Source organism: Lithobates pipiens, unplaced genomic scaffold (assembly GCF_037356315.1).
Source record: "Lithobates pipiens isolate NorthernLeopardFrog02 unplaced genomic scaffold, aLitPip1_a1.2 Scaffold_27, whole genome shotgun sequence".
Taxonomy (NCBI): domain Eukaryota; kingdom Metazoa; phylum Chordata; class Amphibia; order Anura; family Ranidae; genus Lithobates; species Lithobates pipiens.
Genome location: NW_027507788.1, coordinates 21,475,058 through 21,547,146, shown reverse-complemented (window position 1 = coordinate 21,547,146; position 72,089 = coordinate 21,475,058). Strand labels below are relative to the sequence as shown.

The following is a 72,089-nucleotide window of genomic DNA, read 5'->3' as shown; positions in this document are numbered from 1 at the left end:
TTTTTGCCGCTGAAAAACGGCACTTTGAACGCGAATTTCTGGCGTTCAGAAAAAAGCCCATAAACTCCACTGCTCATTAAAGCTGAAAAACGTCCATGTGTGCATGGACACATAGGCTAACATAGAGTGGAGTTTATGGGCTTTTACAAAAAACGCCCAAACGCCAATAAACTGCAGTTTATCAGCTTCAGTGTGCATGGAGCCTTATAGTATTCTGCAGAGAATCCATCACTTCCTGGTGCTTTGTTTACGGTTAGGTGCTTGATAACTTTAAGGCCCCTTTCACACGGGATGGATCAGTAATGATCCGCCCCGTGATGATCTGCTTGCTCAGCGGGGATCGCTCCGTTGTCCCCGCTGAGCCGGCGGATAACAGGGCGGTCCCTGCACACTGTGCGGGGACCGCACTGTCAGCTCTCCGCTCTCCTCTATGGGGGATCGGATGAGTACGGACCGTCTGTCCGTGTTCATCCGATCCGCTCTGCAGACTGATAGAAAAATAGGATTTTCCTCTGTCTGCAGAATCGGACAATTGCGGAGGCGGACGATATCGGGTGTCTGCGGACGTTCATCCACAGACACCCGCTATCCCATAGGAATGCATGTATGTCCGTATTTCATCCGCAAACGGATGGATAAAATACGGACATAATGTCCGCATGTGTGAAAGGGGCCTTAGAATTTCTGCCCGTGATGTTAGTTCATTGAGTTGTTCAAGGGTGGTAGGGTAAATTTTTGGTAGGTTTACTGATTTTAAGAAGTCAGTTATACTTTAGCGAGTGAGTGACTTGTATAGCGCTACCTATGCAAACTGAATCGCCTCAGGGTGCTTTCTTGCTACCAGAGTCCATCTGTGGCTTTGCATGGTCCTTTTACCCCTTAAGGTCCTGACACGCTAACAAACACATACAACATTGACATACACATACACATATTAAGGACAATTTTTTAGACAAGGTCTAATTAACCTACCAGCATGTCCTTGGAGCGTGGGGGGAAACCGGAGTACCTGGAGGAAACCCACGCAGGCACAGGGAAAGCATGCAAACTCCAGGCAGATGGTGTCTTGGTCAGGATTTGAACCAGTGACGCTATTGCTGCTAGGTGAAAGTGCTAACCACTACACCACTGTGCTGCCATAGGGTGTAGGTTGTAAGGTATTTATGTCTTCCTGGAGATTATATAATGATTTGTAGTAATCTGCAAATGAGTCTGCTATTTCCTGGGGATTATACTGAGTATTTTCAGTTGTATGATGTGTTATAGATATTTTATTATTGTTTTGTCATTGGCGTAATTGATTTTCTAGTAGTTTGCTAGCTTTATTACTCTGGGAATAGTGGTTTAGTTTTACTCTTTTTAGGTATCTGTCATGGTCTGCAATTAAGGCACATCTTATGCCGCGTACACATGCCTGGTTTTTCCGTCAGAATAAACTCTGCACTCTACACATGATCACACCAAAGTCTGATCGTTTAGAACGCGGTGACATGCAACACATACGACGGGACTAGAAAAAGGAAGTTCAATAGCCACTAGCCAATAGCTGCCCTTGCGTCCTTTTTGGTCCTTCGGAACAGCATACAGACAAACGTTTTCCTGTTAGTAATTGATCCCGTCGGAAAGATTTAAAACATGTTCTATTTCTAGGACCGTCAGAATTAAAAAAAATAAAAAATTCCGCTGAAGCCCACACATGACCGGAATATCCGATGAAATTATTCTGTCTGACTTTTTCTGCTGGAAAGTCCGACTGTGTGTACATGGCATTAGTTCCATTCTGAGGTTGATTAGTTGTTGCATTATATTTAAATCTTTCTGAGTTTTTTATGTGTTTCTTCTAGGCTAGATATGTCATTTAGTCATTTGTTTATATTTTTTTGTTTCATTTTTTTTCTTCAGCTGCTACCTGTATGAGAATTCCTCTTACAAATGCTTTATCAGTACGCCATACATTTGCAGTATTTAAGGATTCATTTTTATAGAATTCCAAAAATTCTGTTGGGTTTCTTTTTATTACAGACTAAAATATTTTTTTGAGATAAAATAAAGGTATTGTTTCTCCATAAGGTATTGTTGGAACAGTTTAGTCCTGTTTGGATTTCTATGTTTGGTGCATGGAAGGACCAAGTTATATTATGTATTTTGGAATCTACTACCTTTTGTAGAAGGTATTTGTTTATAATAAAATAGTCTATCCTGGAAAAGGATTTATGAACCTGTGAAAAAAAATGTATGGTCCCTTTCAGTGGGGTGTAGGCATCTCCATGGGTCATATAGGTCTTCATCGTGAAGAATCTTGCTCAGTCCATAGTTGCCAACATTGTAAAAAAAAAATTTAGGGACACTTTTTGGGCTGTAGGTAGAGTCGCATTATAATTAGGGGGCGAGGCATGCATTTGTAGGCGTCGCATAAAATGTGACGCACACAGCACCAAAAAATGGGTGGGGTTTATGTGAAACGAGGGTGTGGCTAAAATGGGTGTGGCACAAATGGGGTGTGGTTAGAGTCTGAGGTGAATGAGGGATGGAGGGGGGAAGGGGGAAGGGGGAGGGGGAGAGGGGTGACGGGACAGCAGCCCCAGATCCTACGCCACAATAAAAATGTGTGTATTCCAGAGTTTAACAATCAGCAGATAAAGATACTCCAAACACCTGGTGTTAGTGCTTCAATCATCCCGGCACCATGGTTGTTATGGTGTCAGGATGATTGAAGCACATTATTTCTATTATTACATTGAAATATAAAATGAAATAGTTCAACTCATCATAATGCAGAATCAGTGTTCGCCCTGAGCGTGTCACTTGCCACGTCACCTGCCACCAGATGCTATCAGGTACCCCCAGCGGAGTCCCTCCTCACATCTGGTGTCCCCAGCAGCGGAGCCCCTCATCACATCAGGTTTCCCCAGCAGTGAGGCCCCTTATCACATCTGGTGTCCTCAGCAGCGCCCCTCCTTACATCAGGTGTTCCCAGCGGAGCCCTTACTTACATCAGGTGTCCCCAGCGGAGCCACTCCTTACATCAGATGTCCCCAGCGGAGCCCCTCCTTACATCAGATGTCCCCAGCGGTGCCCCTCCATACATCTAGTGTCCCCAGTAGAGCCACTCCTTACATCAGATGTCCCCACTGGAGCCACTCCTTACATCAGATGTCCCCAGCGGAGCCACTCCTTACATAAGATGTCCCCAGTGGCACCCCTCCTTACATCAGGTGTCCCCAGTGGAGCCCTTACTTACATCAGGTGTCCCCAGCGGAGCCACTCTTTACATCAAATGTCCCCAGCGGAGCCCCTCCTTACATCAGATGTCCCCAGCGGAGCCCCTCCATACATCTAGTGTCCCCAGCGGAGCCACTCCTTACATCAGATCGATTATATGGAAAATAGCCGCGCTTGTGGGAAAGGACACGATAGATAGGAAGACAGTTAAGACGAAGGTGAATACGTGCTATCGCACTACCAAAAAAATGTTATCAAGAGGTTGCTGCCTCCCTAAATACACAGGCTTTAATCAAAGGACCGTGCTTTGAGGTAAATGATTAATATGGGCTATTGGCGCTACCTCCAATATATATGTTCAAACAGGGGCGGACTGACAACTCATGGGACCCCCGGGCAATAGGAGATTATGGGGCCCCCAGGCAATCAGAGATTATGGGACCACACAGTATACACACACACAGTATACAATCACACAGTATACACAGGCATGTTTCTATTGGCTGAGAAGGTACTGGAGAGGTGGGGCAGCTATAATCTCTGGATTTTTAGACCAAAGGGATGTCAGTAAGGGACATTTCAGAGACAGATGTAAAAAAAACACAGATTTTTACATACTGTCCCTGGTTTTACTGAGGTTGGCAACCCTGATGGGGCCCCCTAGTGGCCCGGGGCCCTCGGGCAGTGCCCGAGTGGCCAAATGGTCAGTCCGCCCCTGTGTTCAAACTATTAAGATTATTAAAAAATACCGTTAGTGAACCTCACCGTTTCCCAGGCCTGAGATATATCTATATTAATGATGTATCCCTTTCCCTACTGCCTATATGCATAGATTGATGGCTTCATTGATATATATCCATCCACATAGGTAGTAGCCTCTATTAATGGGTGATATATTCTATCGGGGACTTTGAGTCAAAAATTAGATATAAAAGGGAACAATAATAAAAATGTATAAAAAAAATTGACAAAATATGTAAATATAACCCGTTATGAACTCTTCCGGCGATACATCGATGATCTTGTGATCCTATGGGATGGTACTCCAGAAACATTTGAGAGATTTCTAGTAAGCCTGGATAACAACAAGTATGGCCTAACTTTTAGTGTGAAATATAATGAGCAGAAAATAGAGTTTCTGGACTTAGAGATTTTCAAAAAAGATGATGGCCTTAATACTAAAACCTTTTTCAAGGAAACAGATAGGAATAGCTACATTCCAACTTCGAGCTGTCATCATCCAAAATGGAAAGCGAATATATCCCGAAGGGACAACTCCTAAGGATACGGAGGAACTGCAACTCACTGGAAGATTTTTCTTCCCAAGCGGACAAGCTAGTTGCACGATTTGCGGAAAAGGGATACAAATATGAATCTCTAGTCAAGATTAAAAATGAAGTTGGAAGTATAGATAGAAACACTCTAATAAAGAAATCTAAGAAGGAAAAGCAGAAAATTGATCTGGCATTCATCACTGGATACAATACACAATACCACGTAATAGAAAAAATAGTGAAAAGATACTGGCCCATTCTTCAAGAGGACAAAGTTCTATCAGCGATCCTCCCAAAAAAAACTAAATTCATCTATAGAAGAGCCCCTACATTACGCAATCTTTTAGCACACAACGTGATCGATGCCCCTAAACCTATTACATTTCTAGAAGAACTGAAAGGCTTCTACAAATGCAACAAATGTTTGGCTTGCAGGGTTAGTAAACCCCAACCCCGAAGGAAGAAGACTTTTAGATCTAAAGTAGATCATACAGAAAATTAGAGAACTTATTACGTGCCGGAGTACACACGTGACATATGTGCTTGAATGTCCCTGTAATTTACAATACGTGGGTAGGACCACCAGACCATTGTACATACGAATAAGGGAACATATCAAGAACATCAGAAAGGGGTTCCCCAATCATCAAGGTGCTTCTCCTTACATCAGATGTCCCCAGTGGTGCCCCTCCTTACAAAAGATGTCCCCAGCGGAGCCCCTCCTCACATCAGATGTCCTCAGTGGAGCCCCTCCTTACATCTGATGTCCCCAGCAGAGCCCCCCTAATATCAGATGTCCCCAGCAGTGCCCCTCCATACATCAGATGTCCCCAGTGGAGCCCCTCTTCACATCAGATGTCCATAGCAGGGCCCCCTTAATTCTAATGTCCCCAGCGGTGCTCCTCCTTACATCAGATATCCCCAGTGGAGCCCCTCCTCACATCAGATGTCCCCAGCTTTGCTCCTCCTTACATCAGATGTCCCCAGCGATGACCTTCCTTACATCAGATGTCCCCAGTGGTGCCCCTCCTTACATCAGATGTCCCCAGCGGTGCCCCTCCGTACATCAGATGTCCCCAGTGGAGCCCCTCCTCACATCAGATGTCCCCAGCAGAGCCCCTCCTTACATCAGATGTCCCCAGCGGTGCCCCTCCTTACATCAGATGTCCCCAGAAGAGCCCCCTCTTACATCAGATGTCCCCAGTGGTGCCCCTCCATACATCAGATGTCCCCAGCGGTGCCCCTCCATACATCAGATGTCCCCAGTGAAGCCCCTTCTCACATTAGATGTCCCCAGCGGAGCCCCCCTTACATCAGATGTCCCCAGCAGTGCTCCTCCTTACATCAGATGTCCCCAGCGGGGCCCCCCTTACATCAGATGTCCCCAGCAGTGCTTCTCCTTACATCAGATGTCCCCAGCTGAGCCCCTCTTACATCAGATGTCTCCAGCGGAGCCCCTCCTTACATCAGATGTCTCCAGCGGAGCCCCTCCTTACATCAGATGTCTCCAGCGGTGCCCCTCCTTACATCAGATGTCCCCAGCAGTGCCCCCTTAACATCAGATGTCCCCAGTGGAGCCCCCTTACATCAGATGTCCCCAGCAGTGCCCCTCCTTACATCAGATGTCCCCAGCGGTGCCCTTCCTTACATCAGATGTCCCAAGCGGTGCCCCCCTTAACATCAGATGTCCCCAGCAGAGCCCCCCTTACATCAGATGTCTCCAGCGGTGCCCCTCCTTACATCAGATTTTCCCAGCGGAGCCCCCCTTACATCAGATGTCCCCAGCGGTGCCCCTCCTTACATCAGATATCCCAGCGGAGCCCCCCCTTACATCAGATGTCCCCAGCGGTGCCCCTCCTTACATCAGGTGTCCTCAGCGGAGCCCCCTTACATCAAATGTCCTAGTAGCGGTGTGTCTCCGCCGCCATTACAGAACAGAGGCCACGGGGGATCAAAATAGAGAAATAGAGGCGGAGCTGGCTGCATGGTTACACAAGAACCATCGCCCACCCATGTCCCTTTCCATAACAGACTGGCAGCGGAGCGGGGGGTGGGCTGAGCGGGGGTGGGCCGAGCGGGGGGTGGGCAGCTCCGCAGCTGCTCAATTTCTATTGTAGCCACCCAGCCATGTTCTACTTCTTCTGGTCTTCTTAAAAATGGCAGCTGGCAAGACATTGTCTCTGCCAGCCACGGACCTCAAGCGGGGGCGCGAAAAATCGGCAAAAAAAATAATTTCTGGGGACATTTCCAAGGAAACAATAAAATCGGGCAAAGAGTCTAAATCCCGGGCATGTCCCAGGAAATTCGGGACAATTGGTAAGTATGTCAGTCCAAATCTGGTGGAGCTTTCCTTTTTGGAGGTGTCCATAATGGGATCTAGAGGTGCATTAAAGTCTCCACAAAGTATAAGTTGGTCTTTTTGTAACTTCCTTGCTGTCATTATTGTTTTCCCTATAAATCTTTGTGGATGTTTATTAGGAGCATATAAATTGATGACTGTATAAGCTGTGTTGTCAATGTTTGCTGCCAGAATGATATATCTTCCTTGACTATATGTTTTGAGGTCCGGTAGCTGAAAGGCGAAGGTGTCTTTAATTGCAATTATAACTTCTATTTCTTTTTTTTATTGTTGGATACAAAAATTTGTGGAAACTTGTGGTGTGAGAAATTGGTGCCTTATCTTTTGCAAAATGTGATTCTTGTATGCAAACTACATTGCTTTTGAATTTTAATTAATCATTCCAGAGAGCTCTTCTTTTATGTGGTCTATTGCATGCTTTGGTATTAATTGACATTAGTTTAAGTCCCATAATGTTGGTTGCAGTCGATGCTTGTTAAATGCAACTTATTAGTAATTGATAAATATATTACCTTAATTCTTCTCTTTTTGTTGTTACCTTTTACGTCCAGTAGATGGTGGTGTTGCACCTTGAGGCCTGTGTTGTGTTGTGCTTACCGTTACCTTTTTGACCTCGCCTCCGTCTAGGGGTTCCCGTGTCCCAAAGAAATGCAGAAACTGACACTGGACCCTTTTTTTGGTTATTTATTTTAGAAGATAACATAGTTTCTTAATAAAGGTAGAGAGTTAGAAAGGAAGTTCAGGTAATTTTGGAACTGAAAAATCCAGAGAATAAACGTTTCACAGCTGGATTCTCACAACCTCTGGATAGACCTCCTCTCACTAGGCCTAGCACCCGGTAGGGTGTTAAGTAAAGCAAAGTCTCTGCCACAGACTTGGCTGTAGAACACTTGAAAAGCAAAAGTCTCTGCCACAGACTTGGATGTAACTGAGGGACGTAGACAAATTTAGAGAACTATCATACGGTACCAGTATCTCTCAGCCAGTACGGCGATACCGTATGAATATAGATCCACAAAGTGTCCTTCAACTGAGCCTCCAGGCTCCTTCTGAGAAACCAGCCTTACGCATGGCCTTCTCCCGAAGAGTCCTTCCCTGGATGCTTCTCCAGTTGCTGGGCCTCTCCCTAGATGAGACGGCACCGGACCACCTTTGAAACATTACGGCCTCATATCCATTCAAGCCTGTCCCTGCAGTTGCTTCACCTCGGGCTATCCAGCCCAGAGGCTCAGAATTGCATGGATCCGCACCCCATGCCAGGAGGGCCATGGGGGCTGGTCAGGACCAGGACCAAAATGACAGAAAATCTCTTCTGGACCAGACCCCCGAAGCACGTGGTCGCAGTACCTTAAATACCACCTCCCAGAATGCACAGCAGGAAAACACTCCCACTGGGCTGGTTCCGAGACAAGGATGGCACTCAATACACCCAACTAGGTTGCGTTCTGCCACTTGCCGGCGGTGACAGCGACACCTGCAGCCAAGGAGGACTCAGTGCAATCCAGCTAGACTGGTACTGAAACTATAATTTAGCAAAATTAGCCCCAAAACCCAACTGTGGTTTTAGGAATATTAATTTTCAAAAACATATAACACGTGCTCATCAGGAGCCGGCGCTACATAATGTTATAAAAACGTCAGTAGCTTTGCAGTGAGTTTTTCAACTTTTTTCAGCGTTTTTGAAATAGCGTTTTTTAGAGTTTTTCCTAGTTAGCATTTTAGCTTTTTTTTCTTTGAAGATTTTTTTTTTTTCAATGGATTAAAAATGCTGGTGAGTGAAGTTTTTGAGCGTTTATCGACGTTTATCAGCATTAGAGCATTTTTAAAGCTGAAAAACGTCTCTCAGAACCCACTAGTCTTGTTTTTTTATTTTACTGGTCAAAAACGCCACTGCCCAAAACTGCTGATAACAGCCTATGTGTGCATGAACACATAGGACAACATGATGGAGAGTTTAATGACTGTAGAAAAAAAACGTCTACTACCAAAAAACAGCTGCTGTAAAAACGTCAAAAAAAACGTCCAGTGTGCCTGAGGCCTGATTCTTGTAACGTGAAAACATAACAGTGAAACATACATTTTGGTCAAAGTAAGGTAAGAAATTGTGTACATTGTAATTGTACCCATTATCCTTAGCCCTTGTACACACGGTCGGAGATTCTGACATCCAAATCCGTCGGAGTAATTCCGACGGATTAATTCCGGAAGAGGTCCGGAAGTGATGTTGCATACACACGGTCGGACAAAGTTGTCGGAAAATCCGATTGTACATAACGTGATGATGTTATTTCGTTACGACGGGACTACATTCAGGCTAGTAGCCAATAGCTTTGGTCTAGGAATTTGATCTGAGCATGCGTGGCACCTTGTCCGTCGGAGTAGGCTACACATGATCGGAGTATGTCCGATCAGAGCATTTTGATGGAAAATTTTACCGGCAAGTTGGAAAACTTGGTCTGTCGGATATTCAGACGGAAACAGTCCGATGGAGACCACACACAGTCAGAATATCCGACATAATGGTCCGATAGGACACATTCTGTCGGAATCTCCGACCGTGTGTACAAGGGCTAAGCCCTCACATATACCAGAAAAATTACCCAGAGACGTAATCGCAAAAATACACTTTTTTCAAGTGAAGGATCAGCTAATGCAATATGAGATAGGGGGAGTAACAAAACTACCCAGACTTAGGGTTCCCATTAATTTGAGTCCCTGAGATTAGCATTTGGTACAGCTGGTAATCTTGCAATAATGCATATCAGTGTAAATTATTTTTTATTTAATTCGAAAGGTTCCTTGGTGAGGGAGGATGAGGTTCTTGCTTGCTTAGTTTGCCATTGTTGAGGCAGTTTTTCAGGTAAGTGTTTATCTGAGATATCATCTCCTCCGTTAGGTAGTAGGCCCCATGGTTGTAAGATCTTCAGGCACTCCTCCATGTTATGAATAGAGTGTGAAGTGCCTTCTCGATCAGTAATTTAGTGGGGAATCCCCATCTATATATTATTTTGTGATTTCCGACTATTTTAGTTATTGAATTCAAATTTTTGCATGCTAAAATTTAAGTTTGTGATAGGTCTGATTATAGCACGATTCCTGCGTAGGGGTCGGGGACAGGTGAGTGGTGATGTTCATATTGCATTAGCTGATCCTTCACTTGAAAAAAGTGTATTTTTACGATTACGTCTCTGGGTAATTTTTCTGGAATATGTGAGGGCTTAGCCCTAGTACACACGGTCGGAGATTCCGATGGAATGTGTCCTATCGGACCGTTATGTCGGATATTCTGACTGTGTGTGGTCTCCATCGGACTGTTTCCGTCGGAATATCCGACGGACCAACTTTTCCAACTTGCTGGTAAAATTTTCCGACAAAATGCTCCGATTGGACATACTCCGATCATGTGTAGCCTACTCCGACGGACAAAGTGCCACGCATGCTCAGATCAAATTCCTAGACCAAAGCTATTGGCTACTAGCCTAACGTAGTCCCGTCGTAACGAAATAACTTCATCACGTTATGTACAATCGGATTTTACAACAACTTTCTCCGACCATGTGTATGCAACAGTTTCAGACAAAATCCATCGGACAAAATCTAATGGATTTGGTTTTCAGAATGTCCGACTGTGTGTACAAGGGCTTAGACAACCTGTGTGCCTGGTCAATTGACAGCACTTGTTGTGGGGCCGTAGGCATTAGTGCAGTTATCATTCCTCTTATGAATTTCTTTAGGTCCTGGGGTTTAACATTTTCTGGGTTACCGCAAAACGTATTCTTCCTTCTGCTTCTAACCTCAAGGTCTGAGATTTTTAATCTTAGGCTTTCTAATCAACGTTCTACTTCAAAATGGGCTTCAACTAGGTTATTGTGTGTGTCAGTGAAATCACACATTTTATTTTCTATATAGTCTACTCGGTCACCAATTGCATCACTTTTGGACTGTTGCATGACGTTAATTATGTCTTGTTGCAAAGCACCCTTTAACTGCTAGGCACCTGCACTATAGCCGAAAGATGGCTACAGCGCGTTGCTCAATGGCTGGTAGGGAGTCCCTGGATGTCCTTCTGTTTACTCGTTTATCGCACACAGCCATGCACACGCATCGGGGAAAGTCTGTGTTGGCCGCGTCCCTTGGACACAGCCAATCACAGATCATGCTAAATGGCCAATCACAGTGGCCATTTAGCACTCGATTGGCGCCACCTTTCATCAGTGTCACATGTAATCGGTGCCATCTGTCATCAGTGTCACATAATCAGTGTCATCTGCCATCACCAACAATGTCTAGAAAATTATTTTCAGCCGAGGAGGCATTCAATATTCTTGCGGCCAACGAAAGCAACAGGAAGCTCTCCACTTTGGATTCCTCCTCAAATTGAGATTCTGAGTCTGGCAATGACTCTGAGCCTGTCCTAAGCAGTGGAACACTGACGGTCTCAGAGGAGGATGAGAGTCTGGCAGCCAGACGAAGGCATTCTTTTGAGGAGGCAGTGCCATCCACCAGCACCGCAGTACCTTGGAAAGAAAGGCCACGTACCAGTGGGGTGTCACCTCAGCCCCAAAGGGTTAGGTCCCATGCCAGCCTTCCCTATTCCCTTCAGAACCCCTTGTGGCTTCCTTCTAATTCAGGAGAAGCTAACATTCACCCTTTCACTGCCCAGCCAGGAGTCCAGGTGGACACAGAAAATGTTTCCCTCATTGACTTTTTCCATTTAAAGTGGTTGTAACCCCTTACAAACCACTTTGACCTACAGGTAAGCCTAGATTAAGGCTTACCTGTAGGTCCAAGAAATATCTCCTAAACCTATATGGTTTAGGAGATATTTGCCCGAAAACAGGCACCGCTGTCTACGGCGCATGCGCCGTAGACAGCGGCGCACTGAGTGCGGCATTCTCAGAGACGGAGCTGCCGCACGTGTTGGCTCCCGTGCGCATGCGCGGGAGTGACGTCATCGCGGCTTCGCCGAATGACAGCGGCGGAGCTGCGAGACCCTACCAAGAAGATGGATGCAGCGGACTACAGGGGACAGCGGCGACTTAGCTGGCTCCTGTGTCAGGAAAGTGACACATAATGGACTACTATGCGATGCATAGTAGTCCATTATGCTTTGCCTTTGCAGGGAATGAAAGAGGAAGTAAACTCATCAGGGTTTACTTCCTCTTTAATTTTTACTGAGGACATGCTAGAATTAATTGTGGCCCAGTGCAACCTGTATGCACAACAATTCATAGCAAGTAACCCAATGTCCTATTATGCCCATCCCTATGAGTGGACAGCTCTAACAGTGGAGGAGTTTACAATTTTTTTGGGCCTCACATTCTGTATGGGACTAGCCAAAAAAAAAATGAATTACATTCATATTGGTCAACCCTCCCCATCCACCACATGCCCATATTTTCCTCAGTAATGCCCAGAACCAGATATCTCATGATTATGAGATTCCTACACAATAATGATAATACCCAGTGCCCTCTCCGAAATGACCGAAAGATTTATAAAATTCGGCCACTACTAAATTATTTTTCTAAAATCTTCCCCCAGTTGTTTACCACAGACCAACACATATGCGTAAATGAGTCCCTTATCAAATTTACTGGCAGGCTGGGCTTCAAACAATTTATTCCTATCAAAAGGGCCCGCTATGGGGTGAAGCTGTATAAATTGTGTGACTGAGCCACAGGGTATACATATGCCTTCATGGTATATGAAGGGAAGGACACCCAGCTGCATCCCCCTAATTGCCCAGACTAGAAGGGATCAAGCGGAAAAGTCATTTAGGAACTCATAAACCCACTCCTGGAGAAAGGCTACCATTTGAATGTAGATAACTTTTATACAAGTTTGCCCCTGTTCCGCAATCTTCACAGAAAGAACACTACAGCATGTGGCACCATAAGGACAAACCAGAAGAGCTAAATGTTACTGAAATGTCACTTTGTGGCGTTTTCATCGTCCTGGTTCTCCAGGGTCTTCAAAAGTGTAATACGTAGTCAACAAGTTAGATGTGTAATTTATGCTCCTAGAACACCTGATGGTGCTCCCTGCATGTTGGGTTCCTCTGGCTATAGTGGCTAGGCTGTGAAAAAGTCACACATGTGTGATATCGCCATACTTAGGAGGAGTAACAGAATTTATTTTGGGGTGTAATCTGTGGTATACACATGCCATGTGAGAGAAATAACCTATTACAATGAGAATTTTGTGGGAAAAAAATCTTAATTTTGCAAAGAATTGTGGGGAAAAAAATTACAACATCAAAAACATCACCGTGCCTCTTACTAAATACCTTGGAATGTCTACTTTCAAAAAAGGGGTCATTTGGGGGGGTATTTGTACTTTCCTGGCTTGTTCGGGTCGCAAGAAATGAGATAGGCCACCAGTACATCAGATGTGATCAATTTTTTATGATTTGCACCACAGCTTGGGGACTCTCTAACTTTCACAGAGACCAAATAATATCCACTAATTTGGGTTATTTTTTACCAAAGATATGTAGCAGTATAAATTGTGGGCAAAATGTATGAAGAAAAATTTATAATTGCAACATTTTATCACAAAAACTAAGAAAATGCGTTTTTTTTTTTGGTCTTTTTTCATTTATAACACAAAAAATAAAAAAACCCAGAGGTGATCAAATACCACCAAAAGAAAGCTCTATTTGTATGAAAAAAGGCTTTGAACTGTAGCTCCGTGTGTGCTTTTTCTCCTTCCTCAGCTCCTTGTGCTGTGCTGAGGAGGAGACCAGAGTCCCGGCCGGGTTCCGGAATTCACATAATTTACGGGGTCGCTCTTTTTTTTTTTTTTTTTGTTCCCCATCGGGTCTGTCAGTTCTCCCCCACTCCCGGATCCTCTTTGTGATCTCAGGGATGTTTTAATGTTTTTTTTTTTGTTTTTGCGATATAAACAAAAAAATAGCACCGATTTTGAAAAGAACACATTATTTTTTACTTTTTGCTATAATAAATATCCCACAAAAATATATAAAAAAACTTTTTTTTTCCCTCAGTTTAGGCCGATACGTATCTTCTACATATTTGGTAAAAAAAATTGCAATAAGTGTTTATTGATTGGTTTGCGCAAAAGTTATAGCATCTATAAAAAAAGGGGATAGATTTATGGCATTTTAATTAATATTTTTTTTTTATATTAGTAATGGCGGCGATCAGCGATTTTTATCGTGACTGCGACATTATGGTGGACACATCGGACAATTTTGACAAAATTTTTGGGACCATTGGCATTAATACAGTGATCAGTGCGATTAAAATGGCACTGATTACTGTAAAAATTTCACTGGCAGTGAAGGGGTTAAAGCTAGGGGGCAGGGGAGGGGTTAATATGTATCCTATTTTGTGTTCTGACTGAAGGGGGGATGGGACTGTGCAGGGAAACTAACAGATCGCTGTCCATACTCTGTAGGGTGGGCACGGGGCTCTGGGAATGCGCTCGGAGACCACCCAGATTTGTGAGAATAGGAAATGAATATTCCCTACTCTCACACTGAATCACCTCTCTGCAAATCAGGAAGAACGGGTTTCCTGTTTGGCCAAAAAGAGAAGAGTTCTGATTGGCTGCCAAGGAGGAGGGAGGAGATGGAATCTGCTGAGCAGGGGAAGGAGAAGCTACTCATGATGCCCGTTATGAAATAAGGAGATGCCCATTGAGGAGAGCCAGGGAAGCTGCCCGTGATTGCCCACCACGGATGGGCTAAATACGCTGACCAACTTACCAACCCGACCCAACCCGACAACGTTTGCGGGTGCACTGTTTGCCTCACCCCCCCCCCCCCCAAAAATCTTTTTACCACCAGCCACCACTGGTTCCCAGCATAGGTAGAGAATTGACCACAGTAAGCTCTTCAGCTTAGGGTGGTCATACTTTAATAGGACAGCAAGGGGACTGGCAGGAACACCAGGGATTTCACACAAAGCAAGCAATACAAAGGGAACAGGATACTTTCTCATACAAGTATATGTACAGCAGGCACATATCAGGAATATAAAATTCTTGGGTAACAAACTCTTTAAGCCCTTGTACACACGGTCGGAGATTCCGACGGAATGTGTCCTATCGGACCGTTTTGTCGGATATTACGACTGTGTGTGGTCTCCATCGGACTGTTTCTTTCGGAATATCCGACGGACCAACTTTTCCAACTTGGCGGTAAAATTTTCCGACAAAATGCTCCGATCGGACATACTCCGATCATGTGTAGCCTACTACAGTGCCACGCATGTTCAAATCAAATTCCTAGACCAAAGCTATTGGCTACTAGCCTGAACGTAGTCCCGTCGTAACGAAATAACATCATCACGTTATGTACAATCAGATTTTCTGACAACTTAGTCTGACCGTGTGTATGTAACATCACTTCCTCTTCCGGAATTAATCCGTCGGAATTACTCCGACGGATTTGGTTGTCGGAATCTCCGACCGTGTGAACAAGGGCTTAGGCTTCAAAAAGCATCACCAAAGCATGGCAGAAGCAAAAACACATCAAAAAAGCATGTTGAAATGGTAGGCGCTTTAATGTTTGTTGAAGTCGAAGCAAGTGTAAATGAGCCCTTTAAGTAGTCTGAGTAGTAACCAGCTATGTGCAGAATAACAGCAGATTGTGAAATATTGCATTACTTCCCTCTGTACTTCCCATGCTTTGTATTTCCCCATTCATAGAGAGTCCTGCAGACAGAGGAGGCAAAGAACGTACCATCTGAGACTTACAAATATAACGTATCTTGGATTTAAATAAAGGAATTTAGCAAATCAAAAGTGACACGAAGGATTGCCAGGAACAAGGAGATGCCAACGTCGACATGATAGAAATCTCTGTTGTTTCGTTTATGTGTCTAAGTTTGTGAAGTAAGAAAATAATCACCAAGCAACATTCCTTTGGCTCCGGTGTTATTGTGTCAGGTAAGTGTAGTAACTGCCAACTGAGGAAAAGCTAATAATGTATACCTCCCAGACTTAAAAATTATGATGGACTGTCTTGGTACTAATAACAGGCAATATAAGTAGTATAAAAGTATTTATTACATGTAAGAAATGACATACAAAGTACCGTATATACTCGAGTATAGGTCGATCCGAATATAAGCCGAGGCCCCTAATTTACCACAAAAAACTGGGAAAACGTATTGACTCGTGTATAAGCCGAGGGTGAGACATGCAGCAGCTACTGTTACATCCCTGTGTCCCGTCCATCCCTGTGTCCATGCCTGTGTCCCGTCCATGCCTGTGTCCCGTCCATGCCTGTGTCCCGTCCATGCCTGTGTCCCGTCCATGCGTCCATGCCTTTGTCCCGTCCCTCCCTGTGTCCATCGCAGCCTACCTGTCTCTTTGTCTTCTGCAGTCTCTGTGTGCCATGCCACGCCGCACCTCTCCTCCTCGTCTGACAGACGGCGGCCATTCCACTGTTCAAAAGCCGCGCCTCTCTGTCTGTGATAGGCGGAACACTCAATTTCCCAGCAGTCAGTGTTCCACCTATCACGGACATCCTCTCATCCTCGTCCGTAGTATGAGAATGAGCGGATGTCCGTGATAGGCGGAACACTGACTGCTGGGAAATTGAGTGTTCCGCCTATCACAGACAGGGAGGCGCGGCTTTTGAATAGTGGAATGGTCGCCGATCTGCGTGACTCGAGTATAAGCCGAGGGGCCACTTTCAGCCTAAAAAAAGGGGCTGAAAATCTCGGCTTATACTCGAGTATATACGGTACATTAAAACAACAATTTTTGGAAGAAATTATATTTCACAAAACAAATACTCAGGGTTCCCCCTAGAGCAGGGGTAGGGAACCTCAGGAGTCATGCCTGTGATTGTCAGGGTCTTGCAATGTTTCATGGGACTTGTAGTTTCAAAACAGCTGGAGAGCTGAGGTTCCCTACCCCTGCCCTAAAGGCATCTGTTGATGAAGTAAATTTTGAAATTGACTTTTCCTCTACTAGTTTCACGGTGTGATCACTGCTTCTTCAGGAGGAATAATCTATAAAATATTTGAGTAAAGCACAAGTCAAATGCATTACATTCAAAAATGATAAACAAATATAATTCAGCAAGCTATATAATTCAAAATAATAATAATCAGATTGCTCGCCAGGCTGGACAATGGGCAACACTGACTGTATGTAATGGCAAGGGGTCTGGGGTGTGCTGCAGGTTCTATTGATGCTCGTTGCTGGAGGGGATCTATTTTTGCAGGGGGGGGGGGGGGGCTATTGTTGCTGAGGAAGTCTGTTGTTTCTGGGGGTGGGTCGTATATTCCGGGGGGGGGGGGACCATTGTTGCTGGGAGAGATCTACTGTTGAGGGAAAGATCTACTGTTTCTGGATGATGAAGAGTCTATTGATGCTGGCTGTGGAGAGATCTGTTGTTTCTGCTGGGGGTCTATTATTGCTAGGTGGGAAATGTTGTTGCAGGAGGTTCATTGTTGTCAGCGGGCTATATTGTTGCTGGCTATAGGGGATCTATTTTACTGCTTTTCTTGTTATCGTTACCATAGTCCATATACATTACTTTGCACCACAAAATGATACGTGGTTCTGTTCTCTCTAAAAAGCAGCAGTGCTGAGAGTTGGGTAGGGTTTAGCCTCCTTACACACGGTCGGACATTCTGCCAACCAAATCCGTCGGATTTTGTCCATCGGATTTTGTCCGTCGGATTGTGTCCGAAACTGTTGCATACACACGGTCGGACAAAGTTGTCGAAAAATCCGATCTTTCAGAACGTGATGACGTAATTTCGTTACGATGGGACTACGTTCAGGCTAGTAGCCAATAGCTTTGATGTAGGAATTTGATCTGAGCATGCGTGGCACTTTGTCCGATCGGAATTCTCTACACATGATCGGAGTATGTCCTATCGGACCAGTTTGTCGGAAAATATTTCCAACAAGTTGGAAAATTTGGTCCGACAGATATTCCGACGGAAACCATTCCGATGCATACCACACACAGTCGGATTATCCGACAACACGGTCTGATAGGACACATTCCGACGGATTCTCCGACCGTGTGTACGGGGGCTTAGAGTCAAGGAAAGGTAGGGGCGGAAAAAGGGGTGACTCGGAAAGAGGGAGTACCTGCACCTATTTTCTGAGAAAAAAAGCCCTAACTGTATATATACTGTATATACATTTCTGGCAATAGCTCTTTAGGAAATGATACTGTATTAAGCACCATGGCGATTGCTGATAGAGAGAAAGAACTCCCGTTAATTAATTAATTCACCTAAAAATTTGACCAGAAATACAAATATAACCTCTGTTGCTCGTTGTATTTTTGAATGACTTCACCTCACCAAGATTTATTTTAACAAGATTTGTCCAACAGCTGCTCACTCAATACATAAAGCAGTGATTCTCAACCAAGGGTTCCTCCAGAGGTTGCTAGGGGTTCCTTCAGCATTGGGCAATTTCTGCCTCTCAGATAAGTTCCCACTCAAACCATTGTTCTTTTTAGCCATCTGTAAGGAGGCAATTCTTCCCAATGACCACAAGTGTAAGCCCCTGTACACACGATCGGAGATTTTGCCAACCAAATCCGTCGGATTTTGCCCATTATATACAGAGGAGGCGGGAGCACGTGACAGGTAGAAGCTCTGGAGCAGTCAGAGCATTACTCCTATATCATATTGAGCAATTCTGCCCTTTTTTTTGTAAGGGCTCCTTTACACCCGCATCACTCTTTCAAAGGCAATCCACATGATTCAGAAAGTGGTAAGAGTGTGGCAGCGGAATGGTGCGATAATGCCACCTTCTGAATGCATGTTTTTTTTTTTAAATGGGAATGGGAATACTTTGCCAAAATCATAAGCCCACTGTTTGGCTCATGGCTGCAGTGTAGCCCCATTCATAAAATTTACAGGGTTAAAATTCTTGCTGCATTTATACTTTTGTTTTTTGTGTTTAGATAGCTTTGTGTTCATTCCCAAAATTGGGGTTCAATTACATTGTTTCTCTAAGCAAATCTTTCATTTTTATTTCTAGTTTTGAATAGATTGGGAAATGATTAGAACTTTTGTCACACTATATTGCGTCTGTGTCCTTATTTGGCAGATTTTTCTACTTCCTGTCCCAATGAAAATGTTGTAACTAGGACAGGAAGTGAGGATATATCTCTAAGCCCACGTACACACGATCGGAGATTTTGCCAACCAAATCCGACGGATTTTGCCCGTCGGATTTAGTCCGACGGATTGTGTCCGAAACTGTTGCATACACACGGTCGGGCCAAGTTGGCGAAAAATCCGATCTTTCAGAACGTGATGACGTAATTTCGTTACGATGGGACTACATTCAGGCTAGTAGCCAATAGCTTTGATGTAGGAATTTGATCTGAGCATCCGTGGCACTTGGTCCGATGAAAATGCTCTACACATGATCGGATTAGGTCCGTCCAGCCCAGTTGGTCGGGAAATATTTCCAACATGTTGGAAAATTGGGTCGGACGGAGATTCGGACGGAATAAGTCCGATGCATACCACACACAGTCGGATTATCTGAGGACACGGTCCGATAGGACACATTCCGACAGATTCTCCGACCGTGTGTACAAGGGCTAACAGGGACACAATTGTAATTAAAGCGTGGCTCCACCCTAAAGTGGAACCTCCGCTCATTGGAACCCTCCCCTCCTCCAGCGCCACAATTGGCACCTTTCAGGGGGGAGGGGGGTACAGATACCTGTACAGTACAGGTATCTGCACCCACTTCCGGCATAAATATCCGCAGAATATGCGGATATTTACGCTACTTCCTGCGGGTCCCCTGCTGTCCGCTGGGAAACACACGGATCCCAAGGACAGCGGGGACCATCCTTATTGAGCAGCGCGATTCGCGCAGGCACAGTAGGGAACCGGGAAGTGAAGCCGCAAGGCTCCACTTCCTGATTCCCATACTCAAGATGGAGGCGGCAGCACCGGAGAGACGATCGAGAGATCGACTTCGGGTGCCGACATCGCGGGCGCGCTGGGCGGGTAAGTGTCCTTATTTTAAAAGTCAGCAGCTGCAGTATTTGTAGCCGCTGACTTTAAAAAAAAAAAAAAAAACGCTGAAACTCCCGCTTTAAAACACTTCCTATGAGTAGAGTAAAGGAAGGTCATAACCTCTATTACCTTTATATTGCTGACTGGCAACTAGAGGCCCTACTTGTTATTTCAAATATAAATAGTTACTGTGAAACTCACCTTTGTTTGCTTTATGTTTTGGATGCTTTGACTGAGAAGGAATGTTACATTAGATTTTGGCTATGTATCAGTTAATTAAAGCGGTTCTTCACCCTAAAGGGGAAGTTCCGCTAGTATTATCCCTCCCCCCTCCGGTGCCACAATCGGCACCTTTCGGGGGGGAGGGGGGTGCAGTTACCTGGATAATCCAGGTAACTGCACCCACTTCCGGCCAGACCGCCGCAGACCCCCGCATCGCTCCACCCGCCCCGTTGTGTTCTGGGAAACACACAGTTCCCAGAGACACAGCGGGGAACCAGCGCAGCGCGACTCGCGCATGCGCAGTAGGGAACCGGGCAGTGAAGCCCTCATGCTTCACTTCCCGATTCCCTGACAGAGGATGGCCGACAGCGCCGACAGCGCTGGAACCTGGGACAGGTAAGTGTGATATTATTAAAAGTCAGCAGCTGCAATATTAGTAGCTGCTGGCTTTTAATATTTTTTTTTTAGGTGCAGCTCCTCTTTAAATTTACTGAAGAAAACTTCCTGTTTCTGAGTTATGCAGAAAACAACACAACCACAGTATACAGCTGTGTTAAAAATAATAGCGTGTGAAAGGATGCTTTTCTTTTTATATAATGTTTTATATTTTTTGTATGGAAAAAAATGCTAAATAAAGAATAAAAAAAAAAAAAAAAAAATAATAGCGTGTGTTTAAAAAAGTGAGTAAAGCTCAAAATTTTTATATTAGTTTTTATTTCCATACATGCAAATGCAATGGGAACACTGCGCATTCTATTCCAAATCAAAACATGAAGAAAAAGGTTTCAAATTTGTTATTACTTTACAGAAAGTAAAGAAGAAGGATTATTAGGTGTTAACAAAAAATAGCAGTGTCTGAATTTTTCTTTACAAACTCAAACATTTACTGTATGAACTGAAAAATGCTTGAAAACTTTCCTGTGAATCGCTGAACTGATATTTAGTTGTACAAGCACTGTTTCTGAGAACTGCTTTGCATCTGTGTTGCATGAAGTTGACCAACTTCTGACACCCGTGAGCAGGTATTCCAGCCCTGGACGATTACACTACATTCCACAATTCCTCTACATTTCTTGGTTTTGCCTCAGAAACAGCATTTTTGATGTCACCCCACAAGTTTTCTATTGGGTTAAGGTCCAGGGATTGGGCTGGAAACTCCATAACATCAATCTTGTTGGTCTGGAACTGTCAGAGAAGTTACCTGGTTGGTCACGGTGCTGGCCGTGCTGGTGTGCGTCGATGTGCGACGGTGCGCGCGTGTCCCTGCGGGCGCTGGTGTACGCCGATGTGCACCTGTGTGCACTCCTGTTAATGCCGCTGCGCGCCGGTGTGCACTGTTGTGTGCTCTCCTGGTGGCACTGGTGTGGCACTGGCACTCGGGTGGGTGCGTGTGCGCTTATTGCCCGGGACTTTGCGCATTGGCACACACATGCGCGGTGTTTGGCGCCAATCGGCCTATTTAGGTCTGCCGCATACTCCATTCAAGTGCTGCCTGATCATCAGCTCCTCTGTTCCCTGCTCCGTTGCCTGTATCTGCATTCCTGTATCTCCGATCTCCTGACGACCCGGCTTGCTCTTTGAACACCCCTGATCTCCGCCTGCACCTGACCTCAGCCTGTTCTGACCTCGCTCCTGCCTATTCCTATTGTACCATTGCTGCCAGCCTGTTGCCAAATCCTGCCTGTACCTGGACCCGCCTGCTCAGCTCCTGCTCTGCACCCGATTGCCTGTGTTTCACCCTACTCACCTGCTGCTTCGGGGGTTCATCCTACTTCCAGCTCCTGGACCCTCTTCATAGGCTCTCATACCACTCTGCACTCCCAGCCTCCTGTCTTATCTACCAGGGGTTGTGAGTCGGACACGTACGGGGGACCACCCTCTGTCCAAGCGGACTCACTGGTCTGGTAAGTGGAAGTCTGACAGGAACCAAGCTTCTGTTCACTTACTGGTGTTTTTGGGGCCTTTGCCTTGTTGAAACACCCATTTCAAGAGCATTTCCTCTTCGGCATAAGGAAACATGACCTCCTCAAGTATGTTGATGTATTCAAACTGATCCATGAACCCTGGTATGCGATAAATAGGCCCAGCACCATAGTATGAGAAATCAGCGACTTATAGCAGGACTGCCATATTGCGGTTGTCAGATCTGACACTAACTGACACATTTGACACTTTTTTGGGGACCAGTGACACTAATACAGTGATCAGTGCTAGAAATATTCACTGTCACTGTACTAATGACACTGGCTGGAAAGGAGTTAACAGCAGGGGTGATCAAAGGGTTAAATGTGTGCCTAAGGAGTGCTTACTACCTGTGTGGGAGGTGCTTGTACTATGGGAAGACCCATACTACTTAGCAGAAACACAATTTTTCTACCTTTCCTTCTCACAGAACGGCGGTCTGCCTTGTGCCTTTTTTATATTGGCAGAGCGCCGTTCTGCTTCTCTCGGGAACGATCAGCGGGTCCTGGCAGACATCGAGTCTGCCGGCCCAGCTGATTGGCTACCACTGTGTCCAATCACAGCGGGTCGCCGGCTTCGCGCTTGCGCGCCCCAGACCTTGAGGTGTCTTAGCAATTGATAATTGCCGGCTTTGCCATTGGTCAGGAGTAAGCCGGGTCAGGATCAGAGGTCAAACACAGGAATCAGGAAACAAACACACAGAAGCTGCAAACCAAACAGTAATGAGCCCATAATGTAGCTTGTTTCAATAACCCGCACTTGTGAACCATGCCAATGTCCATGCACATCTGCGCCGGGCCAGCTGCTGGTCCGTGCATGCGCATATGTATGCACAAGGACACTGTATCTGCTCTATGGACCTGATTTCCCTGACAGTATGATTCTCCTTTAACGGGGTGTGTCAGGGGGGCGTGTCCTATGCCTACATACTTTTGCTAATAGGTGTCCCTCATTCCCAACTCAAAAAGTTGGGAGGTATGTAATACTGGCTGTAACATTGATCAACAAACTGTTACCTAAACAGGACAAGACACATGGGGGGGGGGGGGGGGGGTGATATACTAAAACTGGAGAGTGTAAAATTTGGTGAAGCTTTACATAGAAACCAATCAGCTTCCAGGATTTTTGTACAAGCTTAATTCAACAAACTGTGGTTGGAAGCTGATTGGCTAACATGTACAGCTGCACCAGATTTTATACTGTTCAGTTTGAGTTAATCATCCCCATGGTGACTATAAGGTAGGAATACTTTTTCTCTCTTATGCCCCGTACACATGATCGAAAATTCCGCCAGCAAAAGTTGGATGTGAGCTTTTGGTCGGAAATTCCGACCGTGTGTATGCTCCATTGGAATTCCCACCAGCAAAAGATTGAGGGCAATGTTCTCAATTTTTCGGTCGGAAAAAGTTCAGATCGGAAATTCAGATCATCTGTACCAATTCCGACGTGCAAAATTCCTACCCATGCTCTGAAACCATTAGACGCATGCTCAGAAGCATTGAACTTCATTTTCTCGTCTCGTCGTAGTGTTGTACGTCACCGCGTTCTCGACGGTCAAAAGTTCAGAAAACTTTTGTGTGACCGTCTGTATGCAAGCCAAGCTTGAGCGAAATTCCGTTGGAAAAACCATCCAAGTTTTTTTCCGACGGAAAATCCGATCGTGTGTACGGGGCATTAGGAGCACTAATGAGTGGATGAGTGGCTGTAGGCTCTAGATTTTACAAATTTAGAAGTGTAGGGAAAGCTATATGTGAAATTATCTTATCTGAAATCAAAGCACTTCCCTGCTTCTGAAGACGTCACCCTTTGATGACGAAACGCATTAAGAGGCTGTTCCCGTGCATTACTTCCGGCCCACCGAGTGGAACGCACGCCAGGATCGAGTCGTTGTTACAGTGTATTACATTGTATGATTGCAAAAGTGGCCTTTTTTTTATTTTTATCTAATAAATATATCCTAAGGGATTTTATACTATGAGAGGCTCCCTCTCCATTTTTATTTTTACTTTTATTATATTGCCTGTCCATTAAACCCTCTGGAGCAACACTGGGATCGCACAGAGGAGAAGTAAGGATCTGCACTAGGAAACCATCAGGAACACCGGGACAGGTGTCCTTAACCAGTTGCCGACCAGCGCACGCCAATGTACGTCGGCAGAATGGCATGGGCAGGCAAATGGGCGTACCTGTACGTCCCTTTAAATTAGCCACCCTGCCATCGGTAGCGTGCCGACAGCAGCGCGCTCCCGCACTGGTCGGGACCCCCGTGAGTCCGGTCGCGGGCCCCGTGGACTCGATCGCCGTGGGCATACCCGCGATCGTCTCATGGAGCTGCCGAATGAAAAAATGCCGTTGTAAACAGCATTTCTCCATTCTGCCTAGCAACTAGTGACGCTGATCTCTGCTCCATGTGATTGGAGCAGAGATCAGTGTTCACTAAATTAAAGCCCAGCCCCCAACAGTTAGTAACACACCCCTAGGAACATTTAACCCTATACTGCCACCCACTGGTTAGCCCCCTTCACTGCCAGTGTCATTTACACAGGAATCACTGCATTTATATAGCACTGATTGCTGTATAAATGACAACGGTCCCAAAAATGTGTCAAAAATGTCTGATATGTCTGCCATAATGTCGAAGTCACAATAAAAATCGCTGATCGCCGCAAAAAAAATAAAAAATTAATAAAAATGCCATAAAACTATCCCCTATTTTGTAAACGCTATAACTTTTGAGCAAACCAATCAATAATCGCTTATTGCGATTTTTTTTACCAAACATATGTAGAAGAATACGTATCGGCCTAAACTGAGGGAAAAAAATGTTTTTTATATATTTTTGGGGGATATTTATTAAAACATAAATTTTGTTTGGGAGCCATGTCGCACGACCGCGCAATTGTCAGTTAAAGCGACGCAGTACCGAATCGCATAAAGTGGTCTGGTCTTTGACCAGCAAAATGGTCCGGTCTGTAAGTGGTTAAAGACCTTCAAGCCTTTATGACTTCCCTTGCTGTACAATAAGGAAGTCATTAACATCTGGTGAGTGTGGTGAGTAAACTTTTAGCACGAGGGGGAATGTTCTCTACAGGGGATATCCAGTCACCCAAGCACTCAAGATTGCATAATCTATAAAGACTTTTTTTTTCACTATTTTCACTTTAAAATTTTTGCAGCATTGTATATTATATGTATTTATATTCACAGCTATAATGGCATTTACAGTTTGGTACTTGTGATTTATTGAGGCACTAGTTGGATTTTTATACGTTAGAGCAAGCGCTGCCTATCTCACTTCCCTTGTGCTCCCATCACCACCCCCAAAGGGTTTCGGCCCTCTAACAATTTTTTTAATTGAAACTCCAGCTATACAAAAAAGTCAGACACTTTTTATCTCGTAAAGTTATTAACATAATCAAACCGAACACAATTAAATTGCAATGAGAAATGAATTGGAAAACTATTACCCCTAAGACATTGGTGTTAACCACAATGTACTGTATCCAAATTTATTTATAGATAAAGCAATGCCTTGTGCTAGTTAGATTGCTTCATTTTTTTTTTATCAATCGGTATCTGTAATAGCTGTTTGTACTACTTGTATCTATAGTACAATATACACAGTATCTCACAAAAGTGAGTACACCCCTCACATTTTTGTCATGTGACAACACTGAAGAAATGACACTTGTCTACAATGTAAAGTAGTGAGTGTACAGCTTGTATAACAGTGTAAATTTCCTGTCCCCTCAAAATAACTGAACATACAACCATTAATGTCTAAACCACTGGCAACAAAAGTGAGTACACCCCAAGTGAAAATGTCCAAATGGGGCCCAAAGTGTCAATATTTTGTGTGGCCACCATTATTTTCCAGCACTGCCTTAACCCTCTTGGGCATGGAGTTCACCAGAGCTTCACAGGTTGCCACTGGAGTCCTCTTCCCCTCCTCCATGATGACATCACGGAGCTGGTGAATGTTAGAGACCTTGCTCTTCTCCACCTTCCATTTGAGGATGCCCCACAGATGCTCAATAGGGTTTAGGTCTGGGGACATGCTTGGCCAGTCCATCACCTTTACCCTCAGCTTCTTTAGCAAGGCAGTGGTCGTCTTGAAGGTGTGTTTGGGGTCGTTATCATGTTGGAATACTTCCCGGCGGCCCAGTCTCTGAAGGGAGGGGATCATACTCTGCTTCAGTATGTCACATGTTGGCATTCATGGTTCCCTCAATGATCTGTAGCTCTCCAGTGCCGGCAGCACTCATGCAGCCCCAGACCATGACACTCCCACCACCATGCTTGGCTGTAGACAAGACACACTTGTCTTTGTACTCCTCACCTGGTTGCCACCACACACGCTTGTCACCATCTGAACCAAATAAATTTATCTTGGTCTCATCAGACCACAGGACATGGTTCCTGTAATCCATGTCCTTAGCCTGCTTGTCTTCAGCAAACTGTTTGTGGGCTTTCTTGTGCATCATCTTTAGAAGAGGCTTCCTTCTGGGATGACAACTATGCAGACCAATTTTATGCAGTGTGCGGCGTATGGTCTTTAGATCCTCAGAGAGTTCTTTGCCATCAGGTGCCATGTTGAACTTCCAGTGACGTGTATGAGAGAGTCAAAGCGATAACACCAAATTTAACACACCTGGTCCCCATTCACACCTGAGACCTTGTAACACTAATGAGTCACATGAAATTGGGGAAGGAAAATGGCTAATTGGACCCAATTTGGACTTAGGGGTGTACTCACTTTCGTTGCCAGTGGTTTAGACATTAATGGCTGTGTGTTGAGTTATTTTGAGGGGACAGCAAATTTACACTGTTATACAAGCTGTACACTCACTACTTTACATTGTAGACAAGTGTCATTTCTTCAGTGTTGTCACATGAAAAGATAGAATAAATTATTTACAAAAATGCGAGGGGTGTACTCACTTTTGTGAGATACTGTATGTATTTTATTTTATATTTTTTATTGGAAGCAAGCGTTGCTTGTTGCTTTGTTTTTCTTTGGGCAGAAAACTGCAAGGTGAAGTAAGTTTCATGTATAAGGAAAACAAAGTCCACCATTCAGACAGAGGAAAGTTTGCCTTTAGACAGCTCAATCCAGTTGCTATTACAGATATGTTTTTGAATTCCAAATGTAACAACATGGAGGCACTTGGCCTTTCTTCATGTCGCACGCTTTACAGTATTTAAAGAGGTGGAAATTTTCATATAACGTAATTTGTCCACTACTATCAGATGGTCGGTTTGGATAAAGGAAGTAAAGGTTTCCTGCAGCTCCCCGCAGCTCTGCACATTTCCTGTTAGCAGTGGTTAGACTACGAGGTGTTCCAACACCAAGGCAAGCATGCAAAAGTTGTTTGCATTTGAGATCAGTTTGGGGTTGGTTTGAAATGACTTTTAAGCCCCATACACACTATCAGATTTTCTGCAGATTTTTGTCTTCAGATTTACCAAAACCATGTAGTGCAAGGGCCTGCCTGATTGCATACACATTGGAACTCCTAAGGTTTGACCTCATATTATATGGTTTTGGTAAATCTGAAGGAAAAAATCAGCAGAAAAAGTGTGTATGGGGCTTTAGAAACATTGTAAGGCCGCGTACACACGGGCGGATTGTCTGCCCAACTTAGTCCGCTGAACCGTGTTTCAGCGGACAATCCGCTCGTGTGTGGGCTTCAGCGGACTTTTTCAGCGGACAGTCTGACGGACTTAAGCCCCATACACACGGTCGGACTTGTACAAACTTTTCCGTGGACTTTTGTACAAAGTGTGTTGTCCACAAGTTTGTATTGCATACACACGGTCGGACTTTTTGACAACAAACACGAACGTGGTGACGTCACAACGTACGGACGCCACTTCAAAAGAGGACGTTCAATGACTCCAGCGCCACCTTTGGTCAACTTCTGTATTGTAGTCTGATCGTTTGCAATGGTTCTGAGCATGCGTGTTTGTACCTTGTACAAAAGTCCGATGCTTTTGCATACACACGGTCGGACTTTGCTCCATCGGACTTCTGTTGTCAAAAAGTTTGTCCGTTCGCAGAGCCAACAAAAGTCCGATGAAAACAGAAAAAGTTTGTCCGATGGAGCGTACACACAGTCGGATGTTGCTCCAAAACAGCTAATTTGCATGTTTGTTGTCAAAAAGTCCGACCGTGTGTACGGGCCTTTAGTCTTTCGGAATTTCCGTAATTTTGTCCGTCCAAACTTGGTTTTGTCCGTCCAAACTTGGTTTCAGCGGACAGTCCGCTCGTGTGTAGGCAAGTTGGACGGACTAAGTATGGCGCATGCTCAGAAAGGATTTACACGGCCGAAGGTTGCATTGCAGTGTATTGGACGTCGTTTTTCTAGTCCCGTCGTACGTGCTGTACACGTCATCGCGCACGCTTTCAGCGGACTGTCTGTTCATCGTGTGTGGTCAAGTCCGTTCATTCAAATGTTGGACGGACTGTCTGTCGGATTGTCTGACGAACTTAGTTGGGCAGACAATCCGCCCGTGTGTACGCGGCCTTACTCTTCCTTCTTAGATCAAAGGGATAAACTTCTGTGTGTAAATGCAGGAAGTTTAACCACTTAAAATCTAAACCTTTTTCTGACACTTGTTTCTTACAAAGTTAAAAATCAGTAATATATATATATATATATATATATATATATATATATATATATATATATATATATATTTTAGCAGAGACCCTAGGAAATAAAATGGCGATTGTTGCAATATTATATATGAAATATGATGTTACACCACGAGACTTGTGAGAGAATTGTGATCTATCTTCTAAGCAAAAAAAATGTTGATTCTTATTTCCAGGGGCGTAACTATAGGGGGTGCAGCAGTTGCGACCGCAACTGGGCCCTGTGATGCAGGGGGCCCATGCAGCCCCCTCTACATATGGCCGGAAGTAGCATAGGCAGCTAGGGGTACCAGTGCACCATGCACACAGGTGGCTGGAGGTGGAGGGTGACTAGCAGAGCTTCATGCTCGACTATCGCACTGGTTGCTCTTTAGTTGTGCATTCCCCGCATGACCTGTGTCCTCGGCCAGCTCCTCAGAGTACCCCTCTCCTGCATGCATTGCCGCTCAGTCCGATGTCTGTTCTCCCCAGCCAGAGTCCGGCCCGCACTGCATACTTCTCTCGGGTAAACAAACTTTAAGCACACAGATGCAGTGCAGCCCTATGAGAGCCCCCCGGAGGACACCGCAGGCTTGTCTGCCAGCCCCCCTCCTCCCCCGTCATACACAGATGATGAAAGGTCTTTCTGGGAGATATGCTGATCGCCCGTCCAGCACACTGGATGGAGCCCAGGCCAACATGGATAAGTGCGCAGCCTACAGCTTGGTCATGGTGAGTGAGAGGACCCCCTCCATCTCTCCCTGGGGACAGGGACCCCTTCTGACGTGGGGACAGGGACCCCTTCTCACCTGGGGGTAGCAACTTCATCTGCCCTGGAGAAAAGGACCTCATCCCTTCTGGGGACAGGGACCCCATCCTGCCTAGGGACAGTCCCCAATGGGGCACCTAAAAATGTAAAAAAATAAATAAATAAAAAACCTACTGATACCAGTGGTGGAACTACAGGGCTCACAAAGGTCATACCTGTGACCACGCCCTGGAGTTCCACCACCGGACTCGGAGGGAAGGGCCCTGGCTGGGGTTCAGGGGGACCCTTCATAGTTTCTTGCATCGGGGCCCTGAAGGTTCTAGTTACGCCACTGCTTATTTCTCATTCTCAGAATCGTGCAGCTCTAATTTTATTATATTTTTCAACGTGATGACACTGAAGAAATGACACTTTGCTACAATGTAAAGTAGTGAGTGTACAGCTTGTATAATGGTGTAAATTTGCTAATACAAAGACAGGGGAAAAGGGGTTAAGCAAAAACCCCGGGACTTTTAAGGTGCTGTGTGTGGTAGATATAATAATTATATTATAATTATATATATATATCATAAAAAATCACACATTTTTATTTCAATAACAAAATTACAAAATTATTCACAATTAAATAAACAATAAAATAAAGTTAGTTATCCACATCAAATGTTTACAGATGGAATACAACAAAATTATGTATTATTTATCACTTAAGAGTATACCACTCGACATGTTTCGCTCATCTGAGCTTCCTCAGGAGTTAAAGGTACAATTAGTGGGTAAACTAAAAACAATAAGGAAATACAGATCAGAAATATATCATACACATATTGCTATCCAACAATAGTATACTGAAATAACACATTTTAATGGTGACCACATGATTAAGTATGATAAATATATGGCCGTGTATAACACGGTCATGTATTAAGGTAGATATTAACCACTTAAGGACCGCCTCACGTCGATATACGTTGGCAGAATGGCACGGCTGGGCACAATCACGTAGCTGTCAAGTGCCCAGCCGTGGGTCGGGAGCGCGCCGCCGGCAGCGTGCTCCCGACCCGGTCCTGTGCTCCGTGACTGTGGCCGCAGGAACAGCGGACCCGATCGCCGCTGGTGTCCCACTGAAGAACGAGGAGAGGTCTGTGTAAACAAACCTCTCCCTGTGCTTCTCTGTGTGGCTGTCACGATCGTCTCTTCCCTTTTATAGGGAAGGACAATCAGTGATGTCACATGCCAGGCCACGCCCCCCTACAATAAAAAAAACATATAACGTCATACAAAACACTACACTGCCCCCTTGTGGTTAACTCCTTCACTGCCAGTGTCATTTACACAGGAATCAATGCATTTAAATAGCATTGATTACTGTATAAATGATAATGGTCCCAAAAATGTGTCAAAAATGTCTGATGTGTCCGCCATAATGTCGCAGTCACAATAAAAATCGCTGATCACCGCCATTACTAGTAAAAAAAAAATATTAGCAAAAATGCTATAAAACTATCCCCTATTTTGTAAACGCTATAACTTTTGCGCAAACCGATCAATAATCGCTAATTGCAATTTTTTTTAACAAAAATATGTAGAAGAATATATATCGGCCTAAACTGAGGAAAAAAACTTTTTTTAATATATTTTTTGGGGATATTTATTATAGCAAAAAGTAAAAAATATTGAATTTTTTTCAAAATTGTCGCTCTATTTTTGTTTATAGCGCAAAAAATTAAAACCACAGAGGTTATCAAATACCACCAAAAGAAAGCTCTATTTGTGGGAAAAAAAAGGACGCCAATTTTGTTTGGGAGCCACGTCGCACGACCGCGCAATTGTCAGTTACAGCGACGCAGTGCCGAATCGCAAAAATGGGCTTGGTCCTTTGGCTGCAAATTGGTCCAGGGCTTAAGTGGTTAAACAATTTTTAGAGCTTAGGTCCATATATGATCTTACCTACTAACACCAACTGTGCCACTTGCACCACATGGTTTGGCTTGACCGGAAGAATAATGTTAAACCGGGGTTTAGAATTTAGCAACCATGTGTCCGATCCATATAGTGTAAATTTGCTGTCCCCTCAAAATAACTCAACACAAAGCCATTAATGTCTAAACACCTAGCAACAAAAGTGAGTACACCTCTAAGAAAAAATGTCCAAATTGAGCCCAATTAGCCATTTTCCCTCCACGGAGTCATGTGACTCATTAGTGTTACAAGGTCTTAGGGGTGAATGGGGAGCAGGTGTGTTAAATTTGGTGTTATCACTCTCACTCTCTCATACTGGTCACTGGAAGATCAACATGGCACTTCATGGCAAAGAACTCTCTGAGGATCTGGAAAAAAAAATAATTGTTGCTCTACATAAAGATGGTCTAGGCTATAAGAAGATTGCCAAGGCCCTCTGAGCTGCAGCCCTGTGGCCAAGACCATACAGAGGTTTAACAGGACACTCAGAACACATATATATGTGTGTGTGTGTGTGTGTGTGTGTGTGTGTGTGTGTGTGTGTGTGTGTGTGTGTGTGTGTGTGTGTGTGTGTGTGTGTGTGTGTGTGTGTGTGTGTGTGTGTGTGTGTGTGTGTGTGTGTGTGTGTGTGTGTGTGTGTTTTATAATCTAGCCTTATGCACCTCCTGTAATCAGGACACCAAATGCACTTCTGGAAGAATGATCAAACATTCCCATAGACACACTCCTAAACCTTGTGGATGGCCTTCCCAGAAGAGTTGAAGCTGTTATAGCTGCATAGGGTGGGCCAACTCATTATTCAACCCTACGGACTAAGACTGGGATGCCATTAAAGTTCATGTGCGTGTAAAGGCAGGTGTCCCAATACTTTTGACAATATAGTGTATCAGTGCAGCCTCAACAGTGCTCTGCTCATCAGTGAAGGAGAAAAATTACTTATTTAGAAATTTTATAACAGAAACTAAGAAAAATATATATTTTTTCAAAATTCTTGGTATTTTTTCATTTTTTATCAAAAAATAAAAACCCAGTGGTGATTAAATACCACCAAAAGAAGAAAGCTCTATCATTCTATAAAAAAAAAAAAAAAAAAATGATAAAAATTTTATCTGAGTACAATGTAGCATGACCGCACAATTGTCTTGGCTTGTCTTGTGTGACAGCGCTGAAAGCTGAAAATTGGCCTGGGCAAAAAGGGGTTGGAAGTGCCCGGTAGGCAAGTGGTTAAGCAACTGGAACCAGAAGGCTGAGCAACGCTTTCCATCATTACCAATAAATCAACTGTCTATGCATTGTTGTCCTCTCACCCAATGAAAGTCTAACTTGTTTGTTCCTCTGCTATATTTAACTTGTGAAATGTAGGGGTAAGCTTAGAAAGCAGAAGTACTGCACTTTCCACTGTAAATATACAGTATATATATATATATATATATATATATTTTATATATATATATATATATATATATATATATATATATATATATATATATATATATATATATATATATATATATATATATATATTTATTTATTTATATATATATATATATATATATATATATATATATATATATATATATATATATATATATATATATATATATATATGTACTGTATATATATATATATATATATATATATATATATATATATATATATATATGTAAAAAAAAAAAAAAAAAAAAAAAAAAAAAATATATAAACAAAAAAGTGATTTTAATAGTATATTAGGATTACAAGTAGAATACATAAACAATTGATATCACTCAGTGAGGACATCTTGTTCATCAGAAATGAGGAATTAGTCAATAGATTCCTTCTACCGGTCTAACTTCTGCTTCCTGTTTAATCTAAAAAAAAAAATCTAAAAAAAGATTCAGATATACCAGACGTACGGAAGAAGTAGAAGCAGAGTATAAAAAAAAACCTCAACAAACTAATGAAATGAAATGAAATGATCAGTAAAGGAAGAAACGAGACAGAAGACATGGACACTTATGGAAAGAATTGTGGAAGAGAAGACCACATTGAACAATAGCAGGTAATGGGACATATAGAACATAATATTTTAGAAAAGAGCAGTGCACCATCTTGTCTATGGTATCTCCTCTCTGTCTCTTACCAATAAATAGGCACAACTCATCCACTTTCCTTTTACTCTTCTAACACTCTTCTCACCATCAGCTCCTTCACCGCCACATAATTAAACTGTTAAAAGTTCTGACCTGTCCAGTTCCTCCAGTACAGTTTTTTATTATATTTTTTTCACTAATTTCTTGTCCTCCTATTATATTTCACTTCTTTCCCTGCTCTTTTTACAACCCTTCGGGCAGAACAATGGTTTAGTGATTAGCACTTATGCCTTACAGCAATGGGGTCCTTAGTCTGAATCTTTGCCAGTACACCATCTGCATGGAGTTTGCATGTTCTTCCTGTGTTGGTGTGGGTTTCCTCTCACACTCCAACGACGGGCTAGTAGGTTAAATGGCTTCTTTCGTAATTAGCTCTAGTTGTCTTTACAAATTGGCTATGTACTTGTGTTATCACATTCTGCATGCTGATCCCGAATCTGTGCAAATAGGGAGGGTTGAGGAATGACCCTGAAAAAAAAAAAAGAAATCACAGAGAAATTTCTTTAGAAAAGGCCTCCAAGCTTATAAGACATGATACTGAAAGAGATGGTCCATAGATCCGGGATAGCAGAAAGCAATTAATGCAGCTCCAGGTGAACCATTACTCACTCCTAACTGCATGTCTATTAGCAGGGTGCCGCATAGCCTGTCTGTGACATAGATAAAGATACAGAGGAGATAGAATCGCAGCACATTGCATCAGATATCACACATAGACCCTTAACATCTTCTCCAAGGTTGCCACCTCTGAACGCTCTGAGGACTTCTCAAAATTGTCTCCCTTTCTCACGAAACACCCTTCCTCTTACCATTTAGCTATCTTCAGTTCTTCAAATCTTCAAACACTACAATTCATGCATTTCCACAAGGGCACAGGCTGAAACAATAAGAAATATTATGCTTCTTATTTCAATATGTGCCCATGTTGTAGACACGTTCCGTCATCTCCTACATAATTTCCATGACAGAAAGTGAGTAGAATCTCCTTAATGCCACGTTCACACGATCAAATTGTTCCGACGTACTTAGTCCGCCGAAACGCATTTCACCGTACAATTCAATCGTGTGTGGGCTTCAGCGGACTTTCTCAGCATAAAGTCCGGCGGACTTAGAAAGTATTTTTGTAGTCCAATCTTCCCGTCGGACTTGGGTTTCAGCGGACAATACGTTTGTCAGTATGCTAGTCCGGCGGACTAAGAATGACGCATGCTCAGAAGCAAGTACGAAAAGGAAGCTATTGGCTACTGGCTATTGAACTTCCTTTTTCTAGTCCCGTCGTACGTGCTGTACGTCATCGCGCTAGCAAACGCCGGACTTTCTGTGTGTCCGTGTGTGGCCAAGTGCGTTCGGAAGAAAGTCCGCCGGACTATCCGCCGGATTGTTTGCTGGACTAAGTACGCCGGACAATTCTACATAATAGGCACAACATCAACAAGGAAAGTACATTTATCTAGAGCAGACTTGGTCTAGGTATACTCCTCGTTATTAGGTTGCTATGCATGCCAACGTCCTTCCCCCCTCTACCCCCCTCTCTTTCTCGGTTCCCCCACCTCGTCTCTTTTCTCTTCTCTCTTTCTCTGGTAACTTCTATGCATTTTGAAGGTCTTGAACGTTCACCTGGAATCGTATTCCTGCCTGACCAACGTCACACACACTGTTGACGGTCCTCTCATAAGCATAGAATCCATCACCTTCTATATTAGACCTCTCGATGTTATCAATTGCTCAGGCAAATTTTTCCACTGTACATGTAACATTCCATAGCTTCTGTTTATTGTTTGTCTTTCAACTCTTCGTATTTCAATAAAAATGTATTAAACAAATCTAGAGCAGACTTTCTCAACCTTTTCAACACAGAGGAACACTTAGAATACATTTTTGGTTTCAAGGAACCCCTACTAAAATAAACTATCACTACAGCTCATTATACATTAGTGTGATGGTCAGTGGGAAAAATGCTCCTTAGCCCTTGTACACACGGTTGGAGATTCCGTCGGAATGTGTCCTATCAGACCGTGTTGTCGGATATTCCGACTGTGTGTGGTATGCATCGGACTGTTTCCATCGGAATATCCGTCGGACCAAATTTTCAAACTTGCTGGAAATATTTTCCGACAAACTGGTCCGATCGGACATACTCCGATCATGTGTAGAGAATTCCGATCGGACAAAGTGCCATGCATGCTCAGATCAAATTCCTACATCAAAGCTATTGGCTACTAGCCTGAACGTAGTCCCATCGTAACGAAATTACGTCATCACGTTCTGAAAGATCGGATTTTTCGACAACTTTGTCCGACCGTGTGTATGCAACAGTTTCGGACAAGATCCGACAGACAAAATCCGACGGACAAAATCCAACGGATTTGGTTGTCAGAATGTCCCACCGTGTCTACAGGGGCTTACACTTGTGGTCATTGGGAAGAATAACCTTATAAATAGCTGAAAAGATCAATGGTGTCGGTGGGAAGTTATCTGAGAGGCAGAAATTGCTCAAGGAACCCCTAGCAACCTCTGGAGGAACCATAGAGTTCCATGGAACCCTGTTGAGAAATTCTGATCTAGCGTTTGGAAGGTGATAACTTCTGTAAGGTTTTAACTGTCTAGTGAGGAGATCTGTCTTCACATTTAACAGTTTTTACTGAGAAAGTAATTAAGGGGTAAATTCCCTAGAAAGAACCTTTCAGGGATTCTGAGCCTTCCACAATCTATTCAAAAAAAGCCAAAAAAAGGTTTTGCCCCAAGCTCCACTAGAAACTTATGTACTGTATCTTTTGGTATTTGCCAAATATTGTTTTTATTTCTTGTATTTTTCTAATTATACTATAGAACATTTTTTTTCAATATTGCACAATCCTTGAAGTTCCAGGGCTATCTTATGTCTGGGGGTAAACTTATATTCTAAATGTGGGTAGGACCTTTTGACATTTGCCAAATATATTGGTTTTGTTTCTTGTATGTTCAAAGATCAAACTTTAGATTTATTTTTATACTGTTTCTCTACGTTATCAATATTATACAACCCCAGTACAATCTCAACAAATCAACATTATTTTTTGTGAATAGAATACCTTTAAATGCCTCCATACCTTTGCCTTCCAATTAATCTAACTTTATGAGGCAAGACCTGTTCCTGGAAATGTCTTGGCTGACCTGGGCTTTGATACAAAATACAATGTGCTATTAATTATCATTATGTAGGGAAGGGGAAGACACAAAACGTATGAGGGTGTCAGGTTCTGCTCTTGCACAATATAATCTCCTTGAAGTAATGACAATTTTATTATATTCTAGGAACGGGATTGTCTACAACTTTCTAATATGAAAATAAAAAGAAGTAGCTATCACCTGAGCTATTACCACATCCTCCTTTTTATATCCCATCTGTGGAGCGGTGAGTATAACTTGTGTGTTGATGTCTGGCTTTGCATTGCTGAAAAATTATTCAAGAGTACAATATGAAATGAGATCCAAGTCCATGCATTATTTTTTTATGCAGTCAGTCAGCAGTGTCCCTATGGTCGTGTATGAATTCACCTACAAAAAGTGAGAATGTTAAGTGCCTCTGTCACTAAGAAAAACAAAATAATCAAATGCAGGGCCGTCTTTAATATTGGTTAGACCCTGGGCAAAAAATTTCTTTGGCCCCCCCCCCCCCATGTAATTTCACTCTCCACCTGCTCTGAGACATACAATATATAGCAGCTAGACTTAAAATCAGTTTACTGTATCAGATCAGGCAGAAATTGTGATTTGTTGCCAGAGGTTACAGCATATCAATACTGCTTACTGACTGGTTGCCAGAGGTTACAGCATACATTACGACTCACTGATTAGTTGCTAGAAGTTACAGCACATCATCTCCTCACTGCAGGGGAGAATGATATACATATGAATGCAGCCTTTATTTACATATCTATGCTGCCATCCTCAATTATTTACATATGAATTCTGGTTATTTACATGTAAACCCAGGGTCTGCAGGTGAGTCATCTGTACACAACAATAAGGCAGAGCTGGGCAGCATTAGTAGCAGCAATTCACACTGAGATATTGGGACACAGCACATGAGTAATACTTCAAGGGCCAATGGAATTTAAGCTGGGATAGTTGGCAAGTATGAGGCAGCTGCTATGGGCCCCACAACAATGACAGGGCCCAGGGCAGCTGCCCCTTTTGTCCTGCCTTAAAGACGGCCCTGATCAAATGAAAGCTGGACCTCCACTCCTTGATTTGGTTCCTCCTGTGAGTTGGGACAAACTATTCAACACTCCCCAAATGTTGGATAGCAGTGGTGCCCGGAGCTCAGCAAGGGAGCTTTTGATTGATGTGGCAAGAGGTAAAAAAAAACAAAAAAACTGTGATACTCATCTCCTCTCTGGAGCTGTCTCCTTCAGTAATTCATTTTGACCACTAGATGTCCTCAGTTTAGATGTCATTCGTCCCAGAAAACTGAAGAGGCACACTGAGGGCATCTTGGGCGGGATTCTCAATGGCATGTCACCACTGCACCCACAATGTATTGGTGGAGAAAGTGGTGCTGACCTCATTATGTGAGCATCACCCTTCATAATTAAGAACCACCCTATACTGGTAGAAGATCTGAGCAGGAAGAGGACCCCACAAGTCAGATGACCAAGCTGAACGCATCTTGGAAACCTAAGTATAAAAGAAATAAAGCACTAAATACAGCTAGTGGACTGGGGACTAGTGAGTGGGGAGTGTGAAGTCAGGCATTAAAGTTTATTTCCAGCTAAAACTTTTATTTTTAGCTTTGAATGGAATGGGGAAGGCTTAGAACTTCTGTCAGGTTTTTATTTCTGTCCCCGCTGGAAAGATTTTTTATTTTTATTTTTTTGCACAAAAATCTGTTTTGCTTCAAATGGCTATTTATGCATTGATGTACCTCCCTAGACCCAGTCTTTTCAGACAGTGTGGTCTCCTGCTGACTTGGCACCATCCAGAGGTATCTGAACTCCTTCAGATCTGCGCTATAGCCGTCAATAGTCGTCTTCTCCTTTGGGAGGCTCAGGTGATCACAGATTGGAGTAAGGGGCCAATCCCAATCTCTTACCACATGATCAGCTGTCAGCCAATGACACCTGATCACGTGATGTAAACAGAAGATCGGTAATCGTTTTTTTTCCTCCTCACGTTAACAGCATGAGGAGAAAAAAAAGCCAATCACCAGCTTCAGTGCAAGGGACATCGGTCCCGAAGAGGAAGAGGCGAGGCCACCTCATCTGTGCCCACCAATACCGACTCTCTGTGCCACATGCCAATGCCCACACAGGGCCACAAATCAGGGCATAAGTGCCAGCAATCAGTGCCAACTATCAATGCCCATGAGTGCCACCTATCAATGCCCACCAATGGTGCCAATCAGTGCCTCATTAGTGCCACCTAGCAGTGCTGCCTATCAGCGTCACCTACCAGTGCCGATCAGTGCCCATCACTGCCACCAATCAGTGCCCATCACTGCCACCTATCAGTGTTCATCAGTGCCAGCTATCAGTGCCACCTATTAGTGCCCTTCAGTGCCACCTATCAATGCCCTTCAGTGCCGCCCATCAATGTCACCCATCAGTGCCACCCATGTCACCTATCAGTGCCCACCAGTGCCACCTTATCAGTGCCCATCACTGCCACCTATCAGTGTTCATCAGTGCCAGCTATCAGTGCCAGCTATCAGTGCCACCTATTAGTAACCTTCAGTGCCACCTATCAATGCCCTTCAGTGCCGCCCATCAATGTCACCCATCAGTGCCACCCATCAGTGTCCACCCATGTCACCTATCAGTCCCAATCAGTGTCGCCTTATCAGTGCCCAACAGTGCCGCCTTATCAGTGCCCATCAATGCAGCCTATCAGTGCCAATCAGTGCAGCCTAATCAGTGTACATCAATGAAGGAGAAGAATTACCTGTTTGCAAAATTTATTAACAAAATATAAAACAATTTTGTATTTTTTTTTAATCGCTCTTTTTTTTTTTAACAAAAAAAAACAAACAAAAAAAACCCAGAGGTGGTAAAATACCACCAAAAGAAAGCTCTATTTGTGGAGAAAAAAAATGATGAAAATGTAATTTGGGTACAGTGTTGCATGGCTGCAAAATGTTCAAAAAGTGACAGTGCTAAAAGCTGAAAATTGGTCTGGGCAGAAGGGGGTTCTAGGTGCCCAGTAAGCATTGAGCAAGTGGTTAATTCTTTAATAAGACACAAAAGTTGAATCTAATGCACTTTTCCTCAGCCCATCTCTGCAAAGAATGAATACTGACTGAGGAGACATAGAAAGAAACAGGGATGGTCAAGCTAGATAGTAGTATAGTACATAGTAATTATAGTGGCTCTAAATTGCTACTCGATTTCAGCATGCTATCAAGCAATAGAAATCCAATCTAGAACAATTTTCAAAAGGAAAACAAATATCAATAAATTGTTGAAATTTTTTTCCTGACAGTGTATTGGTGGGAACAGGCCTTGAAATTGAAAAATGCAACAAAATTATCATGTGAAGAAACCCTGAAAACTCTTCTCGGGGGAAAAAAACTTACACTTTTTTTTTATCTGCAGGTATTGATAGTGAATTGTTACCAGGATATCATATAAATGTTCCTCATCGTGTAACGGTCCAGAGAGGACTGTGTGTGTACATTCCATGCAACTTTACTGTGCCTAAGACAGAAACATTAACTAGAAATGCTAAGGGGATTTGGTACAATAAGAATGAGCAAATTGTGGCTTCGAAAAGGAATGGCTTGCATTTTCCTAATAAGCGATTCTTTCTGGCTGGAGATGTATGGAGAGGGGACTGCTCTCTCTACATAGAAAATCCGTTATATGAAGATCGTTATCGCTTCAGAGTTGAAGATAACATAGAATTCAGCTACCGAGATATCAAGCCTTATGTAGATGTAACAGGTAAGGAAAATAACAATGTATCCCAGGAGCTTACAATCTACAACCATCAAACACAAAAATAAAACAGTCCTTGATCTCTAATAATATGCATGGGAATATTATATTATACACACAGCCCAGGAGCAAAGCCTTCCCTTTTATTTTACTTACATTAAATCGTGTAAATGGAAGTAGTGACCTTATGAATCGTTGGGTGTTCAGTTATTCAAACACCATTAAAAATTGGAGCATTACTAAAACAGGAACTCTTGGCAGATAAAAAAAAAAAAAAAAAGGATATAAATTAATTCGGCTCTGTATCATTAAATGTATTTTTTTAAATACAAGCGGTATAAGTACCTGGAGTTGACTTATCAGCCTTGCAGCAGTCCCTGTACAGCAGAGTTGAAATCCAAGAGAAAGAAGCAGCACAGGGGGCCAATCATTTGTGCTGCGGTGCAAAGAGAATGCTGAAAGAAGGAGAAATCAGAGTAATGCCGCATACACACGACCTTTTTTTCCATCAGAATAAACTCTGACGGTTTTTCCAACAGAGTTCCACTGAAATGGACTTGCCTACACACGATCACACCACGTCCGATCATTTAGAATGCGGCAACATAAAACACGTACAACGGGACTAGAAAAAGGAAGTTCAATAGGCAGTAGCCAATAGTTGCTTGTGCAGTTTTTGGTCCGTCGGTTTTCCCAATTGGAATTGATTCAGTTGGAAAGATTTAAAACATGTTCTATTTCTAGGTCCGTCAGAATTTTCGAAAAAAAAAGTCTGCTGAACCCCCCACATGATCGGAATATCCGATGAAATGATTCCGTCTGACTTTTTCTTCCGGAAAGTCCGACCGTGTGTACACGGCATTAGAGACAGATGAGCTTATCGGTTCCTTTTTTCATAGGTTTTTTCTTTTCTTCTGTTTTCACCTGGTGATCTGACCAGTAACACACCTCCTCTATTAGTGTGCCCCCCACTCTGGATGGAGGAGCAACTGAAACAACCATCACATCCAGGGGCGTATCATGAGATCAGTGGGCCCATGTGTGAGATAATAAGTGGGCCTAGGCATTGATAAAAAAAAAGTGGTGTGCACAGCACAGAAACATGTGGGCGTGGCTTAAATTGCATTAAATATTTGATGTGGCTTAAAGGGGGTGTGGTTTAATAGCTTCTGCGATTACTTACATGTGCAGAATGCAGTAATGTTAAATAAAGTATGTACAGTACGGAGTCTACAACGGTGGGCATTATGGAGGGGAGGAGTGTATGGCAGTGAGTAGTATGTGCAGGAGAGGAGTGCGGAGTGTATGAAGGTGGGTAGTATGTGCAGGAGAGGAGTGTGGAGTGTACGTAGGTGGGGAGTTTGTGCAGTAGAGGAGTGCGGAGTGTATGGCAGTGGGTAGTATGTGCAGGAGAGGAGTGCGGAGTGTATGGAGGTGGGTAGTATGTGCAGGATAGGAGTGCGTAGTGTATGGCGGTGGGTAGTATGTATAGGAGAGGAGTGTGGAGTGTATGGAGGTGAGTAGTATGTGCAAGAGAGGAGTGTGGAGTGAATGGAGGTGGGTAGTATGTGATCTGAAGAAAGAGGAGGGTAGAAAAGAAAGAAAGGAGAGTGAAAGATACTAGAGGAGAAATGGAGAAGGGGGCAGGGGTGTAAGGGGTAATGGGAGAAAGATGGGGGCAGGCAAACTAGGAGGAAAGGGGGGATGGAGGAGGTGAGGATAGGTCCTGGGAGGGGTGTAGTATTAAAGTGGTTTAGGGATTTTCATTCAATGGCTCCTAGTGACATAGGAAGGGGGGGTTATTGGGGCAGCAGTGTTTGATCAAAGTCAGAAGGGAGATGGTGATCTACCCATGTCTTCCATACGCGTTTATATATTTAAATTTTGTCTAATAGAGTAGTTTCCACTTTAGCATGGATCATGGCCCTGGTGACCCTATTTTTTGTTTCAGTGATGCTAAGGTGTGGAGATTTCCAGGCCTTTGCTGCGGTAGTAACCTGCAAGAGGAGTTTAAATTGTGGATGGGTTACTTCCAGCTGTGGCTGGGTTAGGGTCCAGTGGCCCTTTGAACAATGTTGAAAGAATATTAAAAATTTCAGTCCAGTGGGCAGGTCCACCAGATGTGGAGATGCGTACCGGCATCTGGGCAACCTTGAGAGCATTTGGGAGGGTGTCTGGGAATTGGGCAATCCGACCAGGTACCAGCGCATAAGAACCTTATAATTTGTTTCCTACACTACTATATTTTGCAACGCTGAAAGTAGCTTGGTAGCTTCCCAGATCTCTGTCAAGTCCATGGCGTCAAGAGAGAGACCCAGATCTCTCTCCCACTTAGCTGCATAGGGTATTGATGTAGGAGAAGGTGGGTCCAAAAGTTGAGCATATATGGTGGAGATTAAGCCGAGAGCATGGGGGTCCACTTTACATGTGCGTTTGAATGTTGACATAGCGTGTAGGGATGTGTTTCTTCGGAGGCAGGAGGCAAAGAAATGCTTAATTTGGAGATAATGGACAATTTCCGAGCTAGGGATGTCATGAGATTCGCAGAGGGTCGGGAATGACTTAAACTCATTGGGAGTCATAAACTTGTGGGCACGAATAAGGTTAGCAGAGGACCACCTGAAGAATGAGGAGGGGGAGGTCCAGGCAGGGTAGAAAGCTGGGTTATGGAGGTATGACAGGAGTGGATTTGGAGGGGATTGGAAGCCATACTTACTTTTGAGTCTGTCCCAAATCGCTAAGGAATGACAGGTCATTGGGTTGCTTGGTGATCTGTAAATTGGCTACAGAAAGTGGGCCACAATCCACCAACTCCAGTGCCACCCGCAAAGGTATTTCCTGTGTTGCGTGACATTTGGGAAGTTGCACGGCTTGATAATATTTGGTAATGTTGGGGAGCCCTAGGCCTCCTTTGAGTTTAGAGAGGTATATGATGTTCCTTGTGATATCAGGTCTTGTACTGCTCCAAACATAGTCGAACATGTGACATTGCAGGATTCTTAATAAGTGGGATGGGACTGGGATCGGTAAGGATCGAAAAAAGGTAAAGTATTTTCGTTAAGATTGCCATTTTGGTAATAGTGATGTGGCCCATCCACGCCAGAGGGAGTAGGGACCATAAGGACATAAGATTGGTTAAATGGATTAACATCTCTGGGTAGTTGGCAGAATACAGTGCATTAGGGACTGCGGTCAGGTTGGTTCCCAGTTAGGAGATGTATTGAGGAGACCAGGAGAATGGTAGTGCTTGTATTTTCGAGGGGGGTATGGATATATTAAGGGCTTTAGATTTCTGTGGGTTCACTACTAAGCCAGATATTAGTGAAAATTGTTCTAGGGTTTTGAGGAGATTTGGAAAAGGGGTTAGGGGGAGGATAGAAAAAGAAGGATATAATTCACAAATAGACAGATTTTGTGGTGGTGGCCTCCTAGCTCTACATCGATGTCAAGGTTGGAATGGATTAGTTGGGCTAGCGGTTTGATGGCTATGGCAAAAAAAAGAAGTGAGGATGGGGGCATCTGACCCTGGGAAAAGGGTCAGACTTATATCCTGCATGTTTAAGATGGATTGTAGGGAAGTGTGGACCAAAACCCCAACGTCGGAGCACAAACTGTAAGTAGGGCCAGTAGAGGTTGTCAAATGCTTTTTTAATGTCCAATGACACGAAGCAGGCTCGATATGCAGTGTCTGCGGGCTGCATGGGCTATGAGGACTGTCCTGCAAACATTACCTTCAGCTTGCCATAGAGGAATAAAGCCTACCTGGTCCTTGTGAATGAGACACACCATTATCAGATTCAGGCGTGAGGATATAATTTTGGCCATCAATTTTATATCTATGTTTAATAATGAGATGGGGTGGTAAGTATTCCTGGATGAATCATCTGATTGGGGTTAAGGTAGCATGGAAATAAGTGTAGTTGTGTAATTTCAGGATGGAATTGAAGGCTCCTACAAGTAGAGGGGTGAGAAGGTCTGAATTTTTTTTTTATAATAGATGGCCGTGAAGCCGTCTTGGTATGCTCGCTTTTTAGTTTTCAGGGTTTTGATCGCAGTGCGGACCTCTAGAACTGAGACGGGTTGTTCGAGGGTTGTGCGCTGTGATGTTGATAAGGTGGGAAGAGCCATATTGGAGAACAGGGCCATTGCATGGGTTTCGTCAAATGTGTTTTTTGCGGAGTATAATTCCGATAGGTGTCTACAAAACAGGGCTAGGATTTTTATGGGGTTACTGGAATAGGTGTCATTCTCTAGTTTCAAGCGGATGAGTTTGTGTGTGCGGTCAAATCAAAGGGTCAGTGCAAGGAAGGTATCTGGCTTATTGTCTTGTATAGTTTATGCCTAGAGCGACTGCGTTTTTTTTCAGCAGATTCCATAAGGAAGAGATCTAGTTCCAGTCTGGATTTGTCTAGGGCTTGTCTATGCTGGGGAGAGGGGTCATCTTGGAATGCCATATGGGTTCGATAAAAGGCGGCTTCTAGCTGATGATGTAGGGCTTGGCGTTCTTTCTTAAAGCAGAGTTCAATCCACTTTTACAACTTGGTCTTAAAGGAAAGACCACCCCTCCACCACTCATTTTTGGATAATAAATTGTTTTTTTTTCTTTCTTACCTTTAATGAAGTACATAATGTACTTCCATCCTAGCTCGCCGCGGCCCGGGGTGTAAATTTATCCTGCTCCCTTGCTGCCTTCTGGGACCTATGTGTGTCCCAGAAGACGACCACGCGACGACCGCATGCACAATAGAAAACCGGCAATGAAGGCTCCACTGCTGGTTTCCCTTAGTTAGAATGGTGGCACCTGCACCCAATACGATGGACGGATCGGCCTCGGGGGGCCGACATCGCGGGCTCCCTGGACAGGTAAATGTCCTTATTAAAAGTCAACATCAGCAGCTACAGTATTTGTAGCTGCTGACTTTAAAAAAAATAAAAAAATGTTTGTGGCTGGAGCACTGCTTTAAGAAAAGAGGCTTTACTTAAACAGACTCAATGGAGAACAGATTTATGTGCTTCCCATAAGGTTAGAGGTGTAATGTCTTCCATGGAGTTACGGGATAGGTAATCCTTAATAGCCAGAGCAATGTCTGTTCTGTGTGAAGGATGTACGAGGAGAGTCCTTAAGGCACCAAGAACGATCGACTTGTCGTGGTATCATGGATTCTAGTGATGTGAGAATGGCATTTTGATCCGTCCAAGCGCATGGTAGAATAGTGGATGAAAGGAGGGCTGGGGAGGTCCTGATAGAAATTAGGATGTGGTCTATATGGGAGAATGCTTTGTGGGGGTGGGAGTAGTAAGTATTTTGTTTTCTGGCAGGGTTAGCTTCTCGCCAGGAGTCAAAAAGGGAGTGTTACTGCAGCAGTTGCTGAAAGGTGAGTTTCTTAGGACTAGAGGAGGGTGAGAAAAGTGATTTATCCAGATAGGGATATACCACTTGGTTGGAGTCTCCACCGATCAGTAAAGTGCCCTGTTTATGCTTATCAATAACTTGCAGCAAGTGGGAGAGAAATGAGGTGGGATTGCGGTTAGGGGGATAGTAGTAAACTACTGTTACTTCCTTATCAAGAAGATGCCCTGAAAAAATTATGTATCTGCCTTCTGGATCTTTGGTCTCTGCCCGGAGCGTAAAGGTGGCTATACGATAAAAGGCAATTAAGACCCACCTTTGCTTAATGTCCGCTGAAGCAGTAAATACCTGGCGGTAGGCCGGACCAAAGGATATGGGAGTGCACTTTTTAGTGAAATGTGTCTCTTGCAAACAAATTACATGAGCTTTGGCTGACGCAAAGGATCGGAAGGCCTTGACTCATTTATACGGGTTGTTCAAGCCTTGGACATTAAGGGTAATAATGTTTAACGGGGCTATAGTGGGTAGCAGAAATAAGGCTAGTTGTACTTGTAGATAAGAAGCTTTGAATGGAGCTACCCCCTGGAAAGGGGAAGAGGAGGGAGAAGAGACGGGTGAGAAGAAAGAATCAGGGATAAAGATAGAGCTGGATATGCTGTATAGGATGACATGAGAGAGTCAGGGGGAAGGGAGAAAGGTGAAAAACTAGTGACTCGTCCATCGAGTACTAGGTCGAGCAGACCTTACCAGAGGGGGAAGAGGCGTCCAAAGAGGGCCTACACAAAAACCTCTGTGGGCACAGTTGGGGGCTTCAGTGACAATCAACAGGGGTCACACCAGCCGCAAAATATAGGCAAGTGGTGAAGATTGCATGAGATGAAAGGATCAGGTTATAAAAAACAAACATAAAGGGTATGGCATGATGAAGAGACAGCATGAAACCCATAGTTTAATGGAACCAGGTGTTGGTGATACCTAGAAGTGAAAACATGTACTTTGGAATGCGGGTGAATACTGGGGTTAGCGATCACTTATTGCAATAAATTACAACCGACATCCATGTGGCACCCTGGAGCATCACATAGTTTGGGTAGAGAGCTGTGCAAATACTCATACTGTCCTTGGGTTATGTTCGGCTTTACGTTCGGCGTTAGTGCTTAGAGTGATCACCGGGGCTGTTCTCAGAGAGGAGTCCATGGAACATTGCCTGTACATGGGTTCTCAGAGAAAATATAGTAACAGCAGTTTAGGATCTTTCAGGGATTGGGTATTAGGTATGTCATATACTGTATGTTCTATTCCCATAAAGGGTGGGTATAGAACTTGTACAGTAGAAGAGATTATCATTCTCCGGGAGACCATGTGAACCACGGGCAGGTAACAGTATAACAAAAGATATGCATGAAAGAGGAATTAAAAATAACTTAACAATAATAGGCTTCATTGGGCATCTTCCTTTTCTCTTAGCAACCTCATACTGCTCCCAACTGCGGGTATAGGGGACAGTAGGAATGGTAATGAGTCCGCAATCAAAGAGGGAGGTCGTTGTTGCAAGGAAAAGGAGGAGAGGTGTCCAAGAGCTAAGTCAGTGAAGAGTGAGGGTACCCTCTAGGGTGTAACGTGGGATCCTCAGCAATAGTGGGGGTCACCTTCAGTCCATGGAGTCAAATGGAACCATAGGGGGGTACTAGATACAAGAAGGGCAAACTAAGGTCAGGTTATGGGTATGTGGGTGTCCCAGTCAATGGGCATGGGTTTTCTTTGGTGCCTTGGCCTGCCCTATATATTCGGATGAGGTCAGGTGATCAGTGTTCTGTGCCACCTGGACTGCCGTCTAGGTGGATGTGTGTCATATGCCCCGGGCTGCTAAGCCAGAAATTGGGCCTATCCCAGGGTCATCTAGCTGCCATGCTGTTTGAGGGCCTATCCAGAAGTAAGAGGGCAGCGCAGGGTTGGGACTGCAGCTTGCAGTCCAACCAAAAGTGATGGTTTTGCCGGCCGGAGAACCTGTCAGTGGTTGGGGGTAGAAGGGAAGCTGTCACCACCAAGGGACCAATCGTCTTTACCAGGGACCACAGTGAGTAACTGAAGAAAGTACCAGAATCATATTCTCACTGAAAGGGTACAGTGAAGAATCGGGAAACTTCAGGCGATGACCGGTGATCAAGTCAGGAACCCAACCAGCGGAGATGATGCTTGCAGAGCAGCCTATCAAAACTAGGGACTGAACCAGTCAGCAGAGGTGAAACTTGAAGGTATCTGAATATATCAACCGAAAAAAGGGTAAAAACTCCCGTTTTGCTGTGCTTTCAAATCGCTTTTCAGGTACTTTCATTGCAATGGACAGGGCATTTTGGGAGTGCTAGATACAGTGCTCCAAAACTTTCAGGACTTTTCCTAATGTCCTGCAAGTGCACCGCCACCAGTGTGAAAAGACACACTGAAATGAATAGGAGGTGGTTTTCAGATGCTTTTTAGAGGCTATTTCTAGTGCTAAAATGCCTGGAGTCCGCCTCAGTGTAAAAGTAGCCTTAGACACTCTAAACAGGGACTTATTGGGGGTATATACTCTTCCCTACAAAGAACAGCTGAAACTAAAATACTAGATGGTAGTCTTGAACGATGGCATAGGGCTTTAGAGACGCTAATGCCCTGTACACACTATCGGAAATCCCACCAGCAAAAGTCTGATTAGAGCTTTTGGTCAAAATTTCCAACCGTGTGTATGCTCCCTCTGACTTTTTCTGGAGGAATTCCAGCCAGCAAAAGATTGAGAGCATGTTCTCTATTTTTCGGTTGGAAAAAGTTCTGATCTGAAATTCCGATTGTCTGTACAAATTCTGGCGTGCAAAATTCCTACGCATGCTCGGAAACAATTCGACACATGCTCGGAAGCATTGAACTTCATTTTCTTGGCTCATCGTAGTTTTGTACTTCACTGCGTTCTTGACAGTCGAAAGTTCAGGGAACTTTTGTGTGACCGTGTGTATGCAAGCCAAGCTTGAGCGGAATTCCATAGGAAAAACCATCCAAGATTTTTCTGACGGAAAATCCGCTCGTGTGTACGCGACAATAGTTGGATAATCAGGTGAACATATTAAGATGTTGAGGAAAGTTAATAATGAGATAGATTTTTTTTTGGGGGGGGGGGGGTAATTGTATATATATATATATATATATATATAGTGCATTTCATATACATCTATATAGATCAGACCAAAATGAGGGACAAATGAGGTGGAAAGAGGGTCAGAGGGACATTGCTCCAAATCAGGGACAGTCCCTTGAAATCAGGGACAGTTGGGAGCTATACGTATATATACAGAGTGCAGGGTTCTGGCATGAGCTGCGTACAGAGTGCAAGGTTTTGTGATGAACTGCGTAGAGAGTGCAGGGTTCTAAGATAAGCTATATACAGGGTGCAGGGTTCTGAGAGGAGCTGCATAGAGAGTGCAGGGTTCTGGGATGAGCTATATACAGGGTGCAAGGTTCTGGGTGAGCTATATACAGGGTGCAGGTTTCTGGGATGAGCTGTGTACAGAGTTCAGGGTTCTGGGATGAACTGTGTACAGAGTGCAGGGTTCTGGCATGAGCTGCGCACAGAGTGCAAGGTTCTGGGATGACCTGTGTACAGAGTGCAGGGTTCTGGGATGAGCTGCGTACAGAGTGCAGGGTTCTGGGATAAGCTGTATACAGGGTGCAGGGTTCTGGGATGAGCTGCATAGAGAGTGCAGGGTTTTGGGATGAGCTATATACAGGGTGCAGGGTTCTGGGATAAGCTATATACAGGGTGCAGGGTTCTGGGATGAGCTGCGTACAGAGTGCAGGTATCTGGGATGAGCTGCGTACAGAGTGCAGGGTTCTGTGATGAGCTACGTACAGAGTGCAGGGTTCTGGGATGAGCTGCATACAGAGTGTCGGGTTCTGGGATGAGCTGCGTACAGAGTGCAGAGTTCTGGGATGAGCTGCGTACAGAGTGCAGGGTTCTGGGATGAGCTGCGTACAGAGTGCCGGGTTCTGGGATGAGCTGCGTACAGAGTGCAGGGTTCTGGGATGAGCTATGTACATGGTGCAGGGTTCTGGGATGACCACAGGACAAAGGTGAAGATGCGGGAATGTCCCTCCTAAGGTGACAACATTTCTAAACTAATAGAAATAACCTTCACGCTACTATATAAATATAAAAAAATCCTACGTCTATGATAAATATTAAATAACGGGTATCAGATATGTGATAAAAAATAGATATAAATGAAGTACATCAAAGTGCTGATATAAAGTGCTAAAGTACAAGTAAAGTGAACGTGCACTATCAACAATAATAAATAGATGCGTATACATGTGCAAATAGCAAATTAAGGTGCTAAAAAATGCAGCAGGGTCTATTAGCATTCACATAATACTAAATCAAAAATAAAGTCCATAGTGATCCTGTGCAAAAACATGTGTATAAAACAATATAGCAATCATAAAGTGATAAGTGCTAATAGGTAAAACGGAATAAAAACACTAAAGATAGTCCAAAATATTGAGGAAAGTATGCACCATTTCATAAATCCATATAAGTAAGTCTCTTAGTAACATAAACCACACAAGGGACACTGAAACTAGTTCCCATAAGCAGAAAAGAACAATGAATGCAATCCCAATCTGGGCTCTCAGAACTCTCACCTCCACTCCTTTGTTATAACCGCATAAAGTTTAGGTAAATCTCCTGCTTGTCCTATTGTCCACCACCAGGGGGTCTTCCACTGTTGTACTTTACAGCTCGGTAATGTGGGCACATATATTAGACCACCAGAGGGCCATCCATCCCTGTAGCAGATGTACTATACACCAGGTTGCTACCTCCGCAGTATTGTGCCACTCATTAAGAAAACAGAGGAAGGGGGAAAAGAGGCTCTGATAGTGTAGTATTTAAAATCAGGAACTTTCGATTTATCAATAAAAACAATAGGACTCTCACATTGAATAAGATTGGTAACAGCTCAAAATAAAAATGACTGCCTGGCTACTTCATCCCCTGATGAAGTCACGTGATTGACGTAACTCGTAGGGAGTGGCCGTGAACTGAGCGTAATACCGGAAGTGACGTAAGACTGGCGGAAGACACCAGGCAGTCATTTTTCTTTTGAGCTGTTACCGTTCTTATTCAACGTGAGAGTGCTATTGTTTTTATTAATAAATCGAATGTTCCTGATTTTAAATCAGCAATCCGGATGGTCCCTGCTGTCTCTGGGACCTGTGTATTTCCCGAACAGACCGCGGGGGGGGGGGGGACAGAAAGTGGCGTAGATACCCACAGAATTTGTGGCCACTGTATCTATGCCCGGAAGTGGGTTCAAATACCTGTATTATACAGGTATCTGCACCCCCGCTCCCGCTGAAAGGTGCCAAATGTGACACCGGAGGGGGGGGGGGTTTCCAGATAAGCGGAGGTTCCATTTTTGTGTGAACCTCCGCTTTATGTTGAATTTTTATGCTTGTATCTTTACATCAAAAATGCTTTATTATACTGCTAAATTACGCTCTCTCAATATCACTACCATGAACCGCCGCTAGGGGTCTGTGACATTCAGGTTCCTTTCATGCGAGATACTTATATTATTATGCACACCCACAGGCCTCATTTAAAGTCCCAACCCTACCCCCCTTTTTTTGGTTTTTATACACCCTTTGCTTTATGTTCACCCACGTTCTGTAAATTGTAATCTAATCTAGATCTCCCATCAGCTATGCAGTGTAAGGGTCTGTCTGATTTGATACAAAACGAATGGATTGTTCAGGTAGGTCGTCCTATTCCATAGTTCCGATACATCTAAAGAAAATTGTACAAACAGATTGTATGGTGTATGGCCATATTTATACAAGTACATACGAGAGAGTGGATGGAGATACTCAGATTTTATATTAGATTTTTTTGTGGTTGAACTAGATGGACTTGTGTCTTTTTTCAACTAATTATGTAAGATGTTAAGCCCTGTTCACATCTCTCCATAGTTGGAACTTTTACCATTTTTTTTTTTGGGGGGGGGGGGGGGGCATTTTGGAGCATTTTTGCTTGTCACTTGAATGGGCTGCCCTAGGCGTGACAAACTCCCCAAAAAAGCTCCAGAACATTTTTTGGATAGGACTGTGGTGCATTTTAAGCTTTACTGCCGCACCAAACACTTAAAAACATAAAAGAGCAGGATATGTATTACTATATTAATGGCTTATTTTGTCTTTTAATACATTCTGTGTTAGAAATTTATAATTTTTAGCATACAAGGAGTTTTCTGTGTGTTATTATTACAGAACTAAAATCTAAACCTGAGATCTCACCCATAAAGAGCTGGATTGATGGAGAGGAAGTAACACTGAGCTGCACATCTCCAGGAACATGTGTGCAGATTAAACCCCAAATCACTTGGGGAGTAAATATCAAGAACGTAAGAGTGGGAAATAAGATTATAAATCATGAAAATGGTACAAAGACCCACTTCTCTACCATCACCTTCACCGCGAGGAAGGAACAGAACAATTCTCCATTGTCATGCATAGTACAGCTGAAAGGGGGATTGACCACTGCACAACAAATTACTATGAAAGTTGAATGTAAGTCTTCTTCTCATCCTGAAACTACCTGAAAGTGTCTTAGAAATGTATAATTTACCTGGATAGGATTCCCAATACAGAAGTTTTAGTTATAGAACTGTATTACTTCCTTGTCTTTAGGACTCTCTAGTAGTGAGACCTCTCTATTTAAAATCTTCACCAATTTCCTCCATCGAATCCATGGAGTATCATTGTATTTGCTGCAACAGAAAGAGTCACCTTTTTTTGATATACTCAACTATTTCATCTCTCACATCTGTACACATCTGTATACAAACATTTTTACATGACTATAGTATGACTGATGTACCTCAGCTACTGTGCCACACCACCCAACTCCATACCTTGCCCCTTCCCATTAAATGAGACCACACCTTCCTTTTTGGAGTATTTTGTGGCCATAGCAGCCTCTTTATTTATATAAAATAATAATTTAACATGTAACAAAAATATCAACAAAACATCATTTAACTTCAAAACCCTGAGCGCGTTGGTCACCTGCAGGAAATTCCCCCTCCCCACCCCATTAGCATATCGATCCAAAACAAGCACTGTGGTAATATTCCTTTAACTAGGCCTCAAGCTGACATGCTAGCTCAAAGACACCCAACTCTTTTGCCGCAGTGCACCCATTCAACAGCTGCCATATAAACCCTCACTATATGGCATATCATCAACGAGCCCATATCTCCAATGGGTCCCGCATCAACTTCTCTGTGGGGAGGGGTTATCTTCCTGTACCTGCATCGACCAACACCCGCCAACCGCTACGACATCCAACACCGGAAACCTGAAAAAGAAAATGAGTTAGCCCCCCTCCCCCCCCCCCCCCCCCCTCCTAAAGTCTCCATCAGAAACCACTCCGTCCAATGTAAGGGAGGGAGGGTGGGAACTTCCTTTCACCGACTGAATGCTGGGGCATAGAGCGCGCACGCATCCTCGTGCTGACTCCGCCCCCCCAGCTGTATCAGCCAATCAATGCCAGTCCACTCTTCTCATGCCAGCCCTGCTCCTATACTTCGCTCGTAACCTTTCTGCTATAGGTTTATTTGGCAATAACTTTGAAAATACCTACAGTAGGATAACAAGGCATTACATCTAATTTTGCTTAGAGACAAACAAGGGCTTTTTCATGATATTGCCTTGCAAAAAATATTTTCTTAATACCATATTTATCGGCATATAACACGCACAGGCCTAAAACACACAGTGTTATACGCCGATAAATATGGTAATTATGCATTCTAAAAAAATGAATGCTACTATAAATAAAAAATATTACTTTTTGCTGTTTTCTCTAGTGGCTGCACATTGTTATCATTGCTTTTAGTACTGCTTTTCTTGGGGGGAAAAAAAAACCTCTATGTATTCTTAGGAGATGAGACATAGAAAAGTGTTTTGGCACATTCTGATTGTTCTCCAGGTCAACCACATGATTTGTACTGGCTGGTTGTTGGTTGTTTGGTACTGTTCAGGGCAAGACAGTTTTTTTTTTTATGGTGCATATGGATATACTATCCATTTACCTTAAAAAAAATTACTTTGTTTTACAAAATAATAATAAAAACCTTTTGAAAAAGTTTGATTGTTTCTATCAATCTATATCTCCTATTTCCATACACTCCAGTTATATATGACATGGGCCTTGACTTAAAGCGGAGGTCCACCCTAAAGTGGACCTTCCACTCATTGGAATCCTCCCCCCCCCCCTCCGGCGCTTCAATTGGCACCTTTCAGGGGGGAGGGGGATGCAGGTACCTGTACAGTACAGGTATCTGCACCCACTTCCGGGATAGCTCTCTCTGGAAAGGGGCGTAGTAGGGAACCGGGAAATGAAGCCGAAAGGCTCCACTTCCTGATTCCCATACCCAAGATGGCGGCGGCAGCACCCGAGAGACGATCGAGAGATCGGCTTCGGGTGCCGACATCGCGGGCGCGCTGGGCGGGTAAGTGTCCTTATTTTAAAAGGCAGCAGCTGCAGTATTTGTAGCTGCTGGCTTTAAAAAAAAAAAAAAAACGGCGGAACTCCCGGCGGACTCCCGCTTTAATTACAGTAAAATGTAAAAAAAGTATGTGGCACTACCTAATTAAATAAATAAAAATAAATACTCAAAATATATGAAATAAACAATAATTTACCTCTATAATATGTGCAATCAATTATACATAAATATACCTCAGCCCTTGTACACACGTTTGGACATTCCAACAACAAAATCCGTCGGATTTTGTCCCACGGATTTTGTCCAAAACTTGTGTTGCATACACACGGTCAGACAAAGTTGACGGAAAATCCGATCGTACGTAACGTGATGACGTTATTTCGTTACGACGGGGGGACGTTCAGGCTAGTAGCTAATAGCTTTGGTCTAGGAATTTGATCTGAGCATGCATGGCACTTTGTCCGATCGGAATCATGTTGTCGGAAAGTTTTATAGCCCAGCTCTAAAACTTTGTCCGTCGGAAACAGTCCGATGGAGCCCACACACAGTCGGATTATCCGACAACGGGGTTCCAATCGGACATTTTTAGCCGGAATGCCCGACCCTGTGTGCAAGGGCTCATAGCTTGAACTGTGCAAAATATGCTGACCACAATGTGCAAACAATACAGTAAATGTGCAAATACTGTGCAAAAAGCATACAGTATAAAGTGCAACAATCCTTCCAATATGCAATAAATGTGCAAATACGTGACTTTTTCAAGGACCCTTTGAAAAAGTCACATGAACGTGACGCAACGCGTCAGAGAGGAGCCAGGTGTTACTGTCCTCACTTCCGGTCGGAAGTATTGTTTGTTTATTTGTTTATTCGTGGTTGTTTCTCAGCTTTGATGTAAGTGTGGATTTACTTGAATAAAGTTTCATTTTATTAATACTACACATTGGAGCCCCCCCCTTCTTCCCATATGAGCTTTTAATACTGATGGTATATGGCAATATATGATGGGCTGGATGTACGAGGAGTGAAGGAGAAGTGTTTTTGCAGCCATTGTATACACAGCATCATATGGCCTTTAGTGGCCGTTCTTAGAGGTGAGAGGCTGGGGGAAACGAGGGGTGCACATGTTGAGCACTTTTGGAGTGTGGATCATTGGTGGAGTGTCACAGTTTGAAACTTTTCACACTCAGCTTTCACTGCATGAATTAATTTGAACTTTTGGAAGTATTATTATCACTTTTGGGACTTTGCAATGAGAACTGTACTTCCTCATCAGATCACTTTATTACTGTGATACACGGACATGTTTTATTTTCACACTTTACTTGCTTATTGTACAGTATTTATTTTCACATTTATTGCATATTTGAAGGATTGTTGCACTTTATATGCTTTTTGCACAGTATTTATTTGCACATTTACTGTATTGTTTGCACATCGTGGCCAGCATATTTTGCACAGATCAAGCTATGAGGTATATTTATGTATAATTGATTGCACATATTATAGAGGTCAATTTAATTACAGTCAACAATTCATATCCAATGGCCATAAGAAGAGAGGAAAAGATTCTCAGTTTTCAACGCATTTTGTGGAAAAATCTGCTTCTTCAGGAGAAGGGAACAAAGGACGCCTTAATGTAATAAAGCTAAAAATCACAATACAAATTTTAGCTTCATCATATTAAGGCCTCCTTTATAGGGATAGGCGAACGGTTTGGCCCGAGCATAAGTTTGGGTCGAACTCCGGTTGTTCGGCCGTTGGGCAAACAACGAACTTTATGAAGTGTTCGCGGCAAATTCGAAAGATGCGGAACACCGTTAAAGTCTATGGGTCACTAACATGAAAAACCAAAAGTGCTAAAGGCTTATATGCAAGTTATTGTCATAAAAAGTGTTTGGGGACCCATGTCCTTTTTTATTAATGCATAAAGTGAAACAATACAAATGAAATTATGCTTTAAATATTGTGCCTGGGGGTATCTATAGTATGGCTGTAAAGTGGTGCAGTTTTCCTGTGTTTAGAACAGTACCACAGCAAAATGAAATTGCTAAAGGAATAACGTCATTTAAAACTGATCGCAGCTGTAATAAATTGTTGGGTCTCTGCAATATAGATAAAATTCATTGAAAAAAAATGGCATGGGTCCCCCCCAAGTCCAATACCAGGTCCTTTGTGTCAGGTCACCTTGAGGCGAGGTGACAGGTGCACACCGTAGGGATGCGGAGTGCACCGCAAGGTCGTGGACCCTACGGCTGACTGCTGCAGACGGGGACAGATCCTACTGGGGATAGAGCATGAGATTCCCTCGGGCGCGGAGTCTAAGAGCCAGCAGGTGTTCACCAGAGCCTCCAGAGGTGAGGATGGACTTGGCTGCAACTGGCTCCAGGTCGCGACCCCCAGGGTCCCCCAGCTCACACCCACAGCAGGCAACAGGAGGATAGGGATGAGGGACAAAGCCAAGGTCGGGGCCACAAGCAGAACAGAATGGTCGGGTACACGCCAAAAGGTCAGGGTCACAGGCAAGCAGGGATAGTCAGAACACGCCAAAGTCGGTAACGGAAATCAGTAGCAGAGCACACGGCAGGCAAGCGGAAGCTAACAAACAAAGACTACACAATGGTTGATCAGCACTGAGCCCTGCAGTGCACAGGTTTATATAGGGCTCCCTGATAGGGCCTGGGGTGGAGCCATGCTTAGAGGAGAGGTTATAAAAACCACCAGGTGGAAGTAGCTGGCTTCTTAGTCTGAAGACATGAGGGAAGGTAAGCAAACACAGGAAGATCACTGCATAACCATGACACTTTGGGTCTGGTCCTAAGGCAAACCAACAATTAAAAAAAAAATTGCATGGAGGTTCCCCCAAAATCCATACCAGAACCTTATTCAAGCATGCAACCTGGCAGGCCGTAGGAAAAGGGGGGGATGAGAGAACACCCCCCCTTGAACCGTACCAGGCCACATGCCCTCACAATGGGGAGGGTGCTTTGGGGTCTGACCCCAAAGCACCTTGTCCCCATGTTAATGAGGACAAGAGCCTCATCCCCACAACCCTTGCCCGGTGGTTGTGGGGGTCTGTGGCCAGGGGACTTATCGGAATCTGGAACCCCCTTTAACAGGGGGACCCCCAGATCCCCCTATGTGAATTGGTAATGGGGTACATTGTACCCCTACCAATTCACAAAAAAGTGTTATAAATGGTAAAAAATACAAGAGACCGCTTGGGACAAGTCCTTTATTAAAAAATAAAAAAAACGGACCGAAAAAGAAAAAAAAGCTGCAACAGTTCCCGCCGAGTGACGCTTCTTCTCGATGATAGCTGTTATATAGCTTCCCGCTTTTCCTATGGCCTGCCAGGTTGAATTGCTCAGATAAGGGTCTGGTATGGATTTTGGGGGGGACCCCTACGCCATTTTTTTTTTACATTTGGCATAGGGTTCTCCATAATATCCATACCAGACCTGAAGGGCCTGGTATGGATTTTGGGGGGGTCCGCACGCAATTTAAAAAAACCAAAATAAATTGCGTGCGGACCCCCCCAAAATCCATACCAGGCCCTTCAGGTCTGGTATGGATTTTGGGGGGGTCCGCACGCAATTTATTTTGGTTTGCGGTTCCCCTTATTATTCATACCAGACCCAAAGGGCCTTTTTTTTCAATGAGTTTTATTTATATTGCCGAGACCCGACAATTCGTTAGAGCCGCAATCAATTTTAAATGACAATGTTTACTTTAGAAAGGTCATTTTGCTGTGGTACTGTTCTAAACATGGGAAAAACAACGCCACTTTACAGGCATACTATAGATACACCCCAGGCACAATATTTAAAGGAATATTTCATTTTTATTGTTTCACTTTAAGCATTAAATAAAAAACCACTGCTCCAGAAAAAATGTCAGTTTAAAAAAAAAATATTTGCATTGAAACATGTCCCCTGGGGCAGGACCCGAGTCCCCAAACACTTTTTATGACAATAACTTTTATATAAGCCTTTAAAATTAGCACTTTTGATTTTTCATGTTAGTGTCCCATAGACTTTAACGGTGCTTGTGTGTTCGTCTGAGTTTTTTGCCTGTTTGCAAGTTCTGTGACGAACCAAACGGGGGTGTTCGGCTCATCCTTACTCCTTTATTCCCTCTCCCGAAGAAGCTAATTTCTCTGCAAAATGTATCAAGAACTGAGAATCTTCTCCTCTCCTTTCTCCTTTGGTCATTGGATGTTGAATTGTGGACTGTAATTAAATTGGGTCCTTTACTCGTGTATTATGTAACTGGAGTGTATGGATATAGGAGACAATTATATACAGAGGACAACTCTTTTGCCCCGTACACACGAGCGGACTTTTCGACATCCAAACTCCGACGGACTGAGTCCGTCAGACTATCCGATCGTGTGTGGGCTGCAACGGACTTTAGCTTCGCTAAAGTCTGACGGACTTTAGAAATGAAGCATGCTTCAAATTTTCCCGACGGAACTCCGCCGGACCCGGTCCCCTTCGAAAAATTCGCTCGTGTGTATGCTATTCCGACGGACTAAAACCGACGCTAGGGCAGCTATTGGCTACTGGCTATGAACTTCCTTATTCGAATCCAGTCGTACGTCATCACGTTCGACTCCGTCGGAGTTTGGTGTGATGGTGTGTGTCCAAGTCCGTTCGGTCGAAAAGTCCGCCAGAACTCCGTCGGAACTCCGGCGGAACTCCGGCGGAACTCCTTTGGAGGTCTGTCGGACATAAGTCCTCTCGTGTGTACGGGGCATTAGACATGTAAATCAATCAAACTTTTTAAAACGTTTTTATTATTACGTTGTAAAAAAAGTTAAAAAGTTTAAATAAACAGTTTTTTTTTTACCTTGGACTGTCGTGGATGAGGTGCACTTTTACCAACTATCTTCTTAAGTGATATTATGGAAGTAGATTATGTAGTGCTAGATTTCAAGCTTGGAGCTTATGAATGAATCAAATGTGGCAGCTATTGCCCAGTTGAGTCTCCACAGGAACCCTGGGTGAATTAGCTTATATGTAGTAAAAGAATGCTTGATCCAGGGCATAGGGATCAATCCACTTATTAATTTGTATTTGTCACAATAAAAGTGATTTCTCTAGAGTTGACAGTCAATAGGATGCCCTTGCACTCTGCAGTAGCATTTGCTCCAGAGTTTAGTAAACGAAGGGAAGCTCTGCTGAGGTCCATCATCCAATCAGGTGCAAGCAAAAATTTATTTATTTTATTTTATTTTTCTTGCATGCAATTGGGTATTCTTTGCGAAGTGAAGCTTTCCCTTATTTACTAGGTTCGGGAGCAAATGCCCTTACAGTGTTCAACTGCACTTGCAAAGTGCCCAGTCTATTTGCCCTTAGTAAATCAACCCCAATGTGTCTCCAAGGTCATGCTCAGATCCCCCTTCACTAGGTTGTTTTTGTGGGAATAGAATTTTTTTAATCTTTTTTTTTTTGTGACTGCCTGGAGGGGGAGCGGCACCCGTGCACCCCCTATGGACGGGCCACCACTGAGTCACTCAGTAAGTTATATGGCAGCAAGGCAACTTCCTGAGGGAGCTCCTAACCACAGTTTTATTGTGACAAATACAAATTCATAGCTGGACCTCTACAGTTTGTCACTCTCATAGTAACAGTCCATACATGTTAATTGATTTGGCAGCTAGTGTTATCACCATGATGATAATTTTGAGAAATTTCTATTACTGAGCGGAGAATCTCTTCAGAGAAGACAGCAGAAAATTCATGTTCTTTTAAAAATGTTGTTATAGATCCCTTAAGAGCACCTGAGATCAAATGTTCCATTATTAACAAAGAGCCAAAAATACCTTCTAGTAGTGGTTGCACCATGGATGCCAATAATACCATATACCCTCTAGAGGGGTCATGGCTCTCCCTGACCTGCTCTGCTGACCGTTTACCAACATCCTCCTTGGGCTGGAAATCCTCCAATGGAACATTGACTTCCTTCTCTACGGTTAATCTCACTTTCATTAATGTGTCCCTCACTGCTGAAGGAATTTATACTTGCCAAGCCACAAACACTTATGAAAGTAAGGAGACTTCAGTCACCATGAAGATTCTTTGTAAGTAAATTGACCTGTATTTCTTTCTGCTTCAATATTACATTATAGTTTATCATTCTTTTAATGATCTTTGTGAACCCTGTTGGACAACTTGCTTTATAGCCCAACCCCTGATATTACTAAAGGGTTGGACATACTATTCAAAGTTGTCAGAGACTGCAGTCATGGAACAAGAGATGGTCAGAGACTGTGGACAGAGGAAAACAATAACAATAAAAGAAAGGAGGAACAGCAGGCAGGCACCACTGTGTCCTTAACAACCAGTCCATCACTGTCCCCATTTACTTTAATGGTTGGAAATCCTTGCCAATGTAAGTAAAGGAACGGGGTGGTAGTGACATCACTGATGAAATATATACACTATATTACCAAAAGTTTTGGGACACCTGCCTTTACACACACGTGAACTTTAATGACATCCCAGTCTTAGTCCGTAGGGTTCAATATTGAGTCGGCCCACCCTTTGCAGCTATAACAGCTTCAACTCTTCTGGGAAGGCCGTCCACAAGGTTTAGGAGTGTGTCTATGGGGAATGTTTGACCATCATGTTATACTAAAATAAAAGCCTAAAATTATTTTCTAAATCACGAAACCACTAAGACCTAAGATGCACATGGGCATCGTTTAGAGGCAGTTTTGCTTCCAGAAGTTGGCAGGAAAAATCCCTTTAAATGCCTCAAATCTCGCTCTTAATAGGATTGGTGGCCTCATTGCCAAGCATGGAAACTCAGCAGGGATAAGCTCATATTGCACATTATTTGATATCATCTTTTTTTTTACAAATTTTTCCTTCTGTTATAGATAGTCCCAGATTTGTCGATGGCAGATGTCATAAAGTTGAAAATCGCCTTGAATGCACTTGTCTAATTCAATCATTTCCTGAACCGACTCTAAAGTGGAAACATAATGGGGTGTCTTATAATAATGCAAACCACATGAATGACAAAATTAGTATTTTCACGGGGAAATCAAAATCAGGTACCAACAGCACACTCACCCTTCAAATAAACACTGGAGAGAGTCAGAATATACAGTGTGTGGCTTCCAATATACATGGAGAGCTTGTTCTGGAGCTATTCAATGAAACAGGTAAGGATAAGGATCTCACAAACTCATTCTATGTGGGGGATTTATTAACGTAATAGAGGCTATTCAGTTTGCAGTGAGGGAAGGACTCCACTGCCGCCATTTGATTTTAAAAGCGCTGATTTTACCGCCAAATGTAAGTTTTCTAACTTCATTAAAATTTATTTACATTCAAAACGGAATTATGCTATTGGCCCTTTCTGTTCTCCCCTCTTTAACTACCCCTATTACATTTATAGACATCTGAACATCGTCTTTTTTGAGACACATCCATAAGGTTATCTCCATCTTGAGGATAACCGGGTGTTCCTGTTGCAGTAATCCGAGGGTCCCAGTGTCCATTCTCATTGGTTGTACCAAACAACACAAGCCCGTTTGACCATCAGAATATATACGTTCTTGTGGGTTCAAACGTTCTGGTAAGCCTTCTAACTTTCGGTGGTGGTACCCCTCACTCTAATGCCGCGTACACACGACCGGACTTTTCGAGGGACTAGGTCCGACGGTCTTTCCGATGGACTTTCGGCGGAGTTCCGACGGACTTTCCGATTGAAAGGACTTGGCCACACACAATCACACCAAAGTCCGACGGATTTGAACGTGATGACGTACGACCGGACTAGAATAAGGAAGTTCATAGCCAGTAGCCAATAGCTGCCCTTGCGTCCGTTTTTGTCCGTCGGACTAGCATACACACGAACAGATTTCTCGGTCCGGCGGAGTTCCGGTGAAAAAATGTAAAACATGTTCTATTTCTAAAGTCCGCCGGATTTTTGGCAAGCAAAGATCCGATGGAGCCCACACATGATCAAATTGTCCGACTGACTCGTTCCGTCGGACCTTTGCTGTCAAAAGGTCTGGTCGTGTGTACGCTGCATTAGCTATACATCCCGGTTCACAGCTTGGACATTCACATGGAGTTTTGCATTATATTTTGCCACCCAGATTTTTTTGGACATTTATTATCAGTCACATTGTATATTATTTTTGTACGTGTTTTTCTTTTTCATGTATTAGGCTCATTACCTGTTATTTGATACAGGAGTCACAAAATTTTTAGAGCACTGCACTATTTGTTTCCTTTTCGCTATTCACTTTGCAGCATGAACGTTAGTAAATGAGGCGCTCATGTGTCCGTATTAAGTTCCCAGTCATGTGTGGGGAACATAAAAAAAAAAACAGGACATGGTTGGTTGATTGACATAAACACAGCTTTCCCATAGTTATTAAGCTCTGCTTCTTTAAAAAATGTAATCCAATGTTCCTTGCATATTTGTTGTCCATTAACCTCCCTGGCGGTAATCCCGAGTCTGGCTCGGGTTGGGATTTTAGTTCCACGAGCGGTAGCCAGACTCGGGATCGCATCGCTGGATACAGGGAGAAGTTACTTACCTTGTCCCCTGGATCCAGCGATGTCCCTGCGCTGTGTGAGCGAGCCGTCCTCCGCTTGATTCACACAGTGCCCGAGTGCCGTCGTTCTCCATTCCCTGCGACGTTACGACGTTAATTCAAAAAAGTAAAACACACACAGTACTGTAATCTTACAGATTACAGTACTGTATTTAAAAAATACACACCCCCTTTGTCCCTAGTGGTCTGTGCAGTGCCCTGCATGCACTTTTATATTATAAATACTGTTTTTTCTGCCTGGAATTTGGAGATTGCCCATAGCAACCAAAAAGTGTCCCTTTATTTTAAAAGTGATTTTAGACCAACTAAAAAACAGCGATAATAAATTATAATCACTTGCAGAATTGAGCGATAGCGATTTGTGGGGAAATTCGTCATCAAACACTAAGACCCCTTTCACACTGGGGCGTTTTTCAGGCGTTTTTCAGGCGTTTTTTCGGCGCTTTAGCGTTAAAAAAAGCGCCTGTAAAGCGCTTGAAAGAAGCCTCATCTGCAGTCCCAATGTGAAAGCCCAAGTGCTTTAAGAGCCCTTTCACAATGTCAGCACCCAAAAAACGCTCGTAAAGCGTCGCTTAAACTAGCAGCGCTTTACCAGCGTTTTTCGAGCTTTATTGGGGCGTTTTTAACCCCTGCTAGTGGCCAAATAAAGGGTTAAAAGTGTCCACAAAACGCTGCTGCCAATAGCGTTTTTCAGGTGTTTTACAGGCGCTTCACATTGATTTCAATGGGAAGGGGCGCTTTAGGATCGCTGTATTCACCGCTCCAAAAGTGCTGCAAAGAAGCTGCTTGCAGGACTTTTTTTGACGCCCTGCCAGCGCAGCGCCTCAGTGTGAAAGCACTCGGGCTTTTACATTGGGATTGCAGTTGCAGCTTCTTTCAGGCGCTTTTTTTAACGCTAAAGCACCTGAAAAACGCCCCAGTGTGAAAGGAATCTCGGTGTGAAAGCACTCGGGCTTTTACATTGGGATTGCAGTTGCGGCTTCTTTCAGGCGCTTTTTTTAACGCTAAAGCGCATGGAAAACGCCTGAAAAACGCCCCAGTGTGAAAGGGGTCTAAATCTAATGACAGCGACAATTCTGCAACTGAGCAAATTTCAGTGTTTTGGGATTTGATTACATTATTGAATAATTTTTATTATTATTTATTATATTATAAACTTTATCATACCCGGGATGTCTGCTAGACTCTGGTTTGAACAGATTTAAGAGAGTTATTCCTAAGAATTACAGGACTACAATATAAAACGCCAAATTTCCATGCAAAATAATTATACCGCTTTCAGCACCTAAAACCAGAACGAATCATACCGCCAGGGAGGTTAATATTGATCATCGGATTTTAATTAATTTCTAATGGTAAGCATTTTTTTTCTTCTTCTCAGCTCAGTTAACGTCTAAAGCATTTCCATCTGCTGCAATATTTGCTGGATGCTTTGCAGCTGTATTGATAGTGACTGGAGTTTTATTAATAATTTTCTACAGAAAGTAAGTTTTTTTTTTTTACAATTTCCATTGTCCTATGGTGGATAATTATCAAGCAAGTTAAAAGCACAGACACAAATCAAGATGCCATGTATATATAACTGCACTGCTTTCAGTGGGACTTCCCCACCTCCTCCCCCACACCTATTCACATGGATCCCTGCCAAGTCCCTGATGGGTAATTGCAAATGGCTCCATTCCCAAGTGTGAATGGGTTATTCAACTGGTCATACACTGTAAAGGCCCATACACACGATCAGACTTTTTGACAACAAACATGCAAAATTAGCTGTTTTAAGGCAACATCCGACCGTGTGTACGCTCCATCGGACAAACTTTTTCGGTTTTCATCTGACTTTTGTTGGCTGTGCAAATGGACAAACTTTCTGGCAACAAAAGTCCAATAGAGCAAAGTCTGATCGTGTGTACAGAAAACCATAGGACTTTTGTACAAAGTACAAACACGCATGCTCAGAACCAATGCAAAAGATCAGACAACAATACAGAAGTTGACCAAAGGTGGCGGTAAAGAGCAGATAAACCATGTGATTTGGTGAAAGTTGACTGGAAAAAGTCCTGCCGTGTGTATGCAATACAAGTTCTTGTACAAAAATCAACGGGAAAGTTTGTACAAAGTCCGATCGCATGTATGAGGCTTTAGATTGCTCTTGTGGATACATTTTCTTTATTGTATTTTGACAGCCTCTGCATCTGATTGGACACAGCTGCTGTTCAGCCAACAATTTCCCTCCTGGCTCCTTCAATTTTCAGATTGAAGGATGTTGGGTTGGACCACCAGGCCACCCATGGCTTGAATTTTGTCCTGGTCATCAGGATCCAGCAGAAATTTTCTCAGTGTATGTCCAGTTTTATAGTAAATTTGCCCCACTCTTTCTGTTTAGCATTGTCTTGCTGTGTGATATAATTGATAAATGCCTGATATTGTCTATTTAACAAGCTATTGATAGTAGAATTGCTACATAGTTAGAACTTAGAAAGATAAAGTAGCCTTATACCTAGGCAAAGCATTGAGAACAACCATTAACAGCTTTACTGAAAACAATCAATTGACATTGGCCAGTGATATTAATTACACTCAAAAGAAGAGATGAGCTCATAGATGCTCATGAATTAGGTATTAAGAGGCACTGTCTGTCAGGAATATTGATGGTGTCTATGTGTCCCCTAGGATTCTCCCCTACACATGGTGAGGAGCTTAAAGTGTTACTAAACCCACAACAGTCAAATCAGTCTGTATGTGCAGGGAAGCATACTTATATACTCAACTGTGGTTCCTAAGGGGTTAATCCTCTGCATTGTGTAAAAAGGCTGTTTGATCCTGTCTTTTCTGATCCTCTCCAATCCATCTCTTGATAGTACAGAGCCTTGGGGGGGCTCTGCACAAGCTTTAACCAGACACTGATAGAAGTTACAAGACTGCTATATACTGCCAATGGGAAACGGTAAACTAAAGTAACTAGAGGTTACTAAAATATTTGCACTTCCATGCTCTGTGTACTGTGGGTGACCTGATATAGTGAATGCAGGCAAGTGAAAGCTCCTGGGTTCAGTAACACTTTAAGGGTTTGTTACTGATGATAAAAGAACAAACTTTTTGTTTTCTCTGAATCTTACAAAGTTCTATTCTGGGTCCTGGAGCTCGGAGGATTTGTACAACTTTGGGTGGGATGAAGCCTCCATTCCTAAGTCCACATCTTACCTGGTAGCCAGACATTGTTATTAGTCTCAGCTTTCCACAGGATTTTATATAAGCAAGCTGACTAAATCTTGGACTGTTCCTGGTTGAACCTACTTAGTATTACCAAAAATAATATGTTGTTATATCTGCAAAGGGTCGGCCAACTCAATATTGAACCCTACGGATTAAGACTGGGATGCCATTAAAGGTCATGTGCGTGTAAAGACAGGCGTACCCATACTTTTGACAATATAGTGTATCTCATGTATATAGTTTGCCACTTCCACTACCAGTTGAGAATGTCCTCCTTACACACATGCAAGGAGTAAAATGCAATAACCACCTTTAACCAATCAGTTCTGCTTTAAATAGTATATCTAAACCCATGAACAATCAAACATTACAAATATTTTGCAGCTTACTAGTCCTTAGACATACCTCCCAACTTTCTGAGATAATAATGAGGGACACTTATTAGAAAAAAGAATGTAGGCATAGGACACACCCCTTGCCACACCCCCACATTGCATTGCGTAGTTATGTGTCACTTACCTGACACAGGAGCCAGCGATGTCCCCGCTGTCCCCTCTTCCACAGAGCGTCCAGCTTCTTTCCAGGTATCGTGGCTCCGGCGCTGTGATTGGCCGGAGCTGCGATGACATCACTCCCGCGCAGGCGCATGGTAGCTGCCACTAACAGCATATCGGCGTTAGCAGCAGCATGCTCAGTGCACCTGCGCGCCGCTATCTATGGCGCATGCGCCGTAGACAGCGGTGCCTGTCTTTTTTTGCAAATATCTCTTAAACCGTATAGGTTTAGGAGATATTTCTTGGACCTACAGGTAAGCTTTAATCTAGGCTTACCTGTAGGTCAAAGTGGTTTGTAAGGGTTTACAACCACTTTAAGAGGCCAAAGAGAGCAAAAACATAAGCTCCTTGTTGATCTTTACATGCACTTTAAAAGGGTTGTAAAGGCAAAAGTTTATTTTATCTTAATGCATTCTATGCATTAAAGTGGATGTAAACCCGATTAATGAAATTTGAGCTGGGCACATAGAGCTGTAGTGTTTTCTTATCTCTCGCCAAAGCACTATGTCACGTGTGTTTCTGCTGTTTCGTTGCTCTGTTATCAGCATGATAACTTCTGAAAAGTTTTCTGTCAACCAAGTTAAAACCAGCCCGAAATTTGTGTTGATGGAGGTCGCTATAAATAGATTAGCAGATAGCTTGCCATGTCACAGCACAGCTCTGCAAATCTCTGCCTATGTGTGGGGGGATGTTCCTTTCCTCCAATCAGCTGTCTTGGAGGTATGCCAAGAATCTACTCCCATTATTGAACTCAGACGGATTTGGTTGTCGAAATGTCTGACCGTGTGTACAAGGGCTAAGGTGAGTCTGGTCAACTCCAAAATGGATTATTATTGGTTGCTCTGGGTTCAGCATTTCAGATGTCTTAATTTGTTCTCTTCCAAATGTTGTTGAATGACAACAATTATTTAGACATATTAGTCTATCAAACGATCACAAACATTGGAAACATCTCACACAAGTAAAGATAAATTCTGAACTTTGACCGGACTTTGCTCTTGGCTTTCTACTGTTGAGGAACATATGAGTAGGATCTGTAGTTTTTGTACTTTATTATCAACATGAATCTGCACTTCCTTTTTACATTTTTCAGAAGAAAGATGATGCAGAATAAAGAAGCTTCAATGCCGACCCATGATAGTGTTGTTGAAAATATCTACGACAATTCAGAAATGTTTTCTAATGTAAGTTATCCTAGAAAAAAAAATCGGTTATATTTCTGGGTGCTGTTTTACTTGGTCCAACTTCAAAAACTCTAAAGTGAAATTCATAACCAAGCCAGCTATTGCAGAGCTTATGGTAAAAATATGGTTGCACATTAGAAAATTTATACGCTGAATTTAAAGAGAAACTGAACTCAAAAAGTAAAGATTTGATATGTTGTAACCACTTTCTGCCCATAGGACATCATATGGCGTCCTAGGGTTTCAGTGGTTGTACCGCGATGATGCCTGCAGCTGGCAATTACCTTCAATGTAGACGTGATTTGAGTGGCTATAGAGCCACTCAATCACTTCTACAAGTGGCCACCCTCTCCCGCTCCAACTGGCAGCATCCCGTGGCCTGAACAATGAGAGAGGAACTGATGTTGTCCTTCTCTGTGAGATCAGAAACTGAAAGCAGCGAGCATTTTGTTTACTGTTGACAAGATGTTACCGGCTTGTACAAACATCTGATCATACCGATCTCAGTTTGATAAGATACTGTGGAGGCCAGAGGAGACATCTGGGGTATAATAGACCCCTTATCTCTAAAAGAGGACCTGTAATGGCATTTATGGATAGCAATAAAGTTGATAAAAAAATGTAAAGGCACAGTGTATAAAATAGCAAAAGAAAAGAAGGAAGTGGGTGATCCAAGGTGGCCTGTCGGTATTAATATAGCTTAAAAAATACACCAAAATCTAAAACACCATAAATTTTATTATGCAAAAAGTTAAAAAGACATTAAAAGCATATACAGTGGGTATAGAAAAGAATCACCCCACTTTAAAATAATCACATGTTGTTGCTTTGCAGCCTGAAATGAAGACAAGCATCATTTTTGTTTTGTCTAGCTGTATTTACTCAGTGCAACTTATAGCATCCAAGAGAAACATATAACACCAACATGTCATAATTCTTTTTTTTTATTTAAGAACAGAGTTGGAAAAAGGATTGCCCCCCTCCTAAAAAAAAACTTGTAAACAAACTCACTCAGGTGTAGCTAATCATCTTCTCAATCACACACAAAGCCAATTGACTTTCAACTGTGATTAACTGTGGTCATTGTGATTAGCTTAGCATGAAAATAGCTTTCCTGGAGCATTTTAGTCCCTGGTAGTGCTACTGAAGCAAATAATGAACTATGGGTGGCAAGGCACGGTCACCAGGATCTCCAGGATAAAGTTGTGGACAGGCACAAGTCAGAAGATGGATACAAAATTAAATTCAATGGCTTTATCAATGCCTAGAAGCACAGTGAAGTACAGTGAAGTCTATTATTAAGAAGTAGAAGGTATTTGGTACAACACAGACCCTCATTAGGTTCATTAGGGGTTTTATGTTGATTTACATGGGACAAAGTTGTGGGGCAGAGTTTACAACCACTTAAAGTGCATTTCAACCAAAATGGCACAATATGGCTGAAATCTCATAACTTTCACAGAAATTTCAGGGAATTTAAAACAGTTTTTACTTATTAATTCTCTTTAGTTTTATAATTTTATTGCTGCTGACAAGTAATTTGCTTTATACTATAGACTGTATATGGAAGTCTTGGTTCTATACAGTTTAAATTATTTGATTATCTTCTAGGGTCTCAATGAAGTTGGGAAAATTCCTCAACAGGACCACCAACCACCTCCAGAAGATGGATCAGTAGACCTGAATTGCGAAAATGTACAATACATGAGTGTTAACTTTTCAAAGCTGAAACCAAAAGTTACAGCTACAGAATCGGAGGCTGAGGAAGTCGAATATTCTGTGGTTAAACGTACAGCCTGAGACTTTATTTTTCAATACAAACCAATTTCAATGTATGCAAATGCCTATAGACATAGAACTCTGGAATTTATTTCCAATAAAAAACAATTTAAAGTATGCAAATGCCTATGGACATAGAACTCTGAATTATTCTTTATGGAATACATATGAAAAGGTGCACGATATAAAATATTTAGCTTTAATTCCAGACCAATTTTAAAGAACCATTGGAAAAAAATGTGTGTATAGAGCAAATAAAACACAGGCGCGAGCCAATACTGGTTATAATGATATAGCTAAGAATTACAGGTCCCTTAGAAAAGCATGCGTGTGAAATGCGTCATCACAGCACCAGACCAGTTTGCATTCCACGTTGGTTCCGAGAGACGTCCATCTTCAGACCTGAGCTTGGCCTTCTGGGCTACAATGACATCATTGAGGCGCACCGGCGAGTCACGGCTTGGCTTCTTGAGCGGCCTCAGTCCATCTCCCAGGGAATGGATATAGATGCCCTCTCCATGCACCCCTGGATGCCAGATCGGAGGTTATTAGGAGGTTATTAGGCCATCAACGCCCACAGCATGGTATCGTTTAATTTTAGTCGTAGAATTGATTTAATTCCCACATCCTGGACAAGAAAGTTAAGTTAAATTTGTATCCCTGGTGCACTTTGGGTATATTTGGGGTCCCATTCTGGCTCATTGTACTTATAATAATCCAGTCTAAGAGCGCTATCCACTTTGCTGCCATTGGTCCATTGCTGCATCTTTCCGATGCGCTTTGAGGGCTGCACTAGTCTCTGGTTCATTACACAGTATGCTGAATCGCAGTTTCCAGAGCTTGGGACATGTTGTGTTTTAGGTCCATTGGAAAGCCCATTGAGTCTTTTACAGCCTTACATATATTCAACATTTGCTTGTTGCTTGGGTTATTTTTCTTCAGTGATAATTAAAGTACATGCCTGTGCATAATAAACAAAAAACAAAACAAACAAAAAAAACTTATTCGGTAGGGCTACGGTTTTTGTCTACAATGAGTTTGAGGTTGGATCTGTTTGTGGCTTGTGGACTAATGTGGGTATAATGCTTTGTAACCATAATTGCACTGAAAGTGTCTATTGAGTTTAGGTCATCTGGGTTAGAATGGCCAGTAATGGGGGATTTTCTTGTGCCGGCCTCCCCCTATAAAAGGGTAACTGTTTGGTACGATTTTTTAGTTTTATATGTTGTATAATTTATATGTCTGAAAATGTAAGTCTTATAATTTTGATATTGTACACTTTATGTCCATTGGATTATAAGAAAATCATTTTGTGGCTGAACATAAGCAGTGGCAATGGAAGAGTCAAGTTAGGCAAAACGTAGTAAAAGGAACGTGGTGATGTTTCCTATTTGAGCCCTTGACAAAGTCTCAAATATGAAACGCGTCAGCAAGGACCAGTCAGTCATCATATCATGGCGCCCACCCCAGGAGGAGGTATGCAGTGAGTGTTGTGAGCCAGGAGATGTGTATGGACTTCCATTACACAAAGTGCAAGTGCACTATACATATGTGAGTTTTTACATCGCTTTTATCCATTGGTTTAGTAATAAACTGAATTACACAATGAAATTGTTTCCCTTTGTTTCTGTGGATCACACTTGTGAATTTACCCAGGACCGGAGGTATGAAGAGACTGATGAGTTGTAACTCTATTTTGTGTATATTGCTTGGTGGAAATTATATAATGCTTTTGCCCTTTTGCTTTTCAGAAGGTGATGGAACACATTGAGGTTGATGTGCTAAAACTGGAGAGTGCAAAATCTGGTGCAGCTGTGCATGCTAGCCAATCAGCTTCTAACTTCATCTTGTTCAATCAAGCTTTGACGATAAAATCTGGAAGTTGATTGGTTTCCTTGCAGAGCTGCACCAGATTTTGCACTCTCCAGTTTTAGTAAATCAACTCCATAGAGAGCTAATCCAAAGAACACGGTTTATTATTTATTTATTATAGGTAATTATATAGCACCATCAATTTACTTTAGACATACAGTATATATTGTACATTCACATCAGTCCCTGTCCTCGCGGAGCTTACAATCTAAGGTCCTTAAAGTGGTTGTAAAGCCTCCTGCATCACTCTTACCTATAGGTAAGCCTAGAATAAGGCTTACTGTACCTATAAGTAGTGGAAATATCTCTCAAACATGTGCCGTTTAGGAGATATTGGCCTTGTAGTGATGATGATGATGACCGATGATGACCAATGATGTCATCAGCGCATGCACTGTGAAGAAACGGACCTCCGTGCCATTTCTTCACTCGCAGGTGCCGCCACTGATGGCTCCCACCTGCATGCGTGGGAGTGACGTCACGTGGTTCCAGCCAGTCACAGAGTCAGAGTCCGTGGCCCCCCGAAGGAAGAGGGATGAATATGGATGCTTTCACCAGCGGGGACAGCACGGGCTTCGAT

At 43.1% G+C, this 72,089-nt stretch overlaps 1 protein-coding gene across 2 annotated transcripts; it reads left to right on the top strand.

Moving 5' to 3' along the window:
* Positions 1-15,533: 15,533 nt before the first annotated feature.
* On the top strand, positions 15,534-71,248 carry LOC143933641 (sialic acid-binding Ig-like lectin 14). 2 transcript variants are annotated; one of them, XM_077456593.1, is made up of 10 exons: positions 15,534-15,771; positions 33,268-33,434; positions 36,820-36,919; positions 40,098-40,445; positions 52,087-52,386; positions 60,097-60,411; positions 61,213-61,500; positions 64,289-64,391; positions 67,768-67,858; positions 69,470-71,248. In XM_077456593.1, exons 3-10 carry the CDS (start codon positions 36,847-36,849, stop codon positions 69,656-69,658), a joined length of 1,707 nt encoding a protein of 568 aa, XP_077312719.1. In that variant the 5' UTR covers positions 15,534-15,771; positions 33,268-33,434; positions 36,820-36,846; the 3' UTR covers positions 69,659-71,248. The 2 variants fall into 2 exon arrangements, with proteins under 2 accessions (XP_077312719.1, XP_077312720.1); XM_077456594.1 differs by lacking the exon at positions 60,097-60,411.
* Positions 71,249-72,089: the final 841 nt, after the last annotated feature.

Bases quoted from the DNA above. Each gene is read 5' to 3' on its own strand.
- LOC143933641 (XM_077456593.1), top strand. From the start codon at position 36,847: ATGAAAATAAAAAGAAGTAGCTATCACCTGAGCTATTACCACATCCTC. The intron at 36,920-40,097 runs GTGAGTATAACT...TTTTATCTGCAG, and splicing joins TATATCCCATCTGTGGAGCG to GTATTGATAGTGAATTGTTA. The intron at 67,859-69,469 runs GTAAGTTATCCT...ATTATCTTCTAG, and splicing joins ATTCAGAAATGTTTTCTAAT to GGTCTCAATGAAGTTGGGAA.